This window comes from Chenopodium quinoa, unplaced genomic scaffold (genome assembly GCF_001683475.1).
Source record: "Chenopodium quinoa cultivar QQ74 unplaced genomic scaffold, ASM168347v1, whole genome shotgun sequence".
Taxonomy (NCBI): Eukaryota; Viridiplantae; Streptophyta; class Magnoliopsida; order Caryophyllales; family Amaranthaceae; genus Chenopodium; species Chenopodium quinoa.
In genome coordinates this window covers 1,716,618-1,788,706 of record NW_018745485.1, presented here as the reverse complement: position 1 = coordinate 1,788,706, position 72,089 = coordinate 1,716,618, and the positions used below count along the sequence as shown (strand labels likewise).

Here is a 72,089-nt window from a genome sequence, read left to right as displayed (position 1 = left end):
TTCAACAATTAAAGGAAATTGCAATAAAAGTAATTCAAAAGAAAGAATTCACACAATTTTTCATTGAATTGAAGAAGTAATTCTAAGATCAAATTGAAATCTAAGACAAAATTCAAGTACAATCAAGTAAATCTTAAGCTTCTCTCTCTACTTTCTCTCTCTCCACTATTTCTGGGAAATAATCCTCAAGTACAAAATAAGTCTTCTATCTAAAAAAAGAAAGTTAAAATCTATAAATAGAAGAATCAAGCGAAGGGGGTCGGGACAGGCAGTACGTGTGCACCACCCAAGCCGCGTGCGCGCACAGCTTGGTCTGCGCGCACGTACCCCCTGTGCCGCACGCGCACCCTTGCTTGGTGCTCGTGGCTTTGCCTCCTTCACTTGCTCGATCAATATCTGCGCTCCCAAGCATCCTCATCATAGGTGCACTCGAGGCGATTCTCGTGAGAAGGGCAGCTCCTTTATCTTCCAAGTACTTGAACGCCTCAAGCCAAAGCATCGCTTCCAAGGTCCTCGAGCTTGCGGAGCTAGCTAGAATTGCATATTTGGAATCCCAAACTCCATCAACTTTCTTGAATGAGCTCGAGCTTCCTCCTTGGTGATCAAACCTCGGAAAACTCAACACACCTACAAAACAAGTCAAAGAAACAAAGAAGCGAGAGAAATAGTCGAGAAATGAACAAAATGACAAGAAAACCATTAAAAGCATGCATTTCTCTAAACTTCCACACAAACACGTAAAGCAAGCATTACTATATAAAAACACGGAAAAAAGGACTAAAAACGAGAGTAAAACTATAATGAAAACCTAGCCTAAGAGTGCCATAAATTACACTCATCAAAATCCCCCAAGCTAGACTTTTGCTCGTCCTCGAGCAAAACAAAAATCAAACTTAAAGGAAAATGATGATATTATTTAGGTAAGCAAGAAATAAGAAAGAGTAGAGAATAGAAGAATGTACACTAACTCACTTTAGTAGGAATCACGGTCAATTTTAGCATCTAAATACAAGGCATTTAAACCCCTATATCGCCCTAGAGAACGAGTAATGCTCTCGTAAAGGTTTCCTAAGAGATTAGCCCATAAATCTTTATTAAAAGGAGGCAAAGCATAAGAGGAGAAAAGAGAAAGTTAAAACCCTTAAAAGAAAAGAGGTGTTTATGCAATGGACTTTTGCACACGATCAAAACACGAGAGGATATCAAACTTTCTAAAACAACAATGGTAAGCACGTTCTAAGTTATCGAGGTTTGATTGAAACATAGGACATGCTAAGTGTAGAGTGCTACCAAAACGCTATTCACTTTCATCTAAAAACAATTGCAAAAGGTTGAGGGTAGGTTTAAAATTTAAAATTTGGTGGTACACCTAAGTTGTGAAGCAAAGATTGGCCAAATCTCAACGCCAAAACCAAGTGGTAACCAAACAAAAACAAACTAACACCCCAAGCTTATTCAAAGCTATAACAACAATCATATATACAAAAAGCGTAAGACGCTTCCCCTCCACCCCCCCCAAGCTAGAAAATAGAATTGTCCTCAATGCTAAAAATAGGGAGAAACGTTTACATCAAAATGTATTTGAACTTTTTCATTTTTCAACTTTTTTTTTATGTTTCGCCAAAGCTTTAAGAGATTTGCTTGGTTTTTCTAAACTTTTCAAGTGTTTACTTTATTCAATGTCCTCGCCTCTTTTAACTATGGACGACTTTTACAACTTTGCATTTGAATGTCCTTGCCTTTTTTAACTTTGGAAGGCTTTTTCATTTATTCATTTTCCATTACTCACAAACTATACAAATCACAAGCTTGATTACAAATAAGAACCAATATCCAAACTCATATACCCCAATCTCCAAGAACATGACCATCTGCTTCACAAAAACCAAAAATGGAACAAAAAGAAACAAAAGGCTTAAAGATCTAAAGATGAAGCTATAAAAGAAGGGAAAAAGTCGCAAATGGTTAGTAAGTAGGCAAATGTAAACCCAAGAACTAAAAATAAAGAAGATTAACCTAGAAAAGAAAATTTACCACCCCGAAAAGTGTTGGGTTTTGGTGAGTCCGACTCACCGCGGAAACAACCCCAACCCAAGGAATCACTCGTAATTAATAAAACCATAAAGCGTAAATAAATAAACACAAGAAAAGGAAGAACGAATCATACCCTTGAAGCAAGCTTCGCCCTCTCAAAACGGGCTCTTACTTGAAAGCCTTGAGCACCGCAAATGTCGTGCCTCCAACGATATCCACCCACAAAGGACGAACACGACTTTTTAGGTCCGCTACCTTGGAGTTAGCAAGGTCCGACCAAAACCCAAGTGTTAATGGAGTTTAAGAGTTTTTCCAAAATATGGAATGCTCTTTCTAACTCCCACTCAAGCACTTTACTCCAAATCCCAAGGTTGGTATTTATAGAGGAAAGTATGAGTGGGATTTTCTATCCCATCAATGTGGGATCATGAAATTCCTTAAATTAATTTAAAGCTAAATTAAATTAAAATTGCAAACTAATAATAAATCTACAAGTGGCATTACCATATGAAATGGGTTGGTGAGGACCACATGGAGAGTAGGGGACCATACTTGCTCCCCACTCAATACTCTCCTTGTGCCACATGTCCTTACCCACTTACTCCCATATTCCTCAAGCTTCCCCATAGTGACCGGCCCTATGGCCCAGCCACGAGCCTAGCCCGAGCCCACCTTGAGCCTAGCCCCGCACCAAGATGCTGGTTGCTGCTGTGCGCGTAAGCCACACACTTGGTGCGGGCTTGCTGCTGAGTGTGGCTGCTAGTGCGTGCGCTGCTAGCACGCCTAGCTTGCGGCAGTTAGCTGTTGCACGCACCACGTGCACGCGGCTGTTAGCTGCTGTTGTGCGTGGCTGCTAGCACGCACCTAGCCAGCCATGCTAGGTTCGGCTTGGTGCGCTTGCTAGCCACCTATGCTTGGACATTTTTGCCCCTAGCATTCGGATGCTCGGGGCACTCCGATGATAGGGGTATTTTGGGAATATGGTTGATTTATTATTATTTTGCGCGTCTCGTCTTTTTATTATTTTTTACTCGACTTCCGACGATCGATTTCGACGCTCCAAACTCGAATTACCGACATCTAAATATTTAAAACTTAGGCGACGAATTAATTTCTTCCGAATTAATTCGTCGAGTCGGTTCGTATATTTTGCTTGGGTGTGACCCGAAGGGTTCAGTCAAGATTAAGCTGTAATATTAATTATATTAATATTACTGATCGGAAGCGGCCTCCACCCAGGCATTCCGATTACTTGACCTTACTGAATATATTAGCTTTCTAATAATTCTGAACCCGCTATCAGAATAATACACTTGTTCGAAAGATGCCTTTGTGTAGACATCTACTTTTGGCCTCCTGTCCCGAGAGGAAGTGCAATGACGATAAATAAAACCATCTTCGTGTTGGATCAAAGTGAAGAATACTTATAGATAACTAGTTAAACCACAAAACACTAAAGACTAGCCCAAATTAAAGAAGAAGCCAAAACAAAGGCCCAATTAACTAAACCCAAACATAATTAGGCTTAAGCCTGTGCTTAAAACCTAATGATGACGGATTTAAGAGCGCCTAGGTTAAATATTAGTGTTGCCGCAGAAAAGCCGCGCGCATCTCAAAGAGTCGCGCTGGGCTGCCGCGTGCAACTAATTCAGTTGCGCGCGACACCCAGCGCAACCCCCAGAGTTGCGATGCGAAAGATTCAGAATTATACGGAAAATATAAAATCGAATCTTACCATAAAGCCACGCGCAAGACAATTAGTTGCGCTGCCCATAGCAGCGCAACCCAATCACTTGCGCTGGGATGCCGCGCGCAACTCATTTTGTTGCGTGCGACACCTGCTGCGACAGAATGCTCGAAACCCTAAACCTAATAATTCTCTATAAATACGAGCTTAGATCGAGGCTTAAACAGACAAAATTTAACCTAAAACTCTGGCAAAATACTTGTGAACTTGTGCAACCTAGCCCCTCTTTTCCTAAACACTCACCCTTTTGATATCTTGTTACTACGGTGGAGGTTCCCCTACAAGAAGGAGTTCATAAGTGTTCTAAACAGAGATCTAGCAAAGAGAAGTTGTAAATTCCCGAGCACTTAGTTAAATCACATTTATTTTCTTGTTTAAAAGGACTTAATTAATTAGTGTTGTTTGATCACCTTTAAAATAATTAATTAATCAATTCCATATAGTACTTGCATTAAATAAAGATTAGAATTGAATTAAATAATTTTTGGTTGATCACTTAAGCTAAGGCGAATCTTGTTTATATTCTTGTCCTTTTCACGAACTTGATTAAATAAGAATAACAACATTACGATGTAATTCCTACGTAAATTAATGCTTGTAAGTAAAATCAACTAACATAGTTTTAGGTATCGCGTTGCATATATTGTTTGGTGATGAAATTGTAAAAAAGGAAGAGCTAGTAGAGGCCGCACTAGGGCTAGGATAACAATTCCCCTCTAAAGGGAACGTTATTTTAGTACCCTCGCTCCCGAACTCATTTCTGGTTTATAGACCAATTTGGGCATGGGTAAACTTATGATTTGTGCTAATTATTCCATGAACTCCACATGGAAGAAAGGCATGAACGAGGTTTATGAGTTTTTTCTAAAACTCATTGGCGACTCCTACTTGTTTCTTACAAAAAGGCGTAATGATAGAATCAATTCTAATTCAAGGTGCCCCAAACAGTCAGGAATTCAAATCCTACTACACCCTAACAAGTGTAAAGTCCTAGGCTTTTAAGTGGCCAAGGGAATTTAAGGAAAATACCCCTTACGATGGATCACCCTCCTTACAGTGGCGACTCCACTGGGGATTTAGAGGTTACATGATTAATTCGTTAGTTATGGTCCAAGGTTTCCAACAATATGTTGCCTATGGGTTGTAACGAGAATTAACTTGGATAATCTCTAGTTAGAGAGCGAGACTTGAACGCATAATATTTTCCTTTTGCACAAGAGTAAAAACCAAACAAGCAACAATGCATCATGCATAAGCGTAGCACACTTAAACCATAGGGGATTGGCTCATTGACTAGGGGTCTCCAACACTGGGCTTCTATCCCGAAATCAATAACAATCAACCCACCCATATCACCAACAAAATGTTGGGAGGGCGATGCCATGAGTCAACACGTTGAGAGTCAACACGTTGAGTGATTGATTTGTGCGTCGTTTCTTAAGATATGTTACCTTTGGACACCCAAGCCTTTTTGACCTTAAAACGGCATTACGTGAATCTTGATTTATAACATGCTTATGTGATTATGTGACTATATGCAACGTGTTAGGATAGTCTTCTTTTTTCTTCTTTTAGTTTGGTTAAGGTTCCCAATTACGAAGTTGTCTCTTCGTGATTTAGCGTCATATTCAAAGGATAGAATAAAAAAAAGTAAAAAAAAATCGAATAAAAAAAATGGTGACAAAAAAAACGCTCGAATTAAAAAAATAATAAAAAATTCAACGAGCAGGTGGCGCGCGTAACTCAATGAGTTGTGCGATCCCTCCCAGCGCAAGTGATTTTGTTGCGCGCGACAGTCGTGCGCAACTGAGTCACTTACTCACGCTCACTGGACGAGTCAGTTTTGATTTCTCAAAAATCAAATTGGCTCATCCGAACAATATCTTCATTGAAGAATTGTTAAGGGCGATGTTATCTGTTTGAATATATTTTGCGTCTTTTTTCTTTTTTCCCCTTTTTAAACAAGCGTATTGATTTACTTATCCTTTCGTACTCCTTTAGGGCCAGTTTTCAAGCTTTGGAAAGAGGACCCCCGGGCACTCGCATTCTACGTTTACCACTCAAAGATCAACCCCTTTCAAACCACTTTTCTTCGACAACTAATCCTAGTCCAACAACAATGCCAACCATCGAAGAACTTCAACAAGAGATTCTTCGTTTGAGAGAAGAAAAGGCTCAAGAGGCCGAGGAGAGAAGAATTAAGAAAATGGAAAAGATTGAAAAGAAAAATGCTGAAACTTTAGCCTTGCAAGAAAAGATGGAACAATTATCCATCAAAGAAAAGTCGTTGGAGAAGCTAGTTCTTCGTTCTACAATGGGGAACAAGTACTTTAACGCAGAAAAGTTTGCTCCACCTCCAGGACTTGCTTTACCGGAAAAGTTCATAACTACGGACTTGCCAATATTTAAGGTGACCAATAATCCACAAAATCATTTAATGTGTTTTACTGGCACTATGGCACTAAAGGGAGTTGATCCTAAGCTTTATGCTTTGACTTTCCCTTTATCCCTAGACCCAACCGCGAGAGAGTGGTATTATGGGCTAGATCCAAAATTCAAATCAACATGGGAAGATGTAGTTTCAGCTTTCATTACCCAATATGAGAGTAACGTAGAGTTCAAGTCAACTTTACGTGAACTCGAGATGCTTAAGCAAGGCGACGATGAAGGTTTCCTTGCTTTCTATGGTAGATGGCGAGAAAAGGCGGCCCACCTTGCCCAAAGGCCTCCTAAACTCAAGTTAGTATAAAAATTCATTGACAACTGTCATGAAAAGTACAACAAACATCTACGTTACCTTAGTCTAGACACTTTTCAAAAGGTTTATTATGTGGCTACTAGGATTGAAGATGATCTTGCTAAAGAAAAAGTAAACAAACCTCATCATCATCATCATCATCCACCTATGAAAAACTACAAGAAGGGGAATGATAATGCGTCATCCTTTATTTACGTATTTGCGACTTCCACGCAATACAATAACACAAATCGATATTAGAAAAAGATGGACAAAAGAAAGAAAATTTAATCCATTTCCTGTAAGCTATAACGAATTGTTAGAAAAATTAAATGAAAAAGGCTTACTTGCGCCAACAGGTCCAACACCACCCACTCCACCAGAAAGAAGATTTCCTCAATGGAATGGTAGTGCTTATTGTGCTTATCATAGAGGCGTTGGACATGATACTGAGCGTTGCTATGTTTTAAAACACAAAATACAAAATTTAGTAAACGATGGGAGAATTCCCACGCCTAAACCTAACAATAATGTATCCCCTTTAGGGGTGTTTCACATCGATGAGGACCATATGGGAAGTGATATGTTCAATCCTTTGGACTATATCACACCCATAGGAGAACCTCTATCCACAATACTCATAGGGGCAACTAATGAAGTATGTGGACTACGGGACGACGACTTTCAAGACTTATATGTCTCTAAATATGCCACCGTCCCACCTCCATCTTTTTTACAAAATGAAACAAATGGAGCGCTTGATTGGGATCATTTCTTGGGGAAATCACAAGATTTATCAATCTCTCCTTGGATGAACAATGGCATCAAGCACAACTCATGGAACATCTTGAAATGGAGGACCATCCAAAGCCTCTAGAAGAAAGTTGGTTTATGTGTCCTACAATTACCCCAAATGAGATAGATCATTTAACTCGTTTTGGGAGAGTCTACCAACCAAAGAAGAATTGGAGTCTCACGATGCGAAAAACAAAGCACGCAGAGTCAATAATATGAAAGGGATAATCAACTTAATTTCATCCTATCAATAAACCCTTAATGGACAATTTATTAGGGAGGGAGAAGATTACCCATGCTACGACTTTCCGGAACCCTTAGTTTTGGAAGGAATCAAGAAGACTATATTTGAAATATTTCATGATTGCTACTTCTTGGATGACGATCTTAGTATCGTAAAATCAAAACACCCAATTCCAGGGTGTTATGATGGGCAAGCATTTAACTTGCTACTTGGACTAGAGCAAAATCATGTCGCTACAATAACCAATAAAAACGCCATTCAAGATGAAGCTTTTGACCCAACCTTGTTGATCACCCCTTCAAACGAAACTTTCGAGCATGGATGGAGGAAATCTTTCAAATGGACCAATCATAAAGGCGATAAAATAGAAATCGTCACAGGCGAAGGGAGGACGTTTGAAGAATCGGACGATGAATCTATTATAGACTCTAGGGAAGCTGAAAATCTAGGCCTTGTGGCCATTACTAAGTATTTATTTTCTAATTCTAAGGACGAAGATCCCAAAAAGGATTATTCTCTTGATGTACTCTCTTTTGATTTGCATAATATGAGCTCTATTTCCGAGTATATGCCTTCTCTAGAATCTTTCGAATGCTATAACAATCAATCTAATGAAGATGATAACATTAATAAATTGGTTGAACTAATGAATGAACGAGAACAAAAGAACCCTATTGTTGAAGAAACTGAAATAGTTAATATAGGAACTAAATCCGGAAGAGCGATCGACCCTCATATCAACGCTGAAAGAATTCGAAGATCTGTTTACTTGTTCATACAAGGACTTGCCGGGAATAGATAGGGAAATTGCGGAACATACCATTCCCTTGAACCCTACCTCTAAACCAATAAAACAAAAACTTCGACGTATGAAACCTGATGTTGCATTAAAAATAAAAGAAGAAGTACAAAAACAGTTGGATGACGATTTTATTCGCGTATGTAATTACCCAGAATGGGTAGCGAACATCGTCCCAGTCCCTAAAAAGGATGGACGAGTTCGCATGTATGCCGACTTTAGGGATCTTAATAAAACTAGCCCTAAAGGCAATTTTCCTCTACCACATATTGATGTATTGGTAGATAACACGGCTGAACATGCGATGTTATGCTTTATGGATGGATACGCAGGTTACAGCCAAATTTTAATGGCAAAAGAAGACGAAGAAAAGACATGCTTTATTACCCCTTGGGGTACGTATTGCTACACATTCATGCCATTCGGTTTAAAAAAATGCAGGAGCTACGTACCATAGAACAACTACGACTCTCTTGCATGATATGATGCATAAAGAAATAGAAGTGTATGTGGATGATATGATCGTAAAGTCCAAAGATAGAATGGGACATATAAAAGCTTTACGCCAATTTTTCACTAGCATAAAATAATACAAAATGCAATCGAATCTACAAAAATCGCCTTCGGAGTAACTTCTGGCAAGTTACTCGGATACGTAGTAAGCACACATGGCATCGAGATCGATCCCTCTAAAATAAAGGCAATTGTTGACATGCCTCCCCCTCAAACAGAAAAAGAAATTAGGGGATTCCTTGGAAAACTACAATACATTAATCGATTTATCAAAAAATTGACTATGACTTGTGAACCAATATTTAAAAAATTGAAAAAAGAGGAGAAAACATGAATGGGACGATCAATGTTAAAAGGCGTTTGAGAAAATCAAAGATTATCTCAAAATTCCACTAATTTTAGCACCACCAGTACCTAAACTACCTCTTAGGGTATATGTCACAGTTACATACACAGCCACCGGCGCCATGTTAGCACAAGTGGTAGAAAAAGTCGAGCGTGCAACATATTACATAAGTAAAAAAAATTCATCCAATATGAAACAAATTTAGCACCTTGGAAAATACAAGCCTAGCATTAGTGTGGGCAACCAAAAAATTAAGACATTATATGTTACCACACACTACTCATGTGATTTCTCAACAAAATCCGATAAAGTATTTGTTTGAACAACCACCCATACAAGGAAGGATATCTAAGTGGTTGGTGATATTGGCCGAATTTGAGCTAAAATATATTCCTGAAAAAGCAATGAAAGGAAAAGTAATTTCCGACTTTCTGGCACAACATCCAATCAAACAAGTCGTGCAGAAACTACTCATCTTCCGGATGAAGAGATTCTCATGACACAAGATGACAAATGGGTAATGTACTTCGACGGCGCGTCCAATAAAAAAGGATGTGGCGTAGGAGTATTACTCATAAGTCTAGAGGGAGCATATACTCCAATCTCTGTTAAACTAGACTTTGAGGTTACTAATAATGCCGCAGAATGTAAAGCATGCATTATTTGATTAGAAGAAGCAGCTAGCATAGGTGTGCAAAAATTAGAGGTATATAGAGACTCCAGTTTGATTATAAATAATATACTAAAAACATGGAAAATAAAAAATTCCACAATGATATTATACCAAGCACATCTAGAGCAACTCATCGAGCATTTTAAACATATTGATTTTAAATATCTCCCAAGGGATGACAATCAATTTGTCGATGCGCTAGCAAAATTAGCCTCAATGATCAACATTCCAGATCACTTAAATATGATGCCATTATGCATTGATAGTAGAGAAGAACCAGTGTATTGCAACGCAATAGAGGAAATAAATGACATCAAAGGAGACAGTCCTTGGTATGATCGTATTCTCCCATATATTACTCATGGCACATATCCCAAAAATACTTCATCGAAAGGCCAACGAGCCTTACAAACACTTGTGGCCCAATATGGTCTAGTAAATGGTCAATTATGCAAAATAGGACTTAATGGTCAAAGTTTATTATGTATAGGCCAACCGAAAGCCACACGCCTTATGGAAAATACTCATAAAGGTGTTTGTGGACCTCACATAAATGGAAAAATGCTTTCAAAAATAATTTCATGACAAGGGTACTATTGGTCCACTATGGAACATGATTGCATACAATATGTTAAAAAATGTCCAGAGTGCCAAATGTGCGCTAATTTACAACACCTTCGACCATCTGAACTATACAATCTCACTTCCCCTTGGCTTTTTTCGACTTGGGGAATTGACATATTTGGAAAATTCTCTCCAACAGAAGCAGGAGGGCACGAGTACGTATTAGTTGCCATCGATTACATCACTAAGTGGATTGAGGCTGCTTCTTACGTGAATATCACTTCTAAACATGTCGCAAAGTTTCTCGAACGAAACATATTTTGTAGATATGGAGTTCCACATGAACTAATTAGTGATCAGGGATCTCAATTCAAAGCTGAAGTCGAGACCCTCTTAACCCATTATAAAGTAAAACATCATCATTCATCCCCATACAGACCTCAAATGAATGGAGCTGTAGAATTGGCAAATAAAAATATAACAGTCGTCATTAAGAAAATGGCAGAAAATTATAAAGACTGGGCAAATAAACTACACTTCGCATTATGGGGTTATAAAACGTCTATACGAACATCAATAGGAGTAACTCCATACTCCTTAATTTTCGGAATGGACGTAGTTCAACCAGTCGAATTGGAAATACCATCCATACGCATCGTACTTGAAAGTAAGCTACCGGAAGCAAAATAGGTAAGAGCGAGGTATGAAGAGCTTTTATTCCTTGATGAACGACGATTAAGAGCTTTGCATCATGTACAAGGCTACCAAAGGCGCATTGTGCGTCATTTCAATAAAGGAGTCAAACCTAGAAATATAAAAGAGGGTGACTTTGTACTAAAGGAGGTAAGGGGTCCACCAACCGATCCAAGAGGAAAATTCAAACCTAATTGGATAGGTCCCTACCGCGTAATTGAAATCCTATCAGGAGGAGCCGTCAGATTAATGGATATTGGAGGAGATGAAATTCGACAATTAATAAACATTGATCGACTTAAGAAATATTACTTATGAAAATCTGGATAAACTCGTTCACTCATACAACCAATTTAAATTAGCATTCAATTGAAAGATTCTAAGTGTTATGCATTTTACCTAATAACACGGTAAAATACATAACACTTGGGGGGGTAATTTAGAAATAATAAACCGTTCTAATTGTTCAAATTTTTTTGAACATCACGAAAAAATCTTCACACTTGGGGGGTAATAATACAGAATTTTAAAAAAAAAAATTCGAGACATTCGTAGCACAAGTGTAGCGGGCAACTGGAAGAGTTGCGCGCGGATGTCACGCGCTACAGATTTCGTTGCGTGCGACAAGCTCGCGCAACTACAGACGTTGTGCGCACCACCTGATGACGAACTACGAACCCGAATTTTTGCGTTTGAATAAAGTTGCGATTTCTACTTGCGGCAAAGGGAGGGTGTTTCTTAAATATAACATATACTTGGAAAATAAAATTAAACTTTGATTTAATTCCTTTTAAACAAGGTTTGATTATTTTTTCATTTAATTTCTACCTAAGAGATTAAAGAAAAATAAAAAATATATATATATAATAATAAAAAAAAACATTAGAACTACACAAAGACCTGATTTCGTAATACGAATACGTAGGCAATCTTTATGATTTGGTCATATCAAAATATAAAAATATAAAGCTCATTTTATTTCATTCAAAATTCAAAAGAGAGACATTGTTGAACTAGATAGTAAAACAAAAAAAAAAAAAAAAAAAAAAAAAAAAACATTGCAGTAATTATACTTTATTCAAAATAAACTAATGATAAAATTGTGTAACACTCTAAGGTTTTACTATGTCCTCGATTGTCACAAATGATGGAGGAGTTGTTTCCATTGCAGCATTTTCAGAAACCTTGGAACTTTCCCCTACACTCTTCTTCTTCACCCAAATATTGTTTTTGAATTTAGGGATTGGGGCCTTTGAAACATGTTTTCCTTTCCCTTTGACTATTGGAGCTTTCTTTCGAGTATTTGGTGAAGGTTCTTTGATTTTCACACCTTGTTGAGCGGTTTTGGAGGGAGCTTTCCTTTTTGTTTCCTTCGAACGAGCCTTAGGGGATGAGAAGTCTAATTTTCTTCTCACTCCTTTGTTTTGGCCACTAGGAGGAGTAGTAGTGGTTGAATGCATCAAAGGCTTAGGTGGATTGCGAGCGGTGGCGGCTTGAAGTTGAGATCGAGCCTTGTTTAATTAACCCTTATCTGCCGCATTCATCCAATTCTTGTAAAAGGAAGATAATATAATACTCACGGTAGGATTTTGTATTACACACCTAGGAAGACTTGACCGATATTCCATCCGACGAGGAATTCTTTCGGGATTGAAGATCACATCTTTAGGGCATCACAATCTTGCGGGGGAATAAATTGTCTCATCCCGTATTGTCTCATTACCCTACAAGGGAAAATATAAGTAGTACTAGATAGGCCTAAAAGCCTAATGTAAGGGCAATTGAGACTATTCCCAATCACAAAACGTATTTTAGGAACCCCATGACAGAAAAACGACGTCCATTCCTCTTCGTTCTTATGCTTATAAAGGATTGACGTCCAGGGAATGTCTTTACTCCATTAGCCTCAAGGTTTTGTGGCTGATCAACAATTCGCAAGCGCTACATGAGCCAAATCTGGAAAAAAAAAACGTACGTGTAATACGAGTAGACTTCCCGTGAAACAGTTTTTGTTAGGATCTCCTCTAAGGCAATTCAAGCATAGAAAGGTATCCGTCAAAACCAAAAGAGCGGGTGAATGACATCCCTCTATGTGCTTTACTATGTGAAAGGAATGGTGTCCTTCGAACAAGTGTATTATTCTGATAGTGGGTTCAGAATTATTAGAAAGCTAATATATTCAGTAAGGTCAAGTGATCGGAATGCCTGGGTGGAGGCCGCTTCCGATCAGTAACATTAATATAATTAATATTACAGCTTAATTTTGACTGAACCCTTCGGGTCAAACCCAAGCAAAATATATGAACCGACTCGACGAATTAATTCGGAAGAAATTAATTCGTCGCCCGAGTGTTAAATATTTAGACGTCGGTAATTCGAGCTTGGAGCGTCGAAACCGATTGTCGGAAGTCGAGTCAAAAATAATAAAAAGACGAGACGCGCAAAATAATAATAAATCGACCATATTCCCAAAATACCCCTAGCATCGGAGTGCCCCGAGCATCCGAATGCCAGGGGCAAAAATGTCCAACCATAGGTGGCTAGCAAGCGCACCAAGCCGAGCCTAGCATGGTTGGCTAGGTGCGTGCTAGCGCACCGTGATAGCAGCCACGCACAGCAGCAGCTAGCTGCCGCAAGCTAGGCGTGCTAGCAGCCACGCTCAGCAGCAAGCCCGCACCAAGTGCTTGGCTTGCGCGCACAGTAGCAGCCCACATCTTGGTGCGAGGCTGGGCTCCGGCTGGGCTCGTGACTGGGCCATAGGGTCGGTCACTATGGGGAAGCTTGTGGAATATGGGAGCAAGTGGGTAAGGACATGTGGCACAAGGAGAGTATTGAGTGGGGAGCAAGTATGGTCCCCTACTCTCCATGTGGTCCTCACCAACCCATTTCATATGGTAATGCCACTTGTAGATTTATTATTAGTTTGCAATTTTAATTTAGTTTAGCTTTAAATTAATTTGTGGAATTTCATGATCCCACATTGATGGGATAGAAATTCCCACTCATACTTTCCTCTATAAATACCAACCTTGGGATTTGGAGTAAAGTGCTTGAGTGGGAGTTAGAAAGAGCATTCCATATTTTGGAAAAACTCTTAAACTCCATTAACACTTGGGTTTTGGTCGGACCTTGCTAACTCCAAGGTAGCGGACCTAAAAAGTCGTGTTCGTCCTTTGTGGATGGATACCGTTGGAGGCACGACATTTGCGGTGCTCAAGGCTTTCAAGTAAGAGCCCGTTTTGAGAGGGCGAAGCTCGCTTCAAGGGTATGATTCGTTCTTCCTTTTCTTGTGTTTATTTATTTATGCTTTATGGTTTTATTAATTACGAGTGGTTCCTTGGGTTGGGGTTGTTTCCGCGGTGAGTCGGACTCACCAAACCCCAACAGCGGTATCGGAGCCCCGCTCGTTTATTTTTATAATCATGTTTTTCAAGGTTTATTTTGGCTTATTTTTCTGGTTTAAGTTGCTAATTAGATGAGTAGCTCGGTTTTAGCCAAATTTTGACCAGAAATGCCTTTTTCGAGGGATTTTTCGTTTTTGACGAAAAGTTTTAAGTCTTTTATAACCTTGAAATTAATGGCATAACTTGTTGATTATGTGGTTGATTATTTGCATTATTTTCTGCATTTGATGCTTAAAGGTTGATTTATTTTCACATAATTGCAAACTAATTGTTTTTTAGTGTGAAATTTTTTGTTTTGAGGCTTCCTAAGTGTTAAAGATTCAATCTTTATTTGTGATAAGTGATTGAAACTTTAAAAACCACTAAATTTCATGTTATTTTGTGTTAAACTTTGTTATTTTAATCATTTAGAGTTCATTGGAAACATAAAATTTCAATTTTTGTGATAGAAATTTGGTTATCTTCATGTTGGAAGATATAATTTTCAAGGATTCACAAAATTTATATGTTGGAATTTTCATTTGAACATTAAAGTTCATATTTTTCCAACTTCCCCTTACTTTGTCAAATTCTCAAGTTTAATTTAAATTGATTAAATTAAAAGTGAGAAATTGCCTCAACTTTGTTATTGCACCAAGCTAAACCAATTTAATTATGAATGGTTCTTGGAATTATTTTGGTTATTTGCACTTTGAAATATTAATAAGTTAGACTTGTTTAAAATTTTTATTTTTTGCTCATTAAGTTAGTTCTAAAATTAATTTATAATTAATTAATTATGTCTCGCGAAATGGGATCAAATCCCGAGGCTATGGCACGCAAAACGAGGCAAAGAATCACCCTTGGCTAGCCGGGCTGCATAGCAGCCCGCATGTGGCTGCCAAGGTGGCTACCCCGCCTTGCGTGCGGCCACACGCGCTACAGCAGCACACGGCCGTAGCAGCCACGCACCAGCAGCCATGGCTGTGCGTGCGCGTGCGTGCGGCAGTGGCAGCAGCCCATGGCTGCTTGCCGCGAGCCGTGTGTGCGGAGTTTTTTTTTTTTGTGTGCATATGCTTGGTGCGGTGAGGTGAATAGCCGTAGTATGCTTGGTTTGCATGAGCCGCGATTATTCGAGTTTCCTTGGGAAAACGCTTAAAGCGAAAGCCACTTGAAATGTGGTTTGCTTAATATTGCTTATTTTGTCGTTTTATTTATTTTAATTAATTTTGTTTATTTTAATTAAAATTTTGGGAGGCTAGGCCTCGGTTTTGAGCGGCATTGGCAAAATTTTATTTTGACAAGTTTGGGTGCTACCGACTTAATTAATTGGATTAATTAAGGGAAATGCGGAATTTAGTGGGAGCTTCAATTAATTAATGACGTCAAATTACATAATCGGTTAAACAACTTTGACTAGTTTTAATTAGGCGTGTTAATTGGACTAACCACCTAGATTAGTTACTAGTGCGCGCGTTGTTTAAATGCATTTTACTTGTTTGATATTGTAAATTGCATGGGCCATTCACAAATAGTGAATGGATGAATGAAATATATATTCTCTCTCACGGGTTTTATGAAATGGCAACTAGTGGGACCCGATTAGGATAGAAATTACGACTACGTGCCGTTATGTATTTTTGTAAATCTAAATACGGTCTACGCACCGTTAAGTATTTTTGTACCTTAATATTTAGATTATTCCTAGTCGTAGACACTAGTATTTTCATAGTTTGATTAAGTCTTGAAGATGGCGTATCTTGAAAGACAAAGCCTTGAATTGCTCTTGAAGATTTGAAGAATTCAAGGGGTCATGCTTGTTTGGGGTAAACATACCCTAAACACGTGGCCCAATGGCCTAGTGACACGTGGCATCCAGCCGTTGGTCAGCAGGGCTCCAATCCTCTGCTGACACGTGTCCTCTAAACCCTAAAAGGGAAACCATCCCTTCCCCACTATAAATAGTGGAAGGACCCTCATTAATGGGGGGCTGGAACATTTGTTGTTCACATTGAATACTCCTCAAAAAGAAAAACACTTACCCCGAGCAATATTAATTGCAGAATTCTCCCATTACGCGAGAAGTAACTTCTACATTACGTGCATTCTACCTCCCGTATCTTTACTAACTTGATCGTCGGAGGCGGAGCTCCTACCCCCAGGAGTCTTCGTGATTTTGCAGGCACATGCGTCGAAGGGCATTCTTGGAATTGTAACTCTCCCGCTGGACACATCAAAAAACCCCGAAACATTTGGCGCCGTCTGTGGGGAGAGTACTTCTAAGATGACTTCTGATACTGTGTCACCGAATCAGGGCAAACGGCCTGTGGTCGAGCCTGAGGTCCAGACGGACCATGAAAGTGGAGACGAAATTGAAACATATGTGGCCCCGGATGGGTCTTTCAGAACGAAGCACCCTCGTGCTAAAGATAGAAGAGAACGGGAAATCAGCCAAGCTGCTCCCAGCAACCCAGCCGGGCAACCGGCTGGAATTGCCCAAACGGTGGAGGGCTCAGCCCCCGTTACAAGAAACGAACTCATGTCTTTCATGAATAGTTTCAAGGGTGAGATCAAGAGCCTCATCCGGTCAGCTACTCCAAAGAAGGGTCAGCCGGCCAAGAAGCCTTCTGGAAAGAAGGCGGTCAAAGAACGAGTTCCTACCCCTCATCCCAAGCCAAAGGAGGGGGAGGGCTTAAGGTTTGATCCAAGCAGACTCCGTTTTCCTCAAGGGGAGCTGCAAAAGGCCATGCGGCACGTACAGTCGGATGGCTCCAAGAAAACATTCTCAGACGCCCGCACATTTCTCCAAGAGAAGCGAGGTCAGGCGTCTGCGTCGGCCTCAACGTCGACCTTCCTGGACAGTTTCCATGACGTCTCACACAGGCGTACGGGAACGAACCTTGGGAGCCAGACGGGCGAAGCTTCTGCCCGGTCTGGACCCAAAGTGATCCAGCCTGGCCTATTCGGCACACCGAATGGGTTGGGTGGATCCCCTTTTATGTCACCGGGTCTTTTCGGTGGGCAAGCGCAGCAGCCGTTCCAACCCTCGGACTGGCAGCTGCGCCTGCTAAATTTGGGGGAACAGCCAACGGCGTTCTCACCAGAGATAACCCAGGCGGCACAGCCGCCTAAGATCAAGAATGTTTTGGTGGGGGCCTATGACGGCACCACCAACCCAGAAGACCATCTAATGGCCTACTCTAACCTCATGTACCTCCAGGGGTTAGATGATGCCGTCTGGTGTCGATACTTCCCGGCTACCCTCAAGGGCATAGCCCAGCGGTGGTTTGGTAACCTACCAGCCGGTTGCATCAACAGCTTTCGAACTTTGGCGTACTTGTTTACGTCAAATTTCTCAATGAATATTCCTGCCAAAAAGACTAGCCTCGACCTAGGGGCAATACAGCAGGGCGACCGGGAGGGCCTCCGGTCATACGTCAGACGGTTCAATCTGATGAGAATTCAGATTCCAGGAATATCAGACGAAGTGGCCTATACAGACTTCTTTCGAGGTCTGAGGGATGGGTCGACCTTTAAGTTTGACCTCGTCCGGAAGAGGGTTGCTACCCTCCAACAGGCGTTAATTGAAGCTGAAGCCTATATACAGGCGACGGAGCTTTGTGCTGTCAAGCAGCCGTCAGATTATAAAAAGTCTGACAAAAAAGAGAGTCGGCAACAGCATCAGCCGGCAAGAAAGGAAGAAAAGAGAAAAGGGGTCTGGGCAGCTGACCGATCAGGACAGCCGGCCCAGAAGATCAGGCGGAAGTCAGAATCGTATGCTCCCAAATACGAGTTCGCAAAAGATTGCTCCACCATCCTCCTGGAAATCAAAGACCGGATGTCTCTCGACAAACCGGCTGAAATGAAAAGCCCCGTGAATAAACGGGACAAGAGCAAGTATTGCCAATACCACGAGGATGTCGGCCACGACACCGATGGCTGCTATAGCCTCAGGCGGCTATTGGACTGTCTGGCAGATGAGGGGGCCCTAAAATCCTACCTACCCAAGGCTAAGGGTAATACCCAGGCCAAGAAAGGGCAGGCGGCAAAAACCGGCCCAGCAAACTCCGACACGGATGAAGAGACCATCTTCACAATAGCAGGCGGTTTTGCCGGAGGGGGTCCTACCATCCGGGGCACCAAAGACAACATCAGGAAGCTGGTCAACTCAGTGGATGAGGGTCAGGCGTCAAAAGACATCTTTCCTGAGGTCCTTATTTCTGAAAAGGACCGGGGCAAGGTCAGGCGGCCTCATGATGACCCCATCGTCATCGAATGCAAGGTTGCCAACCAGAAGGTTGGCCGAATCCTAATAGACACCGGGAGCTCGTCTGACCTAATCAGTGATCAGTGCTTGACCAAGCTCAAGTACACATCCGGTAACATGCACCAGGCTCCTCACCCACTAGTCGGTTTTGGGGGTGGAGTAGTGCATCCGGTCGGAAGCATAGATCTTCCGATCCGGCTGGGTGAAAAGGGGCAAGGACGCCACATGATAGTCAAGTTTTTAGTTGTGGAGGAGCTGTCCGCCTACAACATGATATTTGGCCGTCCTACCCTCAACGCATCTAAGGCTGTCATCATCCCGTCCCTCATGTTGGTCAAATTTTAAAAGGATGATGGTACAGTCGGTGCCCTAAGCGGGGACCAGAAGACGGCAAGAGAGTGCTATCTCTCTGACGTCAAGACAACTATGGGTGCAGCCGGCCAGGGCGAGCCCATAGATATTGATAACTACGACCCAGCAGTCCCGGCTCCAAGGGCAGCCGGTATGAAAAGAAAGGCGGACCAACTAGCACCCGTCAAAAAGGAGAAATAGCAATCACTAGCCGGGGAAAGGTCAGATGACCAACGACCTCAGCCGGCTGGTGACTGCCTTGATGTCATCCTAGATGACAGCCGTCCTGAAAGAACAGTCAAGGTCAGGACGGTAGCCTTCGAACGGTTGGGAGAAGGCTTGCTCCAGCTGCTGAAGGAATTCAAAGACATCTTTGCCTTTGAAGTGGAAGAGATGCCAGGCGTCAGCCCGGATCTTGCTGTCCACAAGCTAGCCGTAGATCCCAAAAAGCAGCCCGTTAGGCAGAAAAAGAGGGATCATGGTGGAGAAAGATCTCAAGCGGCAGCGGCTGAGGTCAAAAAGCTGTTGGATGCTGGGTTCATTAGGCAATGCTACTACCCGCATTGGGTGGCAAATGTCGTTCTAGTAAAGAAGCCGAACGGTACTTGGCGGATGTGTGTGGATTACACAGATCTGAACAAAGCATGCCCAAAAGATAGCTACCCGCTTCCAAAGATTGACAGCCTAGTCGACTCAACAGCCGGCCATGCGTTAATGAGCTTTATGGATGCTTATTCCGGCTTCCATCAAATACCTCTCTGGAAGAAAGATCAGGAGAAGACGGCTTTTGTCACTGATCAGGGGTTATTCTGCTATACGGTGATGCCGTTTGGGTTGAAGAATGCACCGGCTACATTCCAGCGCATGATAAACACCGTTTTTATCGACCAGATTGGCAGGAATGTAGAGGCGTATATCGATGACATGATAGTTAAATCCAAGCTACAGACGGATCACCTAGCAGACCTGCGAGAAACCTTCACCACACTCAGGCGGCACCGGGTCATGCTTAACCCAAAGATGCGTATTTGGTGTTGAGTCTGGGAAGTTTCTCGGATTCTTGATTGACCAAAGAGGCATCGAAGCTAATCCGGAAAAAATACAGGCGGTAATTGACATGAAGTCTCCCCGCACTGTAAAAGAGGTCCAGAAGTTGACCGGTTGTCTGGCGGCATTGGGGAGGTTCCTCAGCCGGTCAGGTGACAAGTGCCTCTATTTCTTCCAGGCAATCAGGAAGAGGTCAAGGTTTGAATGGGGTGAAGAAGCAGAGGCGGCATTCCAGAGGCTTAAGCAGCACTTGCATTCTTTGCCAAGGCTAGTGAGCCCCCTACCCCGGGAGGTTCTGTACATGTACCTAGCCGTCTCTGATCAAGCCCTTAGTGTCGTTCTCCTCGCTGAGAGAGACGGCATTCAGCTGCCGGTGTACTTCATCAGCCATGTCTTGTGCCTACCACAAGCGGCACCAGTAACTAATTTTTTCATCCAGTGACACCCATACGGGTGAATTCATCGAAGAGAACATCTCCCATTTGGGTGGTAAATTGTTCTAAGCGATCACACAGGCGGACAAATCCGCCTGACGATCCTTCGCACCAAAAAAAAGGGGTAGGCTAGCAACCCCAAACTTGCAGCCGGCTCACTTTTTGGAAGGACAGCCGATACTCAATACCGCCGCCTGACTCTCTAAGAGCAGGCCTAAAATTTTTTTTTCATCCGGTGACACCCATACGGGTGAATTCATCGAAGAGAACATCTCCCATTTGGGTGGTAAATTGTTCTAAGCGATCACACAGGCGGACAAATCCGCCTGACGATCCTTCGCACCAAAAAAAGGGCAGGCTAGCAACCCCAAACTTGCAGCCGGCTCACTTTTTGGAAGGACAGCCGGTACTCAATACCGCCGCCTGACTCTCTAAGAGCAGGCCTAAAAAAATTTTCATCAGGTGACACCCATACGGGTGAATTCATCGAAGAGAACATCTCCCATTTGGGTGGTAAATTGTTCTAAGCGATCACACAGGCGGACAAATCCGCCTGACGATCCTTCGCACCAAAAAAAGGGCAGGCTAGCAACCCCAAACTTGCAGCCGGCTCACTTTTTGGAAGGACAGCCGGTACTCAATACCGCCGCCTGACTCTCTAAGAGCAGGCCTAAAAACATTTCTTCGCCTAGTTTGCGAATACCCAGACGGCAGTGTTACCGGTGGGGTCTTCTTGGCAACCCTAGTAAATTTCTTCGCCTAGTTTGCGAAGACCCAGACGGCAGTGTTCCCGGTGGGGTCTTCTTGGCAACCCTAGTAAATTTCTTCGCCTAGTTTGCGAAGACCCAGACGGCAGTGTTACCGGTGGGGTCTTCTTGGCAACCCTTGCAAATTTCTTCGCCTAGTTTGCGAAGACCCAGACGGCAGTGTTACCGGTGGGGTCCTCTTTGCAACCTTTGCAAATTTCTTTGCTGTTTGCGAAGACCCAAGCGGTAGTGTTACCGGCGGGGTTCTTTTGGTTATCCTCACAGAAATATGTATAAAAAAATAACAAGAATTCTAGTATTGAAGTGCAGAAACATAAAAAGCATTCAAAAGCCGGCTCAGCCGGTGAAAATGTTAATATTCAAAATAAAAATTATTACAGCTTAGCCCATCTCATCCGGTGCTATTACAAGATAATGCAAGGCGCGCAGGCCGGGAAGTAGTTGCTACTCCAGGCGAACAGTGAACCGGTCCTCTTCCGGTTGGTTTTGGGTTGGATCAGGGTGAGCGGCTGCGTCGGCTTCAGGAACAACTTCTTCCTCTTCAGCAGCCTCTGCCTGCCGTCGCGCAATCTCCTCCCTAAACCAAGCGTCATAGGGTCCGGGCCCCGGCTCATTCGCCTCCTCGGCCAGAATGGCAAGATCAGAATATTTGAAGGCGAGTTCCCAGACGGTGAAGTCCGCCTCCGGGTGGATGAGGGAAAACGCCCGTTGCATCCGGTTTGCACAGTCATGCTCATTCTCTTCAATGAGCCTCTCCTGCTCCGACTCCAAGGTGGCCTTGAAGTTCTCATTGGCAGCAGCCGCCTCTTTGCGCAGGCGCTCATTCTCTTTGGCAAGGCGACCATTTTCAGTCTCCGCCTTGCTCAGCCGTTGGAGGGGCTCTTTCTGCTCCTCCAACTTTTTATTGGCATCATCCAGGGACGCCTGCAGTTGGTCAACTTGGTTTTTCAGCTGATCAATCTGCTGTTGGAGGGCCTTGGTCTTCTCCGCCTGTTCCATGCGTATAGATTTAGATTCTAAGCCATGCATGTACAAAGAGTAGTCAGCAACATTATGGGCGTCATCAACAGCCCGTTTGCTTCTCCTTACCTCTTCAGACTTGCGGGTATGAGCTCGTTTGAGCCCCTCTACGCGCAGCATAGCCTGCAAAAATACAGCCGGTTAATACTGCATATTTAAAAATGCACGTCAAGAAAATTACCGCATGGTTGTTGGAGCATACGTCGGCCAGGTCGACCAGCACCCGGTCGGCATTAAAGGAGTTGATCCCAGGGATCGCCTCCTTCTCGTCCCTGGGGACGGCTTTCAGCATGGCCCGGGCATATTGTGCCCCGTCCGGCCAGCGGGGAGAATTATCTGCACCAAAACAGACGGTGAGAAACTCGCATATGCTCTGCCTATAGACTGCCGGCTGATTGGAGAATCCCCCGGCTGCGATTGAGACTGTGAATAAGACTTGACCCGCATGGGCAGGTCAAGCAGTGTAAGGTCAAAGTTACCTTGGCGGCCCGAACGGTCTTCAGAGGGACCGGTTGCGGTCCTCAATGGGATGGCAGAAAGCACATCCGCAGATCCAGGCCCGCCTGGGACCTTTATTGATTTGCCGCCGGTAGTTTGCCGGTCGGCTGTCTTCTGCACCTTGGATGCAGACTCTTGTTGGGTCGGCGGAGGCCTGACCTGTTATTGAAGGGACCGGGGCATCTGCTTCCCCTCCTGTAAACGAGAAAAATATAAGTTATGGGATAAAAGGATTGAAATAAACGAGAAGGATCAGACGGTTATACCTTCCTCGCCGCCTGGGCAGCAAGTTTTTTCTCGAGATTGGCTTTCTGGATGTCGGCAGCCGACCTAGCCGGTGTCTTCTCGGTGGGCAGCATTTTCTTGGCTTCTTCTGCAGAGGAAGGCACACGGTTAGAGTAATAAATAAGCAAGGAAATAAAAGTATCCGGTTCGAAAGAAACCGGCTGAGTTCCGAATACATACGTTTTTTAAACATGCTGCTTAGACCACAAGCGGACAAGAAGCATTCGTCCCTAAAAAATTCATGTTTGGGCACCCAGTTTCTAGGTACCCTTACTATCTCTCCGGATGAGAGGGTGTCAGGAACTAACTCAAAAAACCCGGAGTCAAGGATGGTCTCTCTATCATCCTCCGGGACAGGGGGCAGGCAGCACTTGGTCCCCAAGAGTTCTGGTTTCCGGTTGTAGATCCGGAATTCTTTGTTCTCTGCCGTAGTTGGGGCCTTAACCAAGTAGAACCGGTGCTTCCAGTCCGACCATTTGGATGGCTTGTCCAAGGTCATAAGGTATTTGGGCTGGGTGGTCAAGGTATACCAGGCTCTCCAGCCGCCTGGGCTCCTACTCAAGTAATGCATGAGGGCAAACGCCTCCCAGCCGGGGTTGAGGCCCTGCATCTCGCAGGCGGCGATATACCCTAAAATATTTACCCATGAGTTGGGGGTTAATTGCCAGAGACCTAGGCCATACCCCCTAAGTATGGCTTTTATTGTGTCGTGGAGAGGGAAGCGGACTCCGGCCACGAAGGCCGCCTCGTAGCACCCGAACCAAGCGTTCGCGTTCGATTGTCCATCCTCCCACCATATTGTTCCCAAAGCAGCCGGGATTTTTATTGTATAGTCACCCCCCAGCGGCCGCCGTTTGATAAAATCTGGCAGCGCAGCCCGCATGAGCTCGCGGTCCTTAGAGGAGACGGCGATCATGAGAGGATCGTTCCTATTATCCCAAGAAGGCCTCTCCGCCTCCTCGCTATCCTCAGATTCGGTTAAGTAGCTGCTACGGCTACTTTGAACGTGACCGGCATCAGAGTCGGCTGGGGAGTTGGAGACCTCCTTATCAGAGCCTACCTGCTCTCTGGTCTCCTGGAGGGGAGCAGTCTCTTCGTTTAAAATGCTATCACCCGGGGTGCTAGGAGCGCCCCCGGGTGAGCCTCTCTGCTCTACCTCTCCTTGCTCTACTTCACCGCCTGAAGCTGGGACCTCAGGCGGCTGCTCATCTGAGCTCCCACTTCTGTAGTTGGGATCTCTGGCAGTAGACCGGATTCTCGCCATTGTGTCCTGCACAGACACAGAGTCGGTCGATATGGGTGTTGAAAAAGGGTTGTCCCAAAGAACAGAGGCGGCTGACCCAGTTCTAGACTCAGCCGTACTAATAAACCGGCTGAGTTCACAGCTAGGTTCCGGGTATGGGTATAAGGGGTCCATCTACTTATGGGACCAATGAACAAAAATGCGAGTAAAAGACTCAAACGGAAATACATGAAAAAGTTAGAAAGAATAGAGACGGTACCTAGAAGAAAATCTGGAAATTCTTTGGGATGCTTGCGAAGACGCAGGCGGTCCAAAATCCGGCTGGGTTTCTTTGATTACCCTCTCGAAAACCTTTGGCTAGCTTGCAACGACCCAGACGGTCTGTAGACCGGTTGCTCTCAACGAATCTCAACTCCGAATGCTCTCAACTCTCAAATTGCCGGCTGCTCTCAAATTTTCAGAAATTTGGCAAAGTTTGTAAATGAGAGCTCGGGGGACATCTTCTCCTATTTATAGAATTTGTCCTAGAAGGTGAAAAGTCGTGACTCTTCGCCTTCTGCTTTTCCATCCTTCAAAAAGAATCTGAAGAGTTGTAAAAAAAAAAAAAAAAAAAAAAAAAAAAAAAAAAACCTTTCACCGGCGCCACGTGGCACCCTGCCACGTCAGCACCAGTGAGAGGCAAATGTTTGGGGTAAAAATACCCTAAACACGTGGCCCAATGGCCTAGTGACACATGGCATCCAGCCGTTGGTCAGCAGGGCTCCAATCCTCTGCTGACACGTGTCCTCTAATTCCTAAAAGGGAAACCATCCCTTCCCCACTATAAATAGTGGAAGGACCCTCATTAATGGGGGGCTGGAACATTTGTTGTTCACATTGAATACTCCTCAAAAAGAAAAACACTTACCCCGAGCAATATTAATTGCAGAATTCTCCCATTACGCGAGAAGTAACTTTTACATTACGTGCATTCTACCTCCCGTATCTTTACTAACTTGATCGTCGGAGGCGGAGCTCCTACCCCCAGGAGTCTTCGTGATTTTGCAGGCACAGGCGTCGAAGGGCATTCTTGGAATTGTAACTCTCCCGCAGGACACATCAAAAAACCCCGAAACAATGCTAGTTGCCAATATTCATCTATAATTTCGCTTAATATTTTATGCTTATATATACATGTGAATTATTCGTTAGATGCATGTTTAGTTTTTCTTTATGTTGCGATGATTAGTTAAGTTCACTTAAATCAACCAACATAGAAATCCTAGGTGTAGGCGTCGTTTGAAGTGCGCATACGTTAAACATGTGGTGAATATGATTGGCACTCTTAGGAAGTGGGAATTGACATAATACGATTAGGGACAAATAAAGTAAGGAGCCGCCAACAAGTTTTTAAGGAACTTGTAAACCGTTCACGGATCAAAAAAGGCAACCACGATTAAGGGACAACGATAGGCAACAACGATTGACCCGTGAAGGTTACACCCCATTCATAATCCATGAGATTACTAACTCCATATGGTTCGAAACCACGAAAGGAGGATCGGGGATAATGGTACGAAGTGAGTCATGGAGTCACATTCGCCCGTATTGGCCTCTACTCGATTCTTATAGTGAAAAGTGATTCCTGCGATCACAAAGGCATACAAATAGAGATTCAATTTGCTCCAAACTATTATTAAGCTAAAATTGGTTTAATATTAATGCAACACATAATTCTAAAATATTAGTGATCACTTGAATTAATAACAAGATTAAAAAGGAACCTAAATCGGTTGTCCAAATTATCTTATTAGGCGCGATTTTCAATTACATATTCCCTTTAACATGCAATATGGTGATCAATAAAAATATAATAAAACAACATTAATATTAAAACCAATTTAATCACAATTCCAACAACATAAAATCGTTAGAAAAATAATAAGAATAAAAGGAGCATGACTCTTACTTTGATTCTGTTAGTTTGCAACTACAAAATAATAAACGAGTTAGTAACATCAAGAAAATAATAAATCAATGATTAAATTAAATTAAATAAAGTAAAGTTGATTTTGGGGCCAAACCCTCAAACAATTCTACCTTTCACGCCTTGGCTTGAGGATGGAACCACGAGTGAAGTATGGACTCCTTTGAGTACTTGAAGAAGGAATTTTGAAGTAGAAAGGGTAGGCTAGTGTTTAGGCTAAAGCATAGAAGAGGGGAGAATAAAATTAGAGAATTACTCGGTGCCCTGTTCATCAGAAATGAGGGGGTATTTATAGGGAAAATGTGCTGAGGAAGCATACGGAACCTAAAATGATAAAAACCCTAAAAAATTATCCCGTGACACGGGAAGCTCCACCGTCAGACGGTACACTTTCCCGTGACACGGTACATTTTTGGTGTGACGCGGGAAATTTTCAGAAAACGGGATAAAAAACGCGTTAAGGGTTTACGCGGAAAAGACACGGAATGTCCCGTGTCACGGCAGACCCTCGTGTCACGGGAAATCCCACCGTCAGACGGGAAGGATCCCCGTGACACGGTAGGTATCTGCCGTGGCGCGGGAAATTCCAGCCTATTTTTCCGTCTAAATACATTTTTAGCCCTAATTTCCTTCGGCATTTTAAGTGCTGATTGATAATTTCGGGCCTTTTCTGACTTTTTATTATTCGGGCTAAAATAAGAAAATAATTAAATAAAAATAAATAAAGGGTTTAGGCAAAAAATAAATAATAAAACAATAAAATAAAAAGGCTTGGTCTAAAAATTAATTAATAAGTTTGGGCTGAAATTAAAACTATGCTTTTACCAAAGACTAATCCATGGACTGTTCAAAAATATGAATTTAATAAAAAACGACTTTTTTAAACACTCTCGGGATTAAATACTAAACCCAACCAATAGTGGCGGTGAAAGGTTGTTCATCATCGGGTTTGGTTTTGGGGAGACATTTTTAGATGTCTACACTAGGTCCCTAATAATATTGAGTCAAACTTGCCTTTCCAAAACAACACTTACCAACCGAATGAGGGTGATGGTAGGCTACGCCAAAGCGAGGTGCCATCACTTCTCCAAGGCTCATAAGGCACACCGAGTGTGCACGTTGGTTTTGGTTTAACTCATCGGTATGAGTGAGGAGTCCTCACATACCGTGGCAAAAGAGATACATCGTTAAAGATGCATTAGATGCGACGTTTGTCTAACCAAGAGTGGCTTAGAGCCATTAGCAAGGCAATGCTTACCCTAGAAGATTGAGTGTTAAGACAAGCCAAAGCATGCTTAACCACTCTTTGTTTCTTCGGATCTTGGAATCGCCTTATTTTCACAAAATAGGGACAATTTTACGTGTAAATAAGACGTTAAATAAGTATTGAAAATTTGCATGAATAAAATACAATCTTATTTAAGTAATTTTGAATGGTTTTTCGTTAAAATTCTTTCAATTGTAGAATCACGTCTTCAACTAATGACAACGACCTTATGTACCCAGAACTTCCCGAAAAGTTACCATTTTTGCTCAATTTGGTGAACTTTAAGGAATGGGAAGATGAACTCCGAAAGACACTCAAAAATTGCTACCTAGAGCATATCTTGGACACTCCGATCCCCAGTTTCTACTCGAAAGGGATCATGAGTGATGAAGCTCATGAAGAATGGAGCATGGATTGCAAGAGAGTTGCGAAACTCATGGCAAACTCCATCCCGATTCAATGGAAGGAGATTTTCTCCGGCTATTTTCCAGACATGATGCTCAAAGCTCTTGAGGATGTAGTCAATTTGAGGGTCATCAAAAGTGCTAGGGGCAATTATGATGGTCACGTGGAGGATGTGACTAGGTCACTCTCCAAAATGAGGATCAAGCCACCGCAAGATGGTTGTCTCTCAAAAGAAAAAAAAGAGGTGTGGGGAAAAGTCTAAAATGCGAGACTTAGGCCCGGAATGCCACTTCAAGCTCATGTAATTAACATGACAAGGCTATTCAACCATCTGGAGCTAATTGGCAAACCACTGGAAGATGAGCAAGCGGCTCACATGCTTCTTATCTCTCTTCACTCGGGATATGTGGGGCTTAAAATGCGTATCACTGCCAATAGGGATACACTATCCTTAAGGGAAGTCATCCAAGAGCTCCAAAAGACCTATTCTTGCAAGAAGGCTAACTTTTCCCTTAGACCAAGGAAGAAGGAGTTCAAAGACAAGAGGAAGATGCTCTTCTTCTATTGTGGTAACCCCGGACACTACAAAAGAGAATGCAGCAAGTATCTGGATGATGAGGCAAAAGGAAAAGTAACCTCAACCTCAGGTATCATCTTAAACACTTGAATATAAGCAATTTTTAAAGGTATTAAATACCGGAAAATTGACTCACAATACACTCCTTTTTCAGGAACCAAGTGAGCGGTGATTTTTCATGTGGAAATGAGTACACAAGTAGGATGAAGGTGATCTATCCAAGAAAACTTGTAATCTCATGTTTTGTCTAAAGAAGTAGAACTTATTTAGTTTTATGCACCATACTTTTGATGTATTTCCGACGTTGGACGTCGTTTTCATCAACCAAGACTTTTGTTTTGATGTCTTGAATATATTTATGGAATGACACTTTCACGTGTTTTTAGACAAAATGTTTGATACCAATGCAAAGAAAGCTAAGACTACACCGTCTAGTCAAACTTACTTGTGGCACTTTCGTCTTGGCCACATTAACATCAAACGCATCAAGAAGCTTCTTCAAGAAGGTATTCTTGACTCATTTGATTTAGAATCCTTTGAGAATTGCAAAGGATGTTTATTAGGCAAGACGATAAAGCAACCACTCTCCAAGTTGGGAGAAAGGGCCGGTGACTTGTTGGGACTAATACACACCGATGTATGTGGGCCAATGAGTACCCCGCAAGGAGTGGTTATCGGTATTTCATAACCTTCACAGACGACTATAGTAGATATGGTTATGTCTATCTAATGTCGCACAAATCTGAATCGTTTGATAAATTCAAGGAATTTCAGTACGAAGTTGAAAACTAACTAGGCAAGAAAATCAAAGCGCTTCGATCGAATCGAGGTGGCGAATATTTGAGCCAAGAATTCGATGACCATCTGAAAGAACATGGAATACTTTCAGAGTTGACACCTCCGAGAACTCCTCAATGGAATGGAGTATCTGAAAGGAGGAATCGAACCCTGTTAGACATGGTCCGATCGACTATGGGTCTTAGTAAACTTCCAATCTTTTTCTGGGGACATGCACTTTTAACTGCGGCACTTACACTGAATCGTGCTCCGTCAAAGGCAGTGGAAAAGACTCCATATGAATTATGGACAAATAAACCTCCAAGGTTGTCTTTTCTCAAGATTTGGGGATGCAAAGCATATGTCAAGAAACTCATTTCTGACAAACTTCATCCGAAATCTGACAAGGTTTACTTTGTGGGTTATCCAAAAGAAACCAAAGGGTATTACTACTACAACAAATCCAAGAACAAAGTGTGTGTTGCTCGTGATGGTGTCTTTTTGGAGAAGGAGCATCTCTCCAAAATGACAAGTGGGAGGAAAATCGAACTCGACGAATTTCGAGAGGACGAGCAACAAGGACAAGTTGACAATCAAAGTGCTCAAGAAGCATCTGCTGACATTGGTCAAAGTCAAAATATGCAAAGTCAAACCGACAATGCAAATGCTAAGTCCATTACCCTACGTAGGTCAAATCGGCCAAGATCTCAACCTGACAGATATCTCGGTGTTGTATTAACCGAAGATCAGGACATCCTAGTAGTGGATGGAGATGAGCCGGCAACCTACAAGCAAGCTATGACGAGCCCCGACTCTGCAAAATGACAAGAGGCCATGAAATCCGAAATGGACTCCATGTTTGAAAATCAAGTATGGGACTTGGTTGATTTACCCGTAGGTTACACACCTATCGGATATAAATGGATTTTCAAGATGAAAACCGACAAAGATGGAAATGTATTCATTTACAAAGCAAGGCTGGTAGCAAAAGGTTACAGGAAAATTCACGACGTTGATTATGATGAAACCTTTTCTCCAGTAGCTATGCTTAAGTTCGTTCGAATTCTTCTAGCGATTGCTACATATTACAATTATGAAATATGGCAGATGGACGTCAAAACCGCCTTCCTCAATGGAATTTTGGAAGAAACTGTGTACATGACACAGCCTGAAGGTTTTGTCGACCAGAATAATCCTAAGAAGGTATGCAAGCTTAAGAAGTCCATTTATGGATTAAAGCAAGCAAGCAGAAGTTGGAATCTGCGATTTGATGAAGCCATCAGTAAGCTTGGTTTTATCAAGAATCCAGATGAGTCTTGTGTTTACAAGAAGGTTAGTGGGAGTGACATTGCCTTCCTAGTCTTATATGTCGATGACATTTGCTCATTGGAAATAGCATTCCGTTGTTAGAGTCTGTAAAGGCTTGGCTCGGGAAATGTTTTTCAATGAAAGACTTGGGAGAGGCTCAGTACATACTAGGCATCAAAATCTATAGGGATAGATCAAAGAGGATGATAGGAATGAGTCAAAGTACTTACATCGATAAGGTACTAGCTTGATTCCAAATGGAGAGAGCCAAGAGAGGGCACCTACCCATGTCACATGGCATAACCTTAAGCAAGAAGCAGTGTCCAAAGACACCTGATGAGCGAGAAAGGATGAGTCGTATTCCATATGCTTCGCTTATTGGATCGATCATGTATGCCATGATATGTACTAGGCCGGATGTATCGTATGCCTCGAGTGCTACGAGCCGATACCAATCAGACCCAGGAGAGGCGCATTGGACTGCGGCCAATAATATTCTGAAGTACCTGAAAAGCAATAAGGATAAATTCCTGGTCTATGGTGGTAAAGATGAATTGGTTGTTGAGGGATATACCGACGCAAGCTTCCAAACAGACAGAGACGACTCCAAGTCACAATCCGGATACATATTCTGTCTCAATGGAGGAGCGTTTAGTAGGAAGATTGCAAAGCAAAGCACAACCGCTGATTCTACAACTGAAGCCGAGTACTTGGCAGCGTCTGAGGCAGCCAAGGAGGCAGTTTGGATTCGCAAGTTCATTGATGAACTTGGTGTTGTACCCTCCATCAAGGGTCCAATAGATCTCCATTGTGACAACAATGGAGCTATTGCTCAGGCTAGAGAGCCACGAGAACATCAGAAGGTCAAACATGTCAAGAGGCGATTTCACATGATTCGAGAATGGAAGACAGAGGGTGAAATCAGAATTTGCAAAGTGGGAACGAATGACAATGTAGCCGATCCACTTACTAAACCCTTGTCTCAAGTGAAGCACAACAAACACATTGAGGCAATGGGAATCAAGCATGTCGCAAACTGGCTTTGATTTCCATATTATAGTGTTTTAATTAAATTTTGGACAATGTTAGTGTAAAGCACTATGATGAACCATTAAGTTTTTGGAGTAATTAAAATTTTTTATGAAATTTAATTCACTCCGTCTCTATTTAATTATGGTTTAGAATTAAATAATGAGTCCATTTGATTTTAATAAATATTCAAAATAGGGTATCAAGTCAATGGCTTGGATAAAGAAACACCTATTAAGTGAACATTGAATATTTTAATCGAAAATTATCCCTAATCAAGGTCATATTTTTGTGGACGATTAATGACCATTAGAGATTAGTGTGTAGTATGATTTATAGCACTATTTCTTGTGCTATGAGGATATAAATCATTTGCACAGGTATTGGTTTAGAACCATACTGGATCGACCTATGAGAATACTTTAAGAGATTTAAAATCGTCAAAAGTATTTTTCTCATTATTACTATCGGAACTCTTTTCCTTGACCATGAGTAGTGGGAGGTCTCTTGTTTGAGTAATAGTTCGCTTTGGTATCCGCCAAACGTCTGCCGTAACTGGGGATTATAATGACAGATATCGGGCGGCTAGGTCCTCTTAGTAAGAGAAGCTACATTACAAGTCTGGAAATGTCCCCCTACTAACAATAGGGAACATGTCTTGTTGTTTACAAGGCCTCTCGAAGAGTGAGACTGTGAAAATGCATGGTCGTGCTCAGATGGATTTTAGAAATCATCTGCTTATTGACAGTCAAACTCGGATTTCGAGAAACACTTCTGGACGTAACAGAGATGACGAGTAATCTTACTCTGTAGTTCATGAAGAGACATAGGAAAGGGGTTATACACTAAATACACACTTGTCCGGAAGGACAAGTGGGAGATTGAAAGGAATGGTGTCCTTCAAACAAGTGTATTATTCTGATAGAGGGTTTAGAATTATTAGAAAGCTAATATATTTAGTATAGTCAAGTGATCGGAATGCCTGGGTGGAGGCCGCTTCCGATCAGTAATATTAATATAATTAATATTACAACTTAATCTTGACTGAACCCTTCGGGTCACACCCAAGCAAAATATACGAACCGACTCGACGAATTAATTCGGAAGAAATTAATTCGTCGCCCGAGTGTTAAATATTTAGATGTCGGTAATTCGAGCTTGGAGCGTGAAAACCGATCGTCGGAAGTCGAGTCAAAAATAATAAAAAGAAGAGACGCGCAAAGTAATAATAAATCGACCATATTCCCAAAATACTCCTAGCATCGGAGTGCCCCTAGCATCTGAATGCTAGGGGCAAAAAATGTCCAAGCATAGGTGGCTAGCAAGCGCACCAAGCCGAGCCTAGCATAGCTGGCTAGGTGCGTGCTAGCAGCCACGCACAGCAGCAGCTAGCAGCCGTGTGCACGTGGTGCGTGCAGCAGCTAGCTGTCGCAAGCTAGGCGTTTTAGCAGCGCACACACTAGCAGCCACGCTCAGCATCAAGCCCACACCAAGTGCTTGGCTTGCGCGCACAGCAGCAGCCCACATCTAGGTGGGGGGCTGGGCTCGTGGCTGGGCCATAGGGCCGGTCACTTTGGGGAAGCTTGAGGAATATGGGAGAAAGCGGGTAAGGACATGTGGCATAAGGAGAGTATTGAGTGGGAAGAAAGTATGGTCCCCTACTCTCCATGTGGTCCTCACCAACCCATTTTACATGGTAATGCCACTTGTAGATTTATTATTAGTTTGCAATTTTAATTTAATTTAGCTTTAAATTAATTTGTGGAATTTCATGATCCTACATTGATGGGATAGAAATTCCCACTCATACTTTCCTCTATAAATACCAACCTTGGGATTTGGAGTAAAGTGCTTGAGTGGGAGTTAGAAAGAGCATTCCATATTTTGGAAAAACTCTTAAACTCCATTAACACTTGGGTTTTGGTTGAACCTTGCTAACTCCAAGGTAGCGGACCTAAAAAGTCGTGTTCGTCCTTTGTGGGTGGATACTGTTGGAGGCACGACATTTTCGGTGGTCAAGGCTTTCAAGTAAGAGCCCGTTTTGAGAGGGCGAAGCTCGCTTCAAGGGTATGATTCGTTCTTCCTTTTCTTGTGTTTATTTATTTATGCTTTATGGTTTTATTAATTACGAGTGGTTCCTATGGTCGGGATTGTTTCCGCGGTGAGTCGGACTCACCAATCCCCAACACTATGGACACCATGGAATAATCTCCGTATTCTTTACCTGTCTTAAGTAAACAATTAACAACAAGACAATAACATAAAGCTTGAATTTTAAAGCGTTTTTTAGTCATGTTGTCACGAGGGGCGACAAAATGTTCAATAAATTGAATCAAGTTCACGCCTTCTTCAGTTCCAATGTTGGTCATATCATTGTCGGACAAGCCAAAAACTCTTTGGAATATAGGTTTAGGATCTGACAAGGTAGGCGAATAAGTCACAGGGAGAGTATTTGTAGGGAAACCTAGCAAGGCCTCAAACTCACCGGGTAGGGGGACAGTTTCGTCCCCTTTAAACAAGAAAAGGTGGTGGTTAGAGTCCCAATGGTTGACTGCGGCATGAAGAAAATCAAAGTTAACCACTAGTTGCATATAATTAAATAGAGGGTCTAGGTGGTAAATTTTGAAAGCTAGTTTGTTCTCGGTTGAAAGGGAAAGGACACATTGCTTCAAACGTTGTTCAAAGGTCTTCACCATTGTTCAAAAAAAAGAGAGAATGAGAATTTAGTGAGATTAATTCTTTTTAGTTTCTTATTACTAAGCGAATGAATGCGAGATAATCAAAAGCCTACACGAAACCACGTTTAAATAGACCCAAGAAGGGCAAAATTTTCGGCAAATTCGACTTAAAGGAAAGTTTACTAACAGGTGGCGCGCGCAACTAATTTACATGCGCGCGACAGCCGCGCGCAACTCACGCAGTTGCGCGCGTCTCCCCTGACGCGGCATGTGATTTAGAATTATTTCCGTATTTTGGGTTATATAATGACGGAATCTTCACGAAATCTTAAGACGAATCATACGATTGCCTTCTAAAACTTTGTGTCCCTTTTCTTGCCTACTTTCTTATTTTCTTTTTATTTTCTTTTTTATTATTTTCTTACTTTCTTTTTATTTTCTTTTTTCATATTATTTTCCTATTTTCTTTTTCTAACACAAATGTTCCAGAGGACAGTCGCTTAGTAAACAAATATGTACTTAAATATTTGTTTACAAACTGTCCTTGTATTCTTGGAACAGGTTCTGCGAAAACCGTGAACGGCATGGTGAGGACTTTACGTGTTTTCCGAGCTGCTTATCGGAGAGCCCTCGGGACTTTTTCATGTCGTGATCATCGGATGATCGCGGTAAGTTTTATTTCTTTTCTTTTCAACGAAGTTATTACATTTCATGTATTAATTTCCGTTTGGATTCTGCAAGATGTGCAGCAATCGTCTAGTAGTCGCCGAGCACCCTGATTCCTTTTGTACACATTTGGTTATTTTTTAGGAAACCGATGTATAAATATTTTTTGAATTGTTTGTACATATGACACATTTGTATATATGTCATCATTATTATATTTTTTAGTTTTCATGTGTACATTATTATTATTTTTATTATTTAAAAGCAAAAAAATTTCGAGGAAGGGAAAGGGTTTCCAACTTACCCCCCTAGTAAAAGATAATCAAAACTCGAAAAAAGGAAGGCGGAAGAGAGAAAAGAGAAAATAAAATAAGAAAATAAGACAATAATAAAAAAGAAAATAAGGAAGTAGGAAAATAATAAAAAAGAAAATAAGAAAGTAGGAAAATAATAATAAAAAAAATAAGAAAATAAGTAAGTATGAATATAATAAAATAAAAAATAAAAAAGAAGAAGAAAGTAGGCAAGAAAAGGGACACAAAAGGTTAAAAGGCAAGCGTATGATTCATCTTAAGATTTCGTGAAGATTCCGTCATTATGTGAACCAAAATACGGAAATAAATCTAACTCACATGCTGCGACAGGGGAGACGCGCGCAACTCTTGAGTTGCGAGCGCCACCTGTTGGTGAACTTTCCTGTTAGCCGAATTTGCCGAAAATTTGCCCCTCTTGGATCTATTTAAACGTGGTTTTGTGTAGGCTTTTGATCATCTCGCATTCATTCGCTTAGTAATATAAGAAACTAAAAAGAATTAATCTCTCTAAATTCTCATTCTCTCTTTTTTTTTTTGAATAATGGTGAAGACCTTTGAACAACGTTTGAAGCAATGGGTCACTTCCCTTTCAACCGAGAACAAACTAGCTTTCAAAATTTACCACCTAGACCCTCTGTTTAATTATATGCAACTAGTGGTTAACTTTGATCTTCTTCATGCCGCAATCAACCATTGAGACTCTAACCACCATCTTTTCTTGTTTAAAGGGGACAAAACTGTCCCCCAACCCGGTGAGTTTGAGGCCTTGCTAGGTTTCCGGACAAATACTCTCCTTGTGACTTATTCGCCTACCTTGTCGGATCCTAAACCTATATTCCAAAGAGTTTTTGGCTTGTCCGACAATGATATGACCAACATTGGAACTGAAGAAGGCGTGCACTTGATTTGATTTATTGAACATTTTGTCGCCCCTCGTGACAACATGACTAAACAACGCTTTAAAATTCAAGCTTTATGTTATTGTCTTGTTGTTAATTGTTTACTTAAGACAGGTAAAGAATACGGAGATTATTCCATGGTGTCCATAGTAGAGCAAATAGAGGGATGTCATTCACCCGCTCCTTTGGCTTTGGCGGAAACCGTTCTATGTTTGAATTGCCTTAAAGGAAACCCTAACAAAAACGGTTTCACGGGAAGTCCACTCCTATTACACGTACGTTTTTTTTAACGCAAGCTACGAAGTTGCGCTGGCATGACCAGCGCAATCTTCTGTGCTACGCGCGGATGGCGCGCGCAACTGGTTTTGATGCGCACGCCACCTGGTTGTGTAAAAATCGCAAACTTTTTTTTTTTTTTTTGTAGATTTGGCTCATGGAGAGTTTGTGAATTGTTGATCAGCCACAAAACCTTGAGGCTAATGGAGTAAGGACATTCCCTGGACGTCGAATCCTTTATAAGCATAAGAATGAAGAGGAATGGACGTCGTTTTTCATTCATGGGGTTCCTAACATACGTTTTGTGATTCCTTGGTGGAACATAAATAGTATGGTTGGGAATAGTCTCAATTGCCCTTATATTAGGTTTTAGGCCTATCTAGTACTACTTATATTTTTCCTTGCAGGGTAGTCAGACAATAGGGGATGAAACAAATTATTCCCCCGCAAGATTGTGATGCCCCTAAAGATGTGATTTTTAGACCCGAGCGAATTTTTCGTTGGATGGAGTATTGGTCAAGTCTTCCTAGATGGGTAGTACAAAATCCTACTGCGAGTATTGCATTATCTTCCTTTTACAAAGCTTGGATGAATGCGGTGGATAAGGGAAAATTAAATAAGGCTCGATCTCAATATCAATTTGTCACGGCTCGTGATCAACTTAAGCCCTTGATGCATTCGGCCACCACTACTCCTCCTAGTGGCCAAACCAAAGGGGTGAGAAGAAAATTAGACTTATCATCTCCTAAGGCGCGTTTGAAGGAAATAAAAAGGAAAGCTCCCTCCAAACCCGCACAACGAGGTGTGATAATCAAGGAACCTTCGCAACAAACTCGGAAAAAGGCTCTAACGAAAGCTTTGAAAAAGGGAAAAAAGGTTGAAAAGACCCCAATTCCCAAATTGAAGAACATTGCATGGGTTAAGAAGAAAAGCGTAAGAGAAAGCTCTAAGGCTTCTGAAAATACTGCGATGGAAACTACTCCTCCATCGTCCGTGACAATTGAGGACATAGTAAAACCTTACAGTGTTACACAATTTCGCCATTAGTTTTAAAGTGTAATCACTGCTATGTTTTTTTTTGTTTACAATCTAGTTCAACAATGTCTCGCTTTTCTTTGAAATTTGAATGAAATAAAATTAACTTTATATTTTAATATTTTTATATTTTGATATAACCGAATCATAAAGATTGCCTACGAATTCGCATTACGAAATCAGGTCTTTGCGTAGTTCTAACGTTTTTTTTATTATGTATTTTTAAATTTTTCTTTAATTTCTTAGGTAGAAATTAAATGAAAAATTAATCAAACCTTGTTTTAAAAATATAAATCAAAGATTAATTTTATTTTCCGAGTATGTTATATTTAAGAAACACCCTCTTTTTGCCGCAAGTAGAAGTTGCAACTTCATTCAAACGTAAAAAAATTCGGGTTCGCAGTTCGTCATCGGGTGGTGCGCGCAACATCTGTAGTTATGCGAGCCTGCCGCGCGCAACTAAATCTGTTGCGCCTGACATCCACACGTAACTAATTCAGTTGCGCGCGACACTTGTGCTACGATTGTCTTGAAATTTTTTTTAAAAAAATTATGTATTATTACCCCCCCAAGTGTGAAGATTTTTTCGTGATTTTCGAAAAAATTTGAACACTTAGAACAATTTATTATTTCTAAATTACCCCCCCCAAGTGTTACGTATTTTACCGCGTTATTCAGTAAAATGCATAACACTTAGAATCTTTCAATTGAATGCTAATTAAAATTGGTTGTATGAGTGAACGAGTTTATCCGGATTTCATATGTAATATTTCTTAAGTCGATCAATGTTTATTAATTGGCGAATTTCATCTCCTCCAATATCCATTAATCTGACGGCTCCTCCTAATAGGATTTCAATTACGCGGTAGGGACCTATCAAATTAGGTTTGAATTTCCCTCTTGGATCGGTTGGTGGACCCCCAACCTCCTTTAGTACAAAGTCACCTTCTTTTATATTTCAGGGTTTGACACTTTTATTGAAATGACGCGCAATGCGCCTTTGGTCGACTTGTACATGATGCAAAGCTCTTAATCGTCGTTCATCGAGGAATAAAAGCTCTTCATACCTCGCTCTTACCCATTTAGCTTCTGGTAGCTTACTTTCAAGACGATGCGTAGGGATGGTATTTCCAGTTTGACAAGTTGAACTGCGTCCATTCCGAAAACTATAGAGTTTAGAGTTACTCCTATTGATGTTCGTATAGACGTTCGATAACGTCATAATGCGAAGTGTAGTTTATTCGGCCAATCTTTATAATTTTCTGCCATTTTCTTAATGATGATTTTTATATATTTTGCCGACACTACAACTCCATTCATTTGAGGTCTGTATGGGGATGAGTGATGATGTTTTACTTTATAATGAGTTAAGAGGGTCTCGACTTCAGCTTTGAATTGAGATCCCTGATCACTAATTAGTTCATGTGGAACTCCATATCTACAAAATATGTTTCGTTCAAAAAACTTTGCGACATGTTTAGAAGTTATATTCACGTAAGAAACAGCCTCAATCCACTTAGTGAAGTAGTCGATGGCTACTAATACGTACCCGTGCCCTCCTGTTCCTGTTGGAGAGATTTTTCGAATTATGTCAATTCCCCAAGTTGAAAAAGGTCAAGGGGAAGTGAGATTGTATAGTTCGGATGGTGTAAGGTGTTGTAAATTAGCAAACATTTTGCACTCTGGACATTTCTTAACATATTGTATGAAATCATGTTACATAGTGGACCAAAAGTACACTTGTCGTGAAATTATTTTTGAAAGCATTTTACCATTCATGTGAGGTCCACAAATACCTTTGTGAGTATTTCCCATAAGGTGTGTGGCTTCCGGTTGTTCTATACACAATAAACTTTGACCATTAGGTCCTTTTTTTCATAATTGACCATTTAATAGACCATATTGGGCCGCAAGTATTCGTAAGGCTTGTTGGTCTTTGGAAAAGTATTTCCGGGATATGTGCCATGGGTAATATATTTGAGGATATGATCATACCAAGGACTGTCTCCTTCGATGTCATTTATTTCCTCTATTGCGTTGCAATATGCTGGTTCTTCTCTTCTATCAACGCATAATGGCATCATTTTTAAGTGGTCTGGAATGTTGATCGTTGAGGCTAATTTTGCTAGCGCATCGGCAAATTGATTATCATCCCTTGGGAGATATTTAAAATAAATATGTTCAAAATGCTCGACCAGTAGCTCTAGGTGTGCTTGGTATAATATCATTGTGGAGTTCTTTATTTTCCTTTTTTTTAGTATATGATTTATTATCAAACTAGAATTTCCATATACCTCTAATTTTTGCAAACCTACGCTAGTTGCTGCTTCTATTCCGATAATGCACGCTTCACATTCTACGACATTATTGGTAACCTCAAAGTCTAGTTTAACAGAGATTGGAGTATGTGCTCCCTCTAGACTTATGAGTAACACTCCTACGCCACATCCTTTTTTATTGGAAGCACCGTCGAAGTACATTACCCATTTGTCATCTTGTGTCATGAGAATCTCTTCATCCGAAACATGAGTAGTTTCTGCACGACTTGTTTGAATTGGATGTTGTGCCAGAAAGTCGGAAATTACTTTTCCTTTCATTGATTTTTCAGGAATATATTTTAACTCAAATTCGGCCAACATCACCAACCACTTAGATATCCTTCCTTGTATAGGTGGTTGTTCAAACAAATACTTTATCGGGTTTTGTTGAGGAATCACAGGAGTAGTGTGTGGTAGCATATAATGTCGTAATTTTTTAGTTGCCCACACTAATGCTAAGCTTGTCTTTTCCAAGGTGCTATATTTCGTTTCATATTGATTGAATTTTTTACTTATATAATATATTGCACGCTCGACTTTTTCTACCTCTTGTGCTAACATGGCACCTATGGTTGTGTCTGTAATTGTAATATATAGTCTAAGAGGTAGTTTGGATACTGGTGGTGCTAAAATTGGTGGACTTTTGAGAAAATCTTTGATTTTCTCAAAGGACTTTTGGCATTGATCGTCCCATTCATGTTTTTCCTCTTTTTTCTATTTTTTAAATATTGGCTCACAAGTCATAGTCAATTTGTTGATAAAGCGACTAAATGTATTGTAGTCTGCCAAGGATTCCCCTAATTTCTTTTTCTGTTTGAGGGGGAGCCATGTCAACAATTGCCTTTATTTTAGAGGGATCGATCTCGATGCCACGTGTGCTTACTATGATCCGAGTAACTTGCCAGAAGTTACTCCGAAGGCGCATTTTTGTGGATTCAATAGCATTTTGTATTCTTTTATGTGAGTGAAAAATTTTCATAAAGCTTTTATATGTCCCATTCTATCTTTGGACTTCACGATCATATCATCCAGATACACTTCTATTTCTTTATGCATCATATCATGCAAGAGAGTCGTAGTCGTTCTTTGATACGTAGCTCCTGCATTTTTAAACCAAATGGCATGACTGTGTAGCAATACGTACCCCACGGGGTAATAAAGCATATCTTTTCTTCGTCTTCTTTTACCATTAAAATTTGGTTGTAACCTGCGTATCCATCCATAAAGGATAACATCGCATGTTCAGCCGTGTTATCTACCAATATATCAATATGTGGTAGGGGCAAATCTTCTTTAAGGCTAGCATTATTAAGGTCCCTAAAGTCGACACACATGCGAACTCGTCATCCTTTTTAGGGGCTGGTATGATGTTCGCTACCCATTCTGGGTAATTACATACACGAATAAAACATGTGTCCAACTGTATTTGTACTTATTCTTTTATTTTTAATGCGACATCAGGTTTCATTCGTCGAAGTTTTTGTTTTACAGGTTTAGAAGTAGGTTTCAAGGGAATGGTATTTTCCGCAATTTCCCTATCTATTCCAGGCATGTCCTTGTATGACCAAGCAAACACGTCTTCGAATTCTTTGAGCGTCGATATAGGGGTCGATCGCTCTTCCGGATTTAGAGTTAAGCCAATTTTGACTTCTCTTTTATTTTTGTTAGTTCCTATATTAACTATTTCAGTTTCTTCAACGATAGGATTCTTTTGTTCTCGTTCATTCATTAGTTCAACCAATTTATTAATGTTATCATCTTCATTAGATTGATTGTTATAGCATTCGAAAGATTCAAGAGAAGGCATATACTCGGAAATAGAGCTCAAATTATTAAAAACAAAAGAGAATACATCAAGAGAAGAATCCTTTTTGGGATCTTTGTCCCTAGAACTAGAAATTAAAGACTCAGTAATGGCCATAAGGCCTAGATTTTCAGCTTCCCTAGAGTCTATAATAGATTCATGGTCCGATTATTCAAACATCTTCCCTTCGCCTGTGACTATTTTCAGCTTATCGCCTTTTTGATTGGTCCATTTGAAAGATTCCTCCATCCATGCTCAAAATTTTCATTTAAAAGGGTGATCAACGAGATTGGGTCAAAAGCTTCATCTTGAATGGCGTTTTGATTGGTCATTGTAGCGACATGATTTTGCTCTAATCCAAAAAGCAAGTTAAATGCTTGCCCATATAAGCACCCTGGAGTTTGGTGTTTTGATTTAACGATACTAAGATCGTCATCCAAGAAGTAGCAATCATGAAATATTTTAAATCCAGGCTTCTTGATTCCTTCCAGAACTAAGGGTACTAGAAAGTCGTAGCATGGGTAATCTTCTCCCTCCCTAATGAATTGCCCATTAAGGGTTTGTTGATAGGATGGGAGTAAAGTGATTATCCCTTTCTTATTATTGTCTCTACATGCTTTGTTTTAAGCATCGTGAGACTCCAATTCTTCTTTGGTTGGTTTATATCCCAATCCAAAGGAGAAGCTTTTCTTTGGGATAGGAAGTAAGAGAGATTTCTTCATTCCTATTCCCAAAGGCATCCCAGGAAAGTAACTACTCTTGAGTAAGATGTTGTTTACTATCCAAATTGAATATGGATCAAGCTTGAATGGTTCTTCAAAGTCTTCTTCCATTTTAATTGTGAAGATTGGCTCTGCGGCGAATCCCCACATGTCCTTTTCATCATTATCATGGTTTATTTCTAAGAGTGATTGATCATTTATTGCTATTTTGAGTGGAGAAGCATGTATAGTCTTAGGAAGCCCTTGATAGTTCAACCTAATCATTTGATGAAGTGAGGATGGTATTGCACCAAGCTCATGTATCCAAGGACGTCCAAGTAAAAGGTTGAATGTAGGTTTTATGTCCATAACATGGAATTCAACCATCTTTTGAATTGGGCCTGTGATAATTGGTAGCTTAACAGTTCCACCCACCAATCTTCTCGAATTGTCATAGGCCCTAATGCTTTGTGTTGTTGATTGAAAATCTTTTTTCTGGATTTAGGCCTAAGTATTTTGTCGTTTGTAATGGGCATACGTTTACAGCTGAGCCATTGTCTACCAAAGTTAGAGGGATATTGTATCCCTTGCATCCCACAATTAAGTATAATGCATTGTTGTGGGTAGTGACTTTTGAAGGCAAATCATCATTGGTGAAAATGATTGATTTTTTGGATTTCTTGCTAGTAAGCAAGCTAACGAGATCCTAAGGGGTTGTGTCTGTGCTTACAGACAAAGCCGTTAGAGTGTTCATGAGAGAATTCCTATGTTCTTTAGAAGTACTTAGGAGTTCCCAAATGCTAACATTCGCCTTGGATTGGCAAAGTTGTTTGGCCAATGGATCTTCCACCTCAAGTGAAGGTGGTATTGGATTTTGTACTTGACCTTGAGTTTGATTTTGTGTGGCCGAAGATCCATTTGGTGGTGGTGCTTGGTAGACTCGCCCAGAACGAGTTAAATGATCTATCTCGTTTGGGTTAGTTCTAGGACTCATAAACCAACTTTCTTCTAGAGGCTTTGGATGTACCTCCATTTCAAGATGTTCCATGAGTTGTGCTTGATTCCATTGTTCTTCCAAGGAGAGATTCGATAAATCTTGCGATTTCCCCAAGAAATGATCCCAATCAAGCGCTCCATTTGTTTCATTTTGTAAACAAGATGGAGGTGGGACGGCGGCATACTTAGAGACATATAAGTCTTGAAAGTCTTCGTCCCATAGTCTACATACTTCAGTAGTTTCCCTATGAGTATTGTGGATAGAGGTTCTCCTATGGGTGTGATATAGTCCAAAGGATTGAACATATCACCTCCCATATGGTCCTCATTGATGTGAAACACCCCTAAGGGGCCTAAGGGGGATGCATTATTGTTAGGTTTAGGCGTGGGAATTCTCCCATCGTCTACTAAAACTTGTATTTTTTGCTTTAAGACATAGCAACGTTAAGTATCATGTTTAACGCCTCTATGATAAGCACAATAAGCATTACCATCCCATTGAGGAAATTTTCTTTCTGGTGGAGTGGGTGGTGACGGCCCTGTTGGCGCAAGTAAACCTTTTTCATTTAATTTTTCTAACAATTCTTTATAGCTCACAAGAAATGGAGTAAATTTTCTTTCTTTTGTCCATCTTTTTCTAGGATCATCATATCGACTTGTGTTATTGTATTGCGTGGTAGTCGCAAATACGTCAATAAAGGATGATGCATTATCATTCCCCTTCTTGTAGTTATTCTTAGGTTGATGATGATGATGAGGTTTGTTTGCTTTTTCTTTAGCAAGATCATCTTCAATCCTAGTAGCCATAGAATAGACCTTTTGAAAAGTGTCTAAACCAAGGTAACGTAGATGTTTGTTGTACTTTTCATGACAATTGTCAAAGAATTTTTGTACTAACTCGAGTTCAGGCGGCCTTTGGGCAAGGTGGACCACCTTTTCTCGCCATCTACCATTGAAAGCAAGGAAACCTTCATCGTCGCCTTGCTTAAGCATATCGAGTTCACGTAAAGTTGACTTAAACTCTACGTTACTCCATATTGGGTAATGAAAGCCGAAACTACATCTTCCCATGTTGCCTTGAATTTTGGATCTAGCCCATAGTACCACTCTCTTGCGGTTGGGTCTAGGGATAAAGGGAAAGTCAAAGCATAAAGCTTAGGATCAACTCCTTTTAATGCCGTAGTACTAGTAAAACACATTAAATGATTTTGTGGATTATTGGTCAACTTAAATATTGGCAAATCCGTAGCTACGAACTTTTCCGGTAAAGCAAGTCCTGGGGGAGGAGCAAATTTTTCTGTGTGAAAGTACTTGTTCCCCATTGTAGAACGAAGAACTAGCTTCTCCAACGACTTTTCTTTGATGGATAATTGTTCCATCTTTTCTTGCAAGGCTAAGAATTCAGCATTTTTCTTTTCAGCTTTTTCCATTTTCTTAAATTCTTCTCTCCTCGGCCTCTTGAGCCTTTTCCTCTCTCAAACGAAGAATCTCTTGTTGAAGTTCTTGATGGTTGGCATTGTTGTTGGACTAGGAAACCGGCCCTAAAGGAGTACGAAAGGATAAGTAAATCGATATGCTTGTTTAAAAAGGGGAAAAAAAGACGCAAAATATATTCAAACGGATAACATCACCCTTAACAATTCTTCAATGAAGATATTGTTCGGACGAGTCAATTTGTTTTTTGAGATATAAAAATTGACTCATTCAGTGGGCGCGCGCAAGTGACTTAGTTGCAACGGAATCTCTTGCGCTGGGAGGGGTCGCGCAACTCACTGAGTTGCGCGCGCCCCCTGCTCGTAGGATTTTTTTTTAAATTCTAGCGTTTTTTTTTATTTTTGTCATCATTTTTTTTATTTGAATTTTTTTTTTTTGCTATCCTTTTAATATGACTCTAAATCACTAAGACAACTTCGTAATTGGGAAGATAGACCAAACTAAAAAGAAAAAAGAAGAATATCCTAACATGTTGCATATAGTCACATAATCACATAAGCATGCCATTAGTCAAGATTCACGCAATGCCATTCTAAGGTCAAAAAAGGCTTGGGTGTCCAAAGGTACCATATCTTAAGAAACGACACACAAATCAATCACTCAACGTGTTGACTCATGGCATCGCCCTCCCAACATTTTGTTGGCGATATGGGTGAGATAATTGTTATTGATTTCGAGATAGAAGCCTAGTGTTGGCGACCCCTAGTCAATGAGCCAATCCCCAATGGGTTAAGTGTGCTTTGCTTATGCATGATGAAATGTTGCTTGTTTGGTTTTTACTCTTGTGCAAAAAGGAAGATATTATGCGTTCAAGTCTCGCTCTCTAACTAGAGATTATCCAAGTTAATTCTTGTTACAACCCATAGGCAACCTAGTGTTGGAAACCTTGGATCATGACTACGAATTAATCATGTAACCTCTATGTCCCCAGTGGATTCGCCACTGTAAGGAGGGGGTTCCCATCGTAAGGGGTCCTCTCCTTAAATGCCCATGGCCCTTTAAATCCTAGGACTTTACACTTGTTAGGGTGTAGTAGGATTTGAATTCCTGACTGTTTGGGGGACCTTGAATTAGAATTGATTCTATTATTACGCTTTTTTGTAAGAAACAAGTAGGGAGTCGTCAATGAGTTTTATGAAAACTCATAAACCTCGTTCATATCTTTCTTCCATGTGGAGTTCATGGAATAATTTGCACGAATCATAAGTTTACCCATGCCCAAATTTGTATATAAACCAAAAATGAGGTCGGGAGTGAGGGTACTAAAATAACCATCCCTTTAGAGGGGAATCGTTATCCTAGCCTTAGTGTGGCCTCTACTAGCTCTTCCTTTTTTACAATTTCATCACCAAACAAATATATGCAACGCGATACCTAAAACTATGTTAGTTGATTTTATTTACAAGCATTAATCACATAGGAATTACATCGTAATGTCGTTATTCTTTATTTAATCAAATTCGTGAAAAGGACAAGAAAATAAACAATATTCGCCTTGGCTTAAGTGATCAACCAACAATTATTTTATTCAATTCTAATCTTTATTTAACGCAAGATACTATGTGGAATTGATTAATTAATTATTTTAAAGGTGATCAAACAACACTAACTAATTAATTAAGGTTCTTTTAAACAAGAAAATAAATGTGATTTAACTAAGTGCACGGGAATTTACCACTTCTCTTTGCTAGATCTCCGTTTAGAATACTTATGGACTCCTTCTTGTTGGGGAACCTCCACCGTAGTAACAAAATATCAAAGGGGTGAGTGTTTAGGATAAGAGGGGCTAGGTTGCACAAGTTCACAAGTATTTCGCCAGAGTTATAGGTTATTTTCTGTCTGTCTAAGCCTCGGCTTAAGCTCTTATTTATAGGGAATGATTAGGTTTAGGGTTACGAGCATTCTGCCGCAGCAGGTGTTGCGTGTAACAGGATGAGTTGCGCGCGGCATCCCAGCGCAAGTGATAAGGTTGCGCTGCTATGGGCAGCGCATCTAATTGTCTTGCGCGCGACTTTATGGTAAGATTCGATTTTATATTTTTCGTATAATTCTGAATCTTCCGCCGCGCAACTCTGGAGGTTGCACTGGGTGTCGCGCGCAACTAAATTAGTTGCGCGCGGCAGCCCAACGCAACTGTTTGAGATGCGCACGGCTTATTATGCGGCAGCATTAAAATTTAACCTAAGCGCTCCTAAATCCGTCATTATTGGGTTTTAAGCACGGGCTTAAGCCTAATTATGATAGGGTTTAGTTAATTGGACCTTGGTTTTGGCTTTTATCTTTAATTCGGACTAGTCTTTTGTGTTTTGTGGCTTAACTAGTTTTCCATAAGTATTCTTCACTTTGATCCAACACGAAGATGGTTTTATTTATCATCATTGCACTTCCTGTCGGGACAGGAGGCCAAAAGTAGATGTCTACACATACATCCTCGAATCGTTCAACTTCTCCTAATCTAAACCTAAACTAAGCATCCAAGAAAAGAAAAATAAAAAGAAGAAAAATAGAAGGATCTCACCGGGCGTCGAAGCTATGCTACATCAAGCAAAGTGAAAGAGAACCTTTATGAAACTTCGAAAACCAAAGAATAAGCGTCAAAGCAAGGTGAGAAAGAAAAAAGACTATATATAAAGAAAATTGTTAGTAACTTCAATACAAAAGAAAAGAAGAATATAAAAGATAAAATGTATGCAAATAAAGAAAAGGCAATATATGATAGCATCAATAGGGTCAAGTAATGAAATCAGGAAGCAAAATCATCATACAGAAGCAGAGTTAGGAGACAAGATATCAAATAATCATCATCAGAAATCATAATCATAAAAAAGCAGAGATACACAACAGACAGCGATCAACGAAACAAACAAAAAAACCAAGAACTGGACAGAGAAATCAGCAGAAGTACATCATCATCATCATCATAGAGGTAAGAGATACAAAGTGATCAATACCAGAAGCATAAGAGACAAAGAGTGAACTACAAAAGCGAGGGGGAAAACGGTGAAGCACACAAACAACATAAATCACCCCCAAACTCAAAATGAACTACCCCCCAAACTCTAAATCTAATAACATATAGGCATAAGAAAACATCACATAAAGCACATAAAAAGTGGGGTAGTCATGATAGTCCCACTCCGCACTATGGTAAGGGGTGGAATGAGAACTCCCCTCACCGGTCTCCATAACATGACTAGAGCTAGCCATCTCGCTCATCTCCACGGGAGCCTTACCCCTTAACCTACCTTCCCTCCTAGTTCGATCAATCGCATAGAAATGAGACCAATCATCTAAGACCGGCTCACCCGACCTACCCCATCTACCAAAAGTCTCGGGGTCCGAAAAGGGCATAGGGTTAGCGGGATCATATGTATAATCACATCCACTGGGCCGCTTATAGTCGTAAGTGGCCAGGGTGTTGCCTATGATAGCACTAGAAGGGACATGAGGGCCCTCCCAATAAGGGAAGCAAGGTCTAGGACCCACGGTAGGGTCAAAAGGTTCCCATTGAGGGATAGGTCCTTGTTGGATCGGGAGGTGTGGGTAGTTCAAGTAGGGTTCAATCTCCCCCCTCCTCACATGGAAGCCATACAATTTATTAGCATGAAAATCATAGCTAAGAGACGAATTTTGCCCCAAAGGCATGGAACACAATACATTTGCAATAGAGTCAAGCTTGTCATGAATGGTAGATAAATCGAATGTAGAAGTAGATGTAGAGGGAGGAGGGATAGGAGTACCTTCCCGTTCAACCAGGGGTAATGCTTGGAAGTTCGTCGAGAGAGAATCATTTGAGGCGGTTCTTGTATGGTTCGTCCTTTGTAGAAGAGAAGGGTCAATATTGCACATTAGATGCCTCCAAGTCAAAGAATATTTCTTCGTTTTTCGGTTAGTAGCTTCCTTTCTTGGGATCAAGAACCAATCCTTTACTCGGGAAACCTTCCATATGAAAACATCACACCTCCTAGTACGATCAATGAACTTTTGGTTTATAAGGGCGTAGACATTGAGGAAATGAGAAGGTGACTTTTCCCGAGGGTCGACAATAAGAGGGAGCTCGCATAACAAATCCTTATAAGAGTCATTGAGGCAAAGAGCGAGGATAGAAATCATCCCTCCTAATTGGATGCTTCCAAAAAAGCTAAATCCATCACGAATATCTAAGAATCGATTTATCAAATGCTGCATGAAATCCACGAGCTCTATCTCATGTGACTCTTGGTTGGCTATCCATAGCCAACAAAGCTCCTCTAGGGAGACAGCTCCCAAATAATCCTTCGAGCAAAGGGCGTATGTGAGGATACGGTTGAAATACCGCATAACCGGATGAATAATTGATGCGGACTTAGAAGTTTGAGGCTCATACTTCCCGTCCTTGGTGATACGTCGCCACCATCGTTGCTCATCATACCCATGGTCACTTAACATTCTACCATTGGCCAGATAGATAATATGGTCCTCATCAACGACCCATGGAAACCGGAAGTAGGAACATAGTTGTGACTCCGTCAATTTGTGATCATTATTGAAGAGTTGCACTACTACAAATATGGGAAAAGGGATCTATCTAAAGAGACTTGTTAAAAGACTTAACAGGTCTCTTTGGTCAAAGAGACTAGTTGTCATTGATAACAGGTCTCTAAAGAGCGATTTGTTGGCGGGAAAAAAACAAAGAGACCTGTTGTTAGTGTTAACAGGTCTCTTTGTTTTTATTATTTTTTTAATCTAAATTTTTTTTATGATTACTTATATCCTAGTATCACGTGTACATACACTAGTATCAAATAACTAAGAAGCAAAAAAGAAATATTGTGTTTTTTTCTCAAAAAAAATAAAAAAAAAAGAAATATTAAGTAATTTTTTTTATTAAAAAAAATAAAAATAAAAAAGACTACTTCACGTGTACTACTAACTTGAGGAAACGTGTACTATACTACTAACTTAGAGTTTTAGACTAACACATCCTCATTAAAAAAAATAAAAAATTAAACTAAGGGGCTAAAAGGGGTTTCTACTTGGTAGTAGCAGTTCATAGTTTCATCTTCTTCCTCCAATAATCCAAACCCTTGAAATTCCATGGCTTCCTTCCCAAGTTTTTCACTACCTTATTAGAGGCGGTCGTTTTCAAGATTGTGTTCACCATCATCTACTTTGTAAGGCCGTCACTATCGTGAAGTTTACAAAGCCACCACCATCTGAAGAGTACTCGAGCCACGACTATCAACCACTCCGTTTGTTCAGGCGATTGTACGAGGTAAGCCGTTCGATTTCTGGGCCTCGTCTCCCAACCACAATTTCGTTCTTCTTTCATTGTTAACTATCAATTAATGATAAAGATTGTTCAATTTTCAGCCATAATACAAGGAATTGCACTACTTTGATCGATTTCCCGCCACAACCAGAAACCCCTTATTCTTTTTAAGGTATTTTTCATTCACCTTCCTTACCCAGACAAATAATTGATACTAAGGTTAAAATTGATTTCTTAATTAAACCTATACTACTCATTAGTTTCAATTTTTATATGTCGTATATATATACTAACTTGTCTTGCTTTTAAAGTGTATTGTACTGTAAATGGATTTTATGTTTCTTTTTATTATTCTCTAATTGAATACAATGTTCTAAATTGATATGATATTTAAATTCAGATGAATCATGTTTAGTTTATAGGTGTAAAGATTCTTCTTGCATATATGGTGGTTGTTTGGGTTATGGTTTCAAATTTGATTTTCCCGTGAAAAGTACGATTTTGTCGTATTTCGGTTGATAAAAATATTTTGTTTAATCTAGTAAAATATTTGTTGTATTCTCTAATTTAATATCTTTGTCACCCCCTTACATACATTACAAGGATGCTACTATTTTTATGTTCACTGCCACACATCTCTTTTTGTTGTTCCTCATGAATCTTTATATTGTAGGAATGCAATTAATCTGAAACATTAGTGTCTTTATTATAATTGACCTAGTCATTTAGGATTTACACATTATTCGGTTAAATATATTGATACTAATAGTAATCAACATAGTGTATGCGGAGAACTCTAAGGAAATGCCACCATTTTTTTTTAAGTGATAAGTGAGTATGCATTCACTAGTGAGATTTATTAAACAATTCAAGTTAGGTTGGAGTGATAAGGAGCCAAGACTTACATGTACATATATGTGAAGACATTATCGCTTTCGAAAATATTATAATTATTATGAATTAGTCTTGAATTGCTATTGGTGCATATAGAATGGATCGAAGTTGGATATCAACAAAACAACCGGGTGACCCAGAATATCGAGCAGGTGTTAGAGAGTTCATTAATTTTGCAGTTACTAATAGTGGAGGTCGTCCCAAGCTACCATGTCCTTGTTATATGTGCCACAATTTGCTGCATAAGAGGCCTGACGAAATACTCAATCACTTGAGTAAGTGGGCATTTGATAAAACATATACCAATTGGATTTGGCATGGAGAATGTAGGGAAAAACCTCTTGTTAGTAATGTAGAGGGTAGTGGGTGTGAAGGTGATAGAATAAATGAGGCTGATAATTTGGAAGATTTGTTGCATTCAGTGAAGGATAACTTTGATGATAATCCTACCATGTTTGAGAGCATTTTAAATGACTCTGAAAAGCCTTTGTATGATGGTTGCACTAAGTATACTAGATTGTCTGCGATAATCAAGTTATACAACTTGAAGGCATGTCATGGTTGGACTGATACAAGCTTCAGCATGCTACTAGAAGTTGTCAAAGACATGCTTCCAGAAGACAATATCCTTCCATCAGGTACTTATGAGGCAAAAAAGAGTTTAAGCTCTATGGGTTTACCTTACGAGAAAATCCATGCGTGTCCTAACAATTGCATGTTGTATCAAAATGAAAATGAATCTTTACAGAGTTGCTCAATTTGTAATGCCTCGCGTTATAAGAAAGATGATGGCACAGTCCCAGCTAAGGTATTATGGTATTTTCCAATAATACCACGGTTTAGGCGGTTGTTCTCAAATGCAGGGGATGTAGAGAAATTAACATGGCATCATTATGGTCGATTAGATGATGGAATGCTTAGACACCCCGCCGATTCTCCACAATGGAGGTTTATTGATGGAAATTACCCGGACTTTGCAAAAGAGAAGCGTAATCTAAGGCTTGCATTGTCTACTAATGGGTTCAATTCATTTGGGAACTTGAGTAGCACATATAGTACATGGCCCGTTATATTGGCTACTTATAACTTACCCCCTTCGTTGTGCATGAAACCACGATATATGTTTTTAGCATTGCTAATTTCTGGGCCTAAACAACCTGGCAATGACATTGATGTGTATTTGGAACCTCTCATTGATGATTTGATTATTCTTTGGGAGGATGGTATACAGGTGTTTGATGCACATTGTAATGAGAACTTTATCATGAAAGCAATGTTGTTTAACACCATCCAAGATTTTCCTGCTTACGGTAATCTTTCTGGGTATACCGTGAAAGGGAAAGCACCTTGTCCCATAGGCATGGAGGATTGCGGGGGAGAATGGTTGAGCGCATCACGCAAGCATGTGTTCCCTTTACATCGGCAATATCTTCCATCGAGTCATCCATTTCGTAAAAGGAAAAAGGCCTTCAATGGAAAACAAGATTTTAAAGATCGCCTAAGAGTTCTATCAAGTGAAGAGGTGTACGAAAAGGTTAAAGATATTCAAATTACCTATGGGAAAAAACATAGGTCTGCTCTTCTTACGCAAGGCTTTAAGAAGTGTTCATATTTATGGCGCCTACCTTATTGGAGATTCCTTTTTGTGAGACATTCACTTGACGTGATGCATATTGAAAAGAATGTGTGTGATAGTTTGATTGGTACTTTATTGAATATTCATGGGAAGACTAAAGATGGCACGAAAGCTAGAGATGACTTACAGACCATGGGGATTAGAAGTGAACTCCATGCTGTTGTTAATGACAAAGGTCGAGCATACCTACCTCCAGCAGCTTACACATTGTCAAGAAAAGAGAAAATTGAATTTTGTGAGAGCTTGGCTGGAGTAAAAGTGCCAGAGGGTTATTCTTCAAATATTCGCAACCTTGTGAATATGGAAAACTTGAAACTTGTGGGCCTTAAATCTCATGATTTCCATGTTCTAATGCAAAATCTGTTACCAGTGGCTATTCGTTCAATTTTGCCCAAAAATGTTCGATTTGCCATAACCAAACTTTGTTTATTTTTTAATGCAATTTATAGCAAGGTCTTTGATCCAAAAGAGTTGACTGCATTGGAAGATGGAATCGTTGTAACTTTGTGCCAGTTAGAAATGTACTTTCCACTATCGTTTTTTGATGTCATGATTCATTTACCAGTTCACTTGGTAAGAGAGGTGCGATTTTGTGGGCCTGTGTACTTGAGAAATCAGTGGCCTTTTGAAAGGCAAATGAAAACATATGGCGGTTATGTCAAGAACCCTTTTCACCCAGAAGGTTGTATCGCTGAACGAATTTTTTATGAAGAAGTTCTTGCATATACTAGTGAATTTATATCAAATTCAATGAAGATAGGGCTTCCTGTTTCTCAGCATATGGGAAGAATGGGTGGTCAGGGGACCCTAGGGCGCAAACAACTTGACATGTCGTATGACGATTGGCACAAGGCCCATTCGTATATTCTTCACAATGAGGATGAGGTGATGCCATATATTCAAAAACACATGAGATACTTGAGGAAATACAATAGAAGGGCAAATGAGAAATCAATAGCTGATGAACACAATAGATCGTTCATTAGGTGGTTCAAATATCAAGTTTTCAGGGAGCTTCAGGATTCTCCAAGTTCTATTTCTGATCGACTTAAGAGTTTGGCATATGGACCTAATTTCAACGCTACTTAATATTCAGGTTATGTTATCAATGGTTTCACATTTTACACAAGGTTGCAAGATGAAAATAGTACAATGCAAAATAGTGGGGTTACTTTAGAGGCTGAAGCTATTCATTTTGCTAGTGCAAAAGACAAGCATCCCGTTTCTGGCACAATGCGCTACTATGGATTTATTGAAGAGATTTGTGAGTTGCATTACTCTAACTTTTCAATTCTAGTTTTCAAATGTCAATGGGTTGATAATAACAACGGGGTTGATCACAGTAGCCTTGGAATGACTTTTGTTAATCTTAATAAGATTGGTCACAAGGAAGATCCTTTCATTTTATCTAGTCAAGCTAAACAAGTGTTTTATATGACCGATCCATCAAATAAGAGAATGTCAGCTGTTATTACACCGAGACCGCGACATGTCATAGATGATTGGGGCGATGATAGTGTTTTGGAAGGTAGTTCGTTGTTGGAAAAGGGACTAGTTGATGATGATGTAGCTGATGATTCTTCGATCTACGCAAGAGATGACCACAATGAAGGTTTGTGGGAAGATAATGTTAACAATAATAAAGTAAAGCGAAAGCGAAAGCGTAGTCATAAAAACTCTTAAGGAAATCAAGGTGAATTTTGCTTTTAGATATCTACTTTTATTACAAAAAAGAATGTTTTCTCTTGAATACTAATAACTTAGAATTTAGTAGGGTTATGCATGATTTGTAAGATCATATACTCTTACGTACCATACTAGCTATCTTGTTTAAGAAGGTTTCCTCTTGAATACTAATAACCGAATGATGATTCTGAAGATTCAAGTTGTGAGGAGAGAGGTCGTACTGTACTTAAGAAGGTGGGGAAGACTATCCATGCTGGCACCCAAATCCCATTGCAATGTTATCCAAGTAAAAGAATTCCCACAGGTGAACACAAGATTCATTTTTCCACCTACATCGGTGTAATGGCACGTGAAAGAATAAGCATTTCCTACAAAGATTGGCATGAAGTTCCAACAGGAGTGTTAGATGAAGTTTATGGATTTATATCGGTAAGATATACTAATCTTGTATTCGAATGGAAAAATCTTTTAATATTTAAGTTTTTTTTTTTTTTTGGTGTGTGTGTACTAACTTATAAATTGGTTTTGAATGAACATAGAAGGGGTTTTATGTTCCTGAGAATCACAAAGGTTATGTACTATCACGAGCATCGATTCGATGGAAAGCTTTCAAGACTAGATTAAGAACCAAGTGGTTGTATAAAAAAGATAAAACACTTCGTCAAAAGCCACCACACAAGTATCCTTTTATACATGAATCGGATTGGGATACCTTTGTTCAAATCTGCACTTCTGATGAATTCAAGGTATACTTTGATTTATCGTATCATTTAAACAATAATGTGAATATATATGTACTTGTATACTGTTTTATCAATTGACTTTGAACTATAAAAATATGTAGGAATTGAGTGAAAAGAATCGTGAAAAAGCAAAGAAGAAATCCTCAAGTTATCGTTGTGGTAGACTTGGGTACCAATATTTTGAAGAGGAGATTGTAAGTGTTAATTACATGGTGTTCAATTACTTTGATTTTTAACAATTTTAATAGTATTAACTAAATATTCAATTTTGTTTTCTGTACTATTAGGAAAAAGAACTTGAAAAGCAAGGAGTCCATGTGTCACAAGTGCCACGACATCTAAAATGGATTAAAGCTCATTCTCATGTCAAAGATGGAGTTATAACATTTGATAATCTTGCTGATAAAGAAATCCATGATGCAATAGTAAGAGAGTATCTTTAATCTTCTTAAATGTTTTACTTTTCAAGCATTTAAAAATTTTCTTTTCATAATAATAATGTATGCAATTGATTTATATTAAACTTGATCTTTTGTATGTTTCTCATATAGCTTTAGAGGGTCAAGTTCAAAGAGGTGAATTCATTGCTAAGGGTCGAGATGATATCTTAGCCAAAGCAATGCATAAGCGTGAGCATGGTGGTTCAGTGAGAGCTGTTGGTTCAGGCATTACGGTGAAGGATTATTTTGGTTATAACAAACCTGCTCCACCCAGCCAATTACATGCTGAAATAGGCATGATGAAATCAAAACTTGTATCCATGGATAATAGACAAAATTTTATGATGTCCTTCTTGATGTCATGTTGCAGCCAAGAGCAAATAAAATCTTTCATGGCAGTTGGAGCTCAACAGGTTGGTGTAGGTGGATTATTTGGAGGCAACAATACTTCTGGTAGTTTGAATGCTGGGTTTGGTGGCCTGACAGCTGGGTGTAATGGCCTGACAGCTGGGCTACATGGGTTTTGTGGCCTGACAGGTGGGTTAGGTGGTTTTAGTGGCTTGACATGTAGCTTGGCTGGTGGGTCTAGTGGCCTGGGTGTTGGCTTGACAGGTGGGTTTGGTGGCCTGACAGGTGGGTTTGGTGGCCAGGCTAGTGGGTCTAATGGCCCGGAGGGTGGGTCTAGTGGTCTGGCAGGTGGGCTGGAGGGTGGGTCTAGTGGTCTGGCAGGTGATGGGTCACGTGCTTCCCAATTGGATGATACTTTTGGTCAGGGGCTTCAAGGTATCCCTCTAACTCAACTATTAACAAGCAAAATTTTCGAGCAAGGGAGCAAAGGGCATGTGGCTTACCTCTGATTCATTAGCAGGGGCTGATATTTATGGTACACAAGGTAATAGAGAAGAAGATATTGGCCAGATAGATAATATGGTCCTCATCAACGGTCCATGGAAACCGGAAGTAGGAACATAGTTGTGACTCCGTCAATTTGTGATCATTATTGAAGAGTTAATTGGAAGGTCAAAGTCCTTGACGACTCACCACTTGGTTCTCAAACTACTTCAAGGGATGATAGAAATTCAAAGGTCACCCTAGCATAAGTAGGGGCGCTCAAATCCAAAAACTCTAAGAGACCGAGGTTCTTGGCAAGGTAGCGAACATCATCATCAATTTTGAGAAACTTGGTTGTTGTTTGATCGTAGAATCTTGTTGACTTGAGCTTCCGCTTGATAGGTGCTTGAATCGATCCCAATGTAATTCCTTAGAGAATTCAATGTCGTTTGTTTCTTCCACCTCGGGAGGAGGTGGAAAAACATGCCTAGCTTTGCTTGAACTTGATCTTGCCCGCTTCTTTTAGCGGATTGGAGCCATCTACAAGAAGCAAAGCAAATCATGAGAAAGTCATTTACAATTATCATTATTCAAGAATAAGCATAAGAAACTGCTCAAGAATCAAGCACAAATGCAATTTACTCAAAAATGAAGCAAGAAATGGTTACATATGAACAATACCATCAATATAGAAACATATGTGTGAGGCAAATAGGCATGAGTTAAAGGCAAAATTGAACACAAGAGACCAAATTATGAATCAATTTGACCAAAATAATCTCAAAATATTGAATCATCAAAGAAATAAAGCTATCATAAAGAATACCCATGAGAGAGAAAATGACCAACAATGGTGATTCAAGTATTCAAACAAGGTAAACAAATTCAACAAGAAAAAGCTTCAATTCAACATCCAATAACATCATTCAACACAAATTACAAGTTTAAACATTGAATCATCTAACAATGGATTTCTACCATGAAAGAAAAAACAAGGGTTTCAAGCTTCAAAAATGAGGAAGAAGATTACAAGAAAGTGAGAAACTATACCTCAATGAAGCATTGAATTACTTGCAAATTACACAAACTGAAGATTAAAGAACAATAAGAACACTTAAAGACAAGTTCCAAGCACCAACATAAACCCTCAAAAATTCGAATGAAGACTAAATTTTAGAAGTTAAAATCGAAAATTTCAGATTTTTTTTTTTTTTTTTTTGAAAGATTTGATTGTGGTTAATGTAAAATTTTGATGAATTGAAAATAAAAGGATGAATTTGCTTGAATTTGCAAAGGAATTGAAGGGGTTTGAAGAGAGATAAGAGAGTAGAGGAATGAAGGGGAAGTCGGGGAGAGAGAAAAGGAGTGAATAAGGGGGGGAGGGGTTTGTGAATAAAAGGGCATGAAAAGGGGGTTGATAGCTGTTGCGACTGGTGCAGCTAGGGGGTGCGTGCGCACCAGCTGCAACAGGGGGGGCTTTGCTTGGGCTTGCAATGCACCAAAAACCACCAAAATCTCTAACCCCTGTGGTGCACACACGTAAGTAGGAGGCGCCTGCGCACCAGGGGGTGATTGGGGGGTTCTAAATTCATCAAAATTTCATCAAAAAAGGGGCCAAAATTTCTAAACCCCGTGGTGCGTGAGCGCAACTCATGATGCGTGCGCACCACATAAAGGCTAGGGGGGGAAATATTTTCCCTTGAATATGCTCTCGTGCTTGCGCTCTCATCAGCGCTAACGAACGTCATGATCAAGTGCTTAAAAATTTCACAAAAATAGTTCAAAACTCACTGGAAAAATGAGTAGAAAAACAATGAAAATGCAAACACGAGAGCATATAACCCCTACAAACTCCTTCACCTAAGTTTAACCAAACCTCATGAGACCTTGAATTAACACCGAAATTGTTGGAAATTTTCTTCGATCCAATCTCATGGTACCTAAAATTAAGAAAACAAAGAAAAATAAGAAAAGTTCTCAAGGATAAAATAAATATAGAGAATTGAAAAATCAAAAGAAAAAGGTTAGAAAATTGGGTTGCCTCCCGAGTAGCGCTTGTTTAACGTCATAGCTCGACGTCCTCCACTAATTAAGGTGGTTATTGGAAAAGCAATATGTGAATAAGGCCAACAAAAGCACCATCGAAATACTTCTTGAGTCGATGGCCATTGACCTTAAACGGAGACAAAGAATCCATCATTGAAACCTCTATAACATCACTAGGAAAGACATTCTTAACCAAATAGGGACCGTTCCATCTTGACATCAGCTCTCCGGGAAGCAACTTCATTTTTAAATTGTAGAGAAGAACTTTGTCACCAACACAAAACTTTTTCTTCTCAATAAGCTTGTCATGAGTTTCCTTGGAACGAGCTTTGTAAACACTAGCACAATCGTAAGCATCAAGTCGAAGCTCCTCTAGCTCATGAAGATCTAACTACCTTTTCTCCCCCCGCACTTGCCAAATCAAAGTTTATCTTCTTGATTGCCTACAAAGCACGATGTTCAAGCTCAACTGGGAAATGGAATGATTTGACATAGACTAGGCGGTATGGAGTGGTACCTATAGGTGTCTTGAAATCCGTTCTATAGGCTCAAAGAGCATCATCCAAATTTTCCGACCAATCTTTCCGATTTCTTACAATCGTCTTTTCAAGGATTAACTTGATTTGATGATTGGAAACCTCCACTTGGCCGCTTGATTAAGGATGATATGGGAGGCCAAATCGTTGATGGACTCCATGCTTTCGCAACATCTTTTGAAAGGAATGGTGAATAAAATGAGAACCATTATCGCTTATCACCGCCTTTGGTACACCAAACCTTGGAAAAATTACCTTCTTGAACAACTTCATTACCACCTTGTGGTCATTAGTTGAGGAGGCAATGGCCTAAACCCATTTAGACACGTAATCAACCACCACAAGGATATATTGATTTCCAAAGGACAAGGGAAAAGGTCCCACAAAATCGATACCCCACACATCAAACACTTCCAACTAAAGTATAGGTTGTTGGGGCATCTCATTTCGCTTGGAGATATTCCCAACTGTTTGACAACGGTCGCATGTCTTAACAAAACCCCATGAATCCTTGAAGAGATGTGGCCACCATAAACCACTTTGAAGAAACTCATTGGTGGTTTTAGAGACACCCATATGGCCACCACTCGGATCCGAGTGGCACATTTTCAAAACACTAGGCACCTCTTCATTTGGAACACAATGTCTAAGTAAGCCATCATTTTCAAAACACCCCTCGCTTGTATAAGACGGGATCATCCCACGGCCACATAGTGTCATGCCTCTCTCTTGAGCTTCTTTCCTTGATTCTTAGAAAAGTAAGGAGGAAACTCCCCACATGTGAGAAAGTTCACTAAGTCGGCGAACCATGGGAGCTCCTTTGCCTCAATAGCATATAAAAACTCATCAATCATCTTATCCTCAATTGAAAAACCATCATCATGAATTTGAGAATCCTCTAGGCGAGAGAGATTGTCCGCCACATCATTTTTCGCTCCTCTCTTATCCCTAATCTCAATGTCAAAGGTTTGGAGTTTAAGAACCCACCGGATCAACCTAGGCTTGGACTCTTTCTTTGCAAAAAGGCACTTAAGACCCACATGATCTGTGAAGACAATGGTCTTCGAACCCAATAAATAACAACGAAACTTCTCAAAAGCATGAACAATAGCCAAATAATTCCTTTTTCGTTGTAGTGTAATTTCGTTGAGCACCATTTAGAGTCTTGGACATATAATAGATCACATGAAGCTTCTTTTCCACTCTTTGACCCAAGACACCTCCAATTGCCGATCACTAGCATCGCACATCAACTCAGAAGGTAAATCCCATCTTGGGGCTTGAACAATAGGAGTAGAGATTAGAGCCTTCTTCAACTTATTAAATGCCTCCAAACACTTATCGTCAAATACAAACTCGACATCCTTTTGATGAAGATCATTGAGGGGCTTTGCAATGAGTGAGAAATCCTTGATGAATCTTCTTTAAAACCCGGCATGTCCTAAGAAAGATCTCACTCCTTTCACATTGACCGGAGGTGGGAGCTTCTCAATAACCTCAATCTTTGCTTTATCCACCTCTATCCCCTTGTGAGAAATCTTATGGCATAGAACTATGCCTTCCTCCACCATGAAATGACATTTCTCCCAATTTAAGACCAAGTTCACCTTCTCACACCTTGCAAGACATTTCTCAAGGTTTTCAAGGCATGCCTCAAATGAAACAAATCCTATGGAGAAATCGTTCATAAACACCTCCATATCCTCCTCCAACATATCTCCAAATATACTCAACATACATCTTTGAAATGTTGCGGGAGCATTGCAAAGGCCGAACGACATTCTTCTATAGGCAAATGTACCATATTGACAAATGAAGGTTGTTTTCTCTTAGTCATCCGGGTGGATATGGATTTGGAAAAATCCCAAATAACCATCAAGAAAACAATAGAACTTGTGCAACGTTAATCTCTCAAGAATTTGATCAATAAAAGGAAGAGGGGAATTAATCTTTCTTTGTAGATGTGTTTAGACGTCTATAGTCTATACACATCCTCCATCCCGTGACCGTCCTCGTCGAAATGAGCTCACCTTTCTCATTCTCGACGACAGTCATACCTCCCTTTTTCGGGACAACATGAACGGGAGAAACCCACCTAGAACTCAAGATGGGGAATATAATTCCCGCATCCAAAAAGTTTGGTGATCTCATTTTTCACTACCTCTCCCATTTGGGGATGTAGCTTTTGTTGCCTCTCAATAGAAGGTAAAGCACTCTCCTCAAGGGTTATGTGATGTGTACATAAAGCGGGGCTTATACCTTTGAGGTCATCAATGGTATAACCCAAAGCACCTTGATGCTTTCTCAAAACACCACACAACTCTTGAGCTTGGCGCTCACTCAAAGAAGAGCTAACAATCACGAGAAAGGTTGAGTTAGGTCCTAAGAATTGATACCTAATGTGTGATGGAAGATGTTTGAGCTCAACCATTGAAACACCTTTACCTTCCTTTGATGTTGTCACTTGCAACGCTTCTTGGCTAGAAATGCTCATACACATTTGCTCTTCAACATCATCAAGGACTCTATTGAGAACATCTTCATACAAAGCCATTTCCTTGCTAGGAGCACCTATCTTTTCCTTATTCAACAAAACATTCTCAAGAGCATCTTTAGAAGTGAGAAATTGCTCATGCATGGAAGACACAACATGATCAAGAGAATTAATCAACATGCAATTTTCTAGAGAGGAACTTGGATACTTCATACTATCATTCAAGTCGAATTCTATCACCTCATCCCCTACTTTGAGTGAAATTTTAGCACTCTTCACATCTATAGTAAGGAATGGTCTCCCTAAAATGATAAGAATGCTAGCATCTTCGTCTATCTCAAGCACCACAAAATCCACTGGAATGACAAATTTCCCAACCCTCAATGGAATATCCTCCGCCTTACCCTTAGGAATCTTAATTGACCTAGCAGCCAATTGCAAGGTGATGTTGGTAGGTAAGATTTCCCCTAGATTAAGTCTTTGGTATACCGAATATGGCATAAGGCTAACACTAGCACCTAAGTCACATAAGGAATTCTCGATTTGCATTTTGTAAATGGCAAAAGGGATGGAAAAGTTTCTGGGGTCTTTAAGCTTAAGTGGCATCTTGTTCATTATAATTTCACTACAATTTTCAGTCAAGTTCACCGTCTCTACAACATCACAAGTCCTCCTACCGCTCAAAATATCTTTGAGGAATTTTGCATAGTTGGGCATTTGTGTGACAACTTCAGTAAATGGTAGAGAAAGGGGAAGTTTCTTGAGCATGTCAATAAATATTCTAAATTGTTCATCTAACTTATGTCTCATGATTTTTTTGTGGATAAGGAAGCTTGGGTTTCACAATTTCTTTCTCCACTCTCACCTCACTAGGTTTCTCAATCTCAACCTCACTCAAAGATGCATCATCTCTCTCAACCAAAACCTCTTTTGTGGCCTCCTTGGTCTCACTCTTCCTAGGCAAACTCTCCTCAAGAACCTTACCACTCCTTGTAGCAATAGCATTGACCGGTCTCTTGGGATCTAGGCCTTGGGAAGGTAAAGAAGAAGGACTAGCTTGGTCTTTCAACCATTAGCAAGTGCAACAATTTGGTTTGATTTTCAATGATTTCTTCCAAATTATTCCTAGAAGAAGAACCTAGAAGAAGAAGAAGAGGATTGAACATAGAAATTATCATTTTGGGTCTTTGGACCAAATCCGGGTAGGGGGACCCCTTTGAGAGTTATTTTGAAAATTTCCCCTATTTTAATTGTTCTAATTACCTCTACCTTGATTATGGTTACCATAATCTTGGTTATGATAACCATAATTTTGGTTTTGATTTTAGCCAATATAACCTTGGTTGTTATAGTTACCTCAGGAATTTTGGTTCCCATGGTTCCTATAACCTTGGTTGTTATAGTTGTCAAAATTTCCATGATTGTTGTAATTCCTATTCCATTAGCCTCTTTGATTCTCAAACCTAAAATCATTATTATTTGACATATAGTTCACATGCTCATTCACATTTCCATCTTGATCATCACAAACATCCATGCATGAATGAGGGCAATTAGAAGCATCCATAAATATGAGATTTGTAAATTTTTGTAAATGCAAAGCCCATCAATGAAAGAGTTGCCTTTTTGTTTCAATTCTGTTATTAACTTTTAATTTAGCCACGAAGTTTTTAACTTAGTTTAATTTATTTAGTTGAACTTATATATATATATATATATATATATATATGTATATATATATATATATATATATATATATATAAGTTAAAAACTTCGTGGCTAAATTAAAAGTTCAAACTATGAGGCCAATGGCCGAATGATATTTTATAAATTCGTCTGCTCCAACATGAGTAAGGCGTCCGGCGACGCCCATCCGGGTGAAAAAGTCATAGAGAGTATCTCCCATCCGGGTAACCAAGTGCTCTACCTACTCATACAGACGACAAAGATTGAACGACCTAATTGGTCAACTCATAGTCGTCTGACCAAAATAATCTAAAGAATGATTAAGCTCAAAAGCCGGATGTCTATTGACATTAGCCGGTTATCGACTGAAGTTCTAACTTAGATTATTCGACAAAATTGTACATGTCCACCCAATGGGCAAGAGGGAAAAAGTGCAATGGATTGTAGGTGCCTTAGACGGTTCTTGAGCCATCTAGGGACCAATTATATTTTTAGGTAGTCGTTTTCCTCCTGCCTCATCAAGTGGCAGGCGGCGATTTGCCTCATGCCTTATCAAAAGGAATTATACCTAGATTGCTACTTGCTTGAATGTGTGGACGGTTGTATAAATGGATACTTTCTTGAATGTGGGGACGGCTGTGTACCTGGTTTGGGGAAATCAGTACTGTGATTGATTAACTTAGGAACATTTCATACTCTTTAAAGTATCAAAAGTTCCAAGTCAATTAATCAGAGAAGTACTGAAACCAACCACACAGCCGCCAGAGTCAAGGGTAGTCGGTGTACTGAATGCCACATGATAAAAGAGTTAGGAAAAATTGCAAAAACTAAGTACAAAAATTGAACAAATTGAGCAATCCGACTTAGTCGGCAAACTTCATTTGTGCAAAACCGGCCAAAGTCCGAGTGATATTGTAAGCCAGAAATACATCCGAAAGAAAAAACAAAGATAAAGATTTTTAACCCGACTCCTAAGTCGGTAGATACAGAAATACACAGCTCACATGCCGAAGAAAATAAGAGATGGCATACTACCGTAAAAATACTTCAAGGGCGGCTAGATCACGGCTGCTAAGCTTAGCTTGATCCGACTGGTCCTGGCCGGCTAAGAGGCTTGCTTCTTTTTACTTAGGGATGACCTTAGTCGGGACCTCTTTAATTTGGTTCTCCCCTTCTCCTCTTCTCCGTCTCAAACCTCGAAGCCTTGGTCTAGGGCCTACTCTTTAAAGGGAGGTGGGGCCTGCTTCTTCAAGACCTCGGCATAATACACCGTTGTGGCATAATCGTACCTTAGTTTGAAGTACTCAAAGTCCACAGTTGGGTGAAGGAGATTCTAAGCAAGCTTCAGATGGGCCTCAATGTCCCGCTCGTTTTCTTCTACCAGCCGGCTCTGCTCCTTCGAGAGCTCTTCCTGGTGATTGTTCCTCATTTGAACAATCTCTAACCTAAGTCGGCTCAAATCGTCCCTCAGCTGAGCGTTCTCCTTGTCCGCTCCCCCAAACGTCGCAATGTCAGACTTAGCATTTTTTAACTCTAACTCAAGGTTAGAGGCCTTGACGTTGGCGGCGTCAGCTGCAACCGTCAGGCTCTTCACCAGCTCCTCCTATTTTAACTCCACTACTTTAATTTCTACATCACATATTATTTTACTGTATTCTGCAGAGTTGAGAGCTTTAAGGGCCCTTTGTTTAGCATCATTTACCTTGTCTTGCTTCCGCTTATAGGGGGCCCTCGGCCCATCTACCCTTAGCATTGCCTAGAGGGATGCAAACGGCATGTTAAGCATTTGAATAAGAAAAGGAAAAGAATAGAGTATAAAATGAACTTTGAGTTACCTCAGCCAGCAAGCCCTAGATCCGGTCAAAGTCAACTACCTGCTGATCAGGCACTGAGCTTTTCTCTAATCGAGTCAGAGACCTTACCATCCTCTTGGCAAACTCCTGGACGTCAAGCGGCCCTCAGGAAGCATTTGTACCAAAAGAAGTACTTGGTGAGAAAGCAGCATAAGTGGTATCCAATTTATGTCAGCTGCTCATCGAACCTCCAGAAGGGCTGACCCGAGTCTTAACTCGCATGAAGTTAAGCGGCCATGGGAGTTCGATATGAGTCTTACCATGAGCTTTGGGAAGAAAGGACTCTCCCCCTTCAGCTTTTGCAGCGTCGATTACAACATTGAGTGGCTCGCCACTCTTCGATGCCGTAGAGGCATCCGGCTATTTCCCAGCAGCGGGCTCCGAGCTTTCTCTTAGAGCCTTCAGTACAGCCGAGCTTTTACCCCCAATTGTAGGATGATCTTGGTCGGCTGAAGGGATTGATTGTGATGGATTCTTCTTCACTGTCTTAGCCGGGGTATTTGTCAGCTCCTCCCCCGATCGCTTGAACAACTTGGTAATAGAGCGTGGAATGGATTTATTCCCACTCTGCAAATGAAGAGAAAGGGTTATAGCCGGCGAATTATTAAGTTTAAAAAGAAAAACTAGGAAGCATGGAAGACGATCTTACCCCGCTCTTCTTAGAATCCTTATCCTCCAAGGCGGCCTTCTTCTCCAGCAGCTGCTCCTTCCTCAGCTAGGCAACCAATTTTGCAGGCGTCTTGCTTTGGTCCACCATATTCAGCGCTTCTTCTGCAAAAAAGGAAGAAAATAGTTGGTCAAATAACCAATAAAATAGTAGTGCATCAAAAGATATGGCAGATTTTCAGATGTATAATGAATCTACCCTATGGAAACATGGTGCTAAGACCATAGGCGAAAAGGAAGGCCTCATCCTTCAAAAAATCCGGATGGAGTATCCAGTTCTTAGGAACAATTATATGGGTCCCATCATCCAGGGGCTCAGTCGTAGTCTCAAAGAACCCGAGCTCCATTATTTGTTCGTAAGCCCTAAACGGAATGCGGGGGAGGGCGCATTTCATCCTAAGAAAAGCCGAATCCCTATTTTATAAGTGTATGAACCGATTGTGTCCTAATTTGGGCGATGAGATCAAGTAAAACTTCTCCTTCCAACCGATCCACTTGGACGGTTTGTCTAAGGACACCAGATATTGCGGATGGGTGGTCAATGTGTATCATGCCCTATATCCGCCTAGTGCCTGGCTCATATAGTGAATGTGAGGAAAGGCCGCAAAACTTGGCTCTATATTTTGAAATTTGCAGGCGGCAATGTAACTTTATATATTTATCCATGAATTGGGGGTGAGTTGCCAGATGCCTAACTTATACCCCTTTAAAATCTTCTCAATTCCCTTGTGGGGAGGGAAACGAAGGCCGGCTCTAATCACACTTTATAGCAGCCGAAGCAGCTGTCGCCGTTATCAATGTCATCCTTCCAGGCAATTATTACCTCCGCAAGCGGAACCTCTATTCGCCAGCCTTCCCCTATAGGATGTGCATCTGCAAATGTTTGAAAGCTACCCCTCATAGTAGCAATGTCTCTAGGGAGCATCCTAGTTTCTAAGGGATCCGACAAAACTGGTCCCTTAAGCGGGTGCTAGTAGTAAGCCGCAATATCCCCTTGATTAGAGCCCAACGCTTCTAATCCGGACCGTTTAGCGGCCTCTTCTCTGCCTGATTCCTCTCCATCTGAGCCTTGGGAGGAGGTAGTATCCTCGCCGCCTAACTCCCCCAAGATTGAGTCACTAGGGGTTGAAGGGGTGCCACCCCAGAGAAGAGCTTGATTGCTCCTCCGATCCCGCATACTCCTCATCTTGAGTAACTTCATTGGCATGCACTTCCCGAGCGCGCCGCCTCCTAGACTTGGTAGTTTTCTGCTTGACTCTAGCCATGGTGTCATGCATAGACACAAAGACGGATGGATTCGGGGATGAGCAAAGTAGGTCCAAATGTTGATGGGTGTCATAAATGGCACCCATTTGATGAGCATTTAGGTTGTTTTTACCTTATTTTCATAGCTTTCTTTCTTAATAAATGTTTAGTTTTATCAATAGGTAGCGGTTCTCGGAGGGGCTTTTAGTTGATTCGTGAGTTGGTTCTGAAAGGGCCGGTAAAGCATCGGCTACACAACCATTATCGTCTTGTCATTCCGAGTCATTCATTCACACCTTTGTTTTACCTTTCCTCTCTTATTTTGTAGCTTTTGTGCATTTTGTTTGTTTTTCTACTATTTTCTCCTTTATTTGTTCTATTTTCGTGGTTGTATGTATTGTACGAGGTCCAGGTCTTGATATTGTTGATTTACTAAGGTGGAAGATTCTTTTAGAGCAAGCTCATGGCAATTGGAAAGCACAAGATGCAAGGAAGTGGATTCTCCAAGTTCTAGCTCTTGCGCTCTCAAGTCGTGCTCTCATGAAGATGGGGTGTTGAACCCACAATCAAGTGCTTTTGGGACTGCCTCTCTTAGTTTTCATCATCATCATGTTGCGCTTTCATTCGAAGACCTTAGCGAACACACGAAGCCGCGAGAAAGATCAAAGAAACCCAGATCAACGCAGGCGCGCAGCCCACGGGCGTGGGCACGCCCTATGCGTGCGCGGGTGCGCCACCCATGCTCGCGCGGCCGCGCCTCTCTAGGTACTTCCTTGCTCGGTTTTTGTTCGCGCCTCCTATATATATCTTTGTAACCCGATTTTTGGAAAAAAAGTTTTGGGAGAATTAGAATTCATAATTTTAGCTTAGTTAAGAGCTTCTCTCTCTGTAGTTCTAGGGTTAGTTTAGGAGTAGTTTTAGAGAGAGAAAGTGAGGAATTTCAATGGTGATTGAGAGATTGAAGATTCAATAGTGACAATTGTGTTGAAGATCTTCTCTATTATCAATGAGCATTTTTAACTTTATCACATTTTATTGCTTTGTTTGATTTCATATTTGTTGGTTTGTTTTTGATGTTTGATTGTTGATTAGTGTAGTTATTCTTCATATATTGTTGATCCTTGATTTCTTTAGTAGTTAGTTGATTAGATGATGATGTTAGGGTAGTTTTTTGCTAGGAATTGGGTGAAACTTGTATGATTGATTGATTGTGCTTAATTTGGGGATTGTGTTGATTAATTGTTGAGATTAAAGTGATTAATGGAAGTTTGCATGTGTGTAATTCGATTAGGCCTTGAGAATTATGCTAGATTGCATTGTAGTTTCTAATAATACGGACCATTGATTTAGGAATTGCAATTGTCGATTGAGCTTGATTAGTGATGCTCCTAGTTAGAGTCTCTCGTCGTTGGCGCTAGTTTGACCTCTGGGAGATAACTTGTTGACTCTTTTGATTGAGCTTGCCATTAGTCTTTGCAGCCATTGATTTGTATATTGTTCTTGAGTTGCTACAATTGTCATGATTACTTGTTGATCCTCGTTCCTAGAGTTTATTTGTTTGGTTCGTCATTTTGTTAGTTAATTATAGTGTTTACCTTTTATCCTTAGATTTCGACCTAGCGTAGGCACATAATTGAGAGCGCTTGAACATTACCGTTCCTTTGGGTTCGACCCTTGACTTGCCTCTATACTTGTATATAGGTTTGTTAAGTGTTTACAAATTTAGTTTGACCGAGGGAAGATTAGTTTCAACGACCTAGTTCCACCCCTCGTCAAATGTCAAGAATGGGCACCCTTGGTTCAAGACTCGGCCGTACCAGGAGACTAGTTGACTGACCTAGGCGGTGCCGCGTATGTCGATGAAGAGTCCATTTCTATTTGGAAGTCTATGTACACAAACAGAAAAAGTATTAAAAGTTGGAAGAGAGTAGAGGCGGTTACCTTTATCTTAACTTTAAAAAATCTGAAAACAGCTTAAGACGGTGATCGAATGTGTTCTTTGAAAATGCAGACGGAAGCTTCGAATACTCGCTACATGCGGGGGTAGAGTCTCTCTCTCTAGAAATATCTCTTTCTCTCTCTTAAAAAGTAAAATAATTCAAGCAAAGTGAAGGGAAAGAGGGGGGAGGTAAACCTCTATTTATGGAGGGGTAAAACAGGGGGCATCCCTGTCACACCCCAGAAGGTGAACAGTCTTTTTACTGTTCACCATTCCCGAAAAGTAGCGTGTCACAGGCATCACGTGGCGCACGTGACCCCTGTGAGGGGAAATGTTTAGGGTAAAAATACCCTAGACGCGTGGAAAAGTCATAGAGGGACACATGTCAAGCCTGGACAGGTCCACCTGGGCCACTCATCAGCTGACACGTGTCAGCCTCATATATTTGTTGGAATTGCGGTCTTTAAGGCCCTATTCCCTAGAACACCGCAAAACAGCGCAACCCACTAAACTTAGGTCAGAATGATCTAAGAGAGGGCACCATTTCCAACAACCTTATAAATAGGGAGATATTGTAATATCCCAAATTTTTGAGTATATTTAGTCAATGATTTTGTTAGTATAAACATTTAAATTTATATTTTAATTTTCAAATATATATTAATTATTTTCTATTTTCAGATTTAATAATAAAAAAAAATTATTTTGGATGATTTACAAAAAAAAAATGAAAATTAAAAAAAAAAATATTTCGTTAAAGTGGTTTCACGGATAAAGGCTAGTAACAAAATAAGTTTCAATTTTTAAAATTTGATCCTATCCCATGAACCTTCTAGACTGATAAAAATTACCCTAGACAGGTGTCCCAATAAGAGAAGGCCACGTGTCCAGATCAGACCGGCCCAAGTGGCCCCCTAGCCATTCGACACGTGGCCTCTTTAGATAGATTCTGAAATGGCGGCCCTCAAGGGCCCAAATCCCAAGAGAATGCCGTAATTCGGCGCAACCCACCACAATCTAGGTCAAATGACCTAGATAAGGGCACAATTTCGAATGACCCTATAAATAGGGAGATATTTCCCCATTTTGGGGACAGATTGAATCATTTATTACACCTGTATTCTCTTACATCAGAGAAAGACCTGAGCTTGGAATCCGAGCAGATACCCACCTAAATTTCTGTTCTCTTTATTCCATTTCAAGTTACTAACTTGGCCGTTGGAGGCAGAGCTCCAACCACCCGGAGTCTCCGTTATTTTGCAGGTACAGCTCAGCCGGATCAGACTTTGTGACGTAACTCTCCCAAGGGACAAAAACACCCAAAACATTTGGCGTCGTCTGTGGGGAGAGTACCTCGAAGATGGTTCAATAGTCTGTACCACCCCCTAACCGTCTGGGTGATGACCCAGAAGTCTTTATAGACCAGGAGGATGAAGATCCCCAGGTCGAAACCTTTACAGCCGATGACGGATCTCTCAGAATCAAGCGAATTCGGCCCAGAGAGACTCTAGAGCGGGGTGCCTCCCAGGCGGGTGCAAGTCGACCCCCTGGGCAGCCGGAAGGGGAAACCCATACGGCCACAGGATCAGCACCTGTCACCCGGGACGAACTCATGAGATACATGACAAGTTTCAAGGGTGAAATTAAAGAGTTGATCACCCAGAGTCGGGCTGGCCCGAGTAGAGGTCAGTCGGCCAAGAAGGTTCCTCTAGACAAGGGGAAGTCAGTCAAAGATCGACAGCCAACTCCTCATCCAAAGGAGAAGGCAGCCGGGACCATTGATTGATCCAAGATTCTTCATCCAAAGAGGAATACCAATAACACCCACCGGACTCAACAGCCGGTGGGAAGTAAAAAATCATCTCTTGATTCCCGGGAGATCATCAACCGGAAGAGAAACCAATCTCCGTCTGAGTCGGCTTCAACGTTAAACTTTCCAGACAGCTTCAACAACATTTCTGCAGGGAATGCATCCTCCTTGCATGAGAGCCAGACAAGCGGTAATACCAACCTTACGTGCCTCATATGATTGGAGCTGTACCGTACGTGCCTACTCAGGTTTACGGACAGTATTCCCCTCACTTCATGCAGCCGGCTCTCTTTGGAGGTCAGGCGGCATATCCAAATGTCCAGCCACTGGACTGGCAGCTCCGTCTGCTCCGCCTGAGTGAACAACCCTCTGCATTCACCCGGGAGATAACCGAGGCGGCCCAGCCGGCCAAGGTTAAGAATGTGTTGGTTGATACCTATGATGGTACCATCAATCCGGAAGACCATCTCATGGCTTATACCAACCTTACGTATCTACAGGGGTTTCATGATGCCACTTGGTGTCATTGCTTCCCAGCTACATTGAAGGGCATCGGCCAACAATGGTTTGGTAATCTGTCAGCCGGGTGCATCGATAGTTTTAGGAAGCTTTCCTTCCTATTTGCTTCCAACTTCTCGATGAACATCCCTGCCAAGAAAACAAGCTTGGACTTGAGCACCATTAGGTAGGGGGAGAGAGAAGGGCTGCGCTCCTATGTCAGGCGGTTCAATCTGATTAGAATTCAGATTCAAGGATTGTTCGATGAGGTAGCTTTTACAGACTTCTTCAAAGGTCTGAGAGACGGGTCGACTTTTAAGTTCGACCTAGTCAGAAAAGGGGCTTTCACCTTACAGGCGGCTCTGAGGGAGGCGGAAAGTTATATTCAAGCTACTGACCTCTGCTCGCCTGGTAACCAGTCGGACTCCAAGAAGTCCGATAAGCAGAAAGACAACCGGCCTGCCCAGCCGGTCAAAAAGAAAGAAGACAGCAAGAAGAGAAAAGAAATCTGGGAGGTTAGTGATTCTGACCAGCCGTCCCAGAAGAAGAAGTAAGAGTTTAAACCGTACGTCCCCAAGTACGAGTTTAACAAGGACTGCAATTCCATCCTCATGGAAATTAAGGACCGGTTGTCCCTAGAGAAGCCGAATCCAATGAAAAGTTCCATTCAATCAAGGAACAAAAATAAATTTTGCTAATACCATGAGGAAGTTGGCCATGACACCAACGACTGCTTCAGCCTTCAAAAGGCGTTGGACCGTCTAGCTAACAAGGGAATGCTGAAGTCCTATATTTCTAAGTCCCTAGCCGGGGCAAAGAAGAAGAATAAGGGTCAGTCCTCGAAGACTACCCCCCAACCTGCTAATAGCTCGGATACCGACAAGG

The 72,089-nt window shown here is 40.8% G+C and overlaps 3 protein-coding genes across 3 annotated transcripts; all 3 read left to right on the top strand.

Moving 5' to 3' along the window:
• The first annotated feature begins 49,647 nt into the window (after positions 1 to 49,647).
• On the top strand, positions 49,648 to 55,603 carry LOC110715217. The gene is made up of 6 exons (XM_021893788.1): positions 49,648 to 50,204; positions 50,303 to 50,373; positions 54,611 to 54,846; positions 54,957 to 55,163; positions 55,262 to 55,354; positions 55,448 to 55,603. The coding sequence occupies exons 3-6, from the start codon at positions 54,760 to 54,762 to the stop codon at positions 55,601 to 55,603; spliced, it is 543 nt and encodes a 180-aa protein (XP_021749480.1). The 5' UTR covers positions 49,648 to 50,204; positions 50,303 to 50,373; positions 54,611 to 54,759.
• Positions 51,193 to 53,820, top strand: LOC110715218. The gene has a single exon (XM_021893789.1). It carries the CDS (start codon positions 51,193 to 51,195, stop codon positions 53,818 to 53,820), a length of 2,628 nt encoding a protein of 875 aa, XP_021749481.1.
• A 59-nt stretch (positions 55,604 to 55,662) lies between the features above and the next one.
• On the top strand, positions 55,663 to 59,058 carry LOC110715216 (keratin, type I cytoskeletal 9-like). The gene is made up of 2 exons (XM_021893787.1): positions 55,663 to 56,383; positions 56,469 to 59,058. Exons 1-2 carry the CDS (start codon positions 55,663 to 55,665, stop codon positions 56,570 to 56,572), a joined length of 825 nt encoding a protein of 274 aa, XP_021749479.1. The 3' UTR covers positions 56,573 to 59,058.
• The last annotated feature ends 13,031 nt before the right edge of the window (positions 59,059 to 72,089 follow it).

What these genes read in the sequence shown, in the direction of transcription:
- LOC110715216 (XM_021893787.1), top strand. Translation starts at nt 55,663, where the DNA reads ATGCAATTGATTTATATTAAACTTGATCTTTTGTATGTTTCTCATATA. An exon ending in TTTTGGTCAGGGGCTTCAAG is followed by an intron (nt 56,384 to 56,468) that starts GTATCCCTCTAA and finishes ATTCATTAGCAG; the next exon opens with GGGCTGATATTTATGGTACA.
- LOC110715218 (XM_021893789.1), top strand. Translation starts at nt 51,193, where the DNA reads ATGGATCGAAGTTGGATATCAACAAAACAACCGGGTGACCCAGAATAT.
- LOC110715217 (XM_021893788.1), top strand. Translation starts at nt 54,760, where the DNA reads ATGGCACGTGAAAGAATAAGCATTTCCTACAAAGATTGGCATGAAGTT. An exon ending in GCACTTCTGATGAATTCAAG is followed by an intron (nt 55,164 to 55,261) that starts GTATACTTTGAT and finishes AAAAATATGTAG; the next exon opens with GAATTGAGTGAAAAGAATCG. An exon ending in AATATTTTGAAGAGGAGATT is followed by an intron (nt 55,355 to 55,447) that starts GTAAGTGTTAAT and finishes CTGTACTATTAG; the next exon opens with GAAAAAGAACTTGAAAAGCA.